This window comes from Lactuca sativa, chromosome 1, assembly GCF_002870075.4.
Source record: "Lactuca sativa cultivar Salinas chromosome 1, Lsat_Salinas_v11, whole genome shotgun sequence".
Classification (NCBI taxonomy): Eukaryota; Viridiplantae; Streptophyta; class Magnoliopsida; order Asterales; family Asteraceae; genus Lactuca; species Lactuca sativa.
In genome coordinates, this window is record NC_056623.2 from 6,648,339 (window position 1) to 6,720,427 (window position 72,089).

At 36.3% G+C, this 72,089-nt stretch overlaps 4 protein-coding genes, 2 long non-coding RNA genes and 1 other non-coding gene across 10 annotated transcripts in view; 5 read left to right on the forward strand and 2 right to left on the reverse strand.

Annotated features, from left to right (window-relative positions):
• The window catches only part of LOC122195079 (uncharacterized), a 2,475-nt gene extending 355 nt beyond the window's left edge, over positions 1–2,120 (forward strand). The window contains exons 1-3 of the long non-coding RNA XR_006185028.2: positions 1–184; positions 1,245–1,302; positions 1,986–2,120. The exon at positions 1–184 is cut by the window's left edge and continues 355 nt beyond it. This is a non-coding gene — a long non-coding RNA (uncharacterized LOC122195079). The remainder of the gene's footprint in view (positions 185–1,244; positions 1,303–1,985) is intronic.
• A 712-nt stretch (positions 2,121–2,832) lies between these two features.
• LOC111875980 (uncharacterized) lies at positions 2,833–9,452 on the reverse strand. Of its 4 annotated transcripts, XM_052768386.1 has the most exons (16): positions 9,281–9,359; positions 9,140–9,199; positions 7,458–7,678; positions 6,640–6,760; positions 6,437–6,509; positions 5,897–5,942; positions 5,443–5,553; positions 5,109–5,190; positions 4,748–4,844; positions 4,547–4,607; positions 4,331–4,461; positions 4,143–4,251; positions 3,927–4,050; positions 3,743–3,850; positions 3,526–3,597; positions 3,201–3,406 (listed from the first exon to the last, which is right to left on the reverse strand). In XM_052768386.1, exons 4-16 carry the CDS (start codon positions 6,719–6,721, stop codon positions 3,339–3,341), a joined length of 1,164 nt encoding a protein of 387 aa, XP_052624346.1. In that variant the 5' UTR covers positions 6,722–6,760; positions 7,458–7,678; positions 9,140–9,199; positions 9,281–9,359; the 3' UTR covers positions 3,201–3,338. The 4 variants fall into 4 exon arrangements, with proteins under 4 accessions (XP_052624344.1, XP_052624346.1, XP_052624345.1 ...); XM_052768384.1 differs by lacking the exons at positions 3,201–3,406; positions 7,458–7,678 and adding an exon at positions 2,833–2,988 and having other exon boundaries at positions 9,281–9,452; XM_052768385.1 differs by lacking the exon at positions 7,458–7,678 and having other exon boundaries at positions 4,200–4,251; positions 9,281–9,450.
• Positions 9,453–10,506: 1,054 nt separating this feature from the next.
• Positions 10,507–14,155, reverse strand: LOC111875979 (MA3 DOMAIN-CONTAINING TRANSLATION REGULATORY FACTOR 2). The gene is made up of 4 exons (XM_023872494.2): positions 13,887–14,155; positions 12,818–13,146; positions 12,575–12,669; positions 10,507–12,484 (listed from the first exon to the last, which is right to left on the reverse strand). The coding sequence occupies exons 2-4, from the start codon at positions 13,044–13,046 to the stop codon at positions 10,655–10,657; spliced, it is 2,154 nt and encodes a 717-aa protein (XP_023728262.1). The 5' UTR covers positions 13,047–13,146; positions 13,887–14,155; the 3' UTR covers positions 10,507–10,654.
• A 10,096-nt stretch (positions 14,156–24,251) lies between these two features.
• LOC111876007 (small nucleolar RNA R71) lies at positions 24,252–24,361 on the forward strand. The gene has a single exon (XR_002844878.1). It is a non-coding gene; the product is annotated as a small nucleolar RNA R71 (small nucleolar RNA).
• A 5,378-nt stretch (positions 24,362–29,739) lies between these two features.
• On the forward strand, positions 29,740–31,757 carry LOC111875977 (protein TRIGALACTOSYLDIACYLGLYCEROL 1, chloroplastic). Its single transcript, XM_023872493.3, has 2 exons — positions 29,740–29,912; positions 30,565–31,757. Exon 2 carries the CDS (start codon positions 30,594–30,596, stop codon positions 31,674–31,676), a length of 1,083 nt encoding a protein of 360 aa, XP_023728261.1. The 5' UTR covers positions 29,740–29,912; positions 30,565–30,593; the 3' UTR covers positions 31,677–31,757.
• Positions 31,758–33,877: 2,120 nt separating this feature from the next.
• On the forward strand, positions 33,878–37,023 carry LOC111875976 (probable ATP synthase 24 kDa subunit, mitochondrial). The gene is made up of 7 exons (XM_023872492.3): positions 33,878–34,037; positions 35,234–35,330; positions 35,494–35,638; positions 35,801–35,911; positions 36,024–36,170; positions 36,411–36,533; positions 36,631–37,023. Exons 1-7 carry the CDS (start codon positions 34,005–34,007, stop codon positions 36,692–36,694), a joined length of 720 nt encoding a protein of 239 aa, XP_023728260.1. The 5' UTR covers positions 33,878–34,004; the 3' UTR covers positions 36,695–37,023.
• Positions 37,024–50,116: 13,093 nt separating this feature from the next.
• On the forward strand, positions 50,117–52,805 carry LOC111875975 (uncharacterized). The gene is made up of 4 exons (XR_002844870.3): positions 50,117–50,776; positions 50,887–51,044; positions 52,115–52,245; positions 52,452–52,805. It is a non-coding gene; the product is annotated as an uncharacterized LOC111875975 (long non-coding RNA).
• The last annotated feature ends 19,284 nt before the right edge of the window (positions 52,806–72,089 follow it).

Sequence of the window (72,089 nt, forward strand, 5' to 3'; positions counted from 1 at the left end):
GGGTTTTTTTGAGTCCTTTTCCGAGCAAGGACTTTCTGGTGGGTGTTGCTGCTTAACGGGGAATGGAAAGAAACCGTCGCCACCACCGTGAGGTGGTGGCTGTCACCGCAATCCATCATTTTGTCGCCGTTGTGTTGTCGCTGCCGTCGCAAATCACCGCCCGCCGCCTCCAGATTGATGATGGGTGTGTTCTAGTGTCTAGCTTGTGTTTGTATGTGTTGTAGGCAGTGTTGTCGACTGGAAAACTGATTGAATGACCACCATGGCCGCCAGCCATGTTGGCTGCCACCATCTGCCGCCGCCAGCCACCTCAATGTGGTTGAGTGTGTGTGTGCGCGTGTGTGTTTGTGTGTGTGTGTGTTAATCGGATGGTATTGTAAATTGTAACAAGTGGAATAATGAAAGAAAAGCTTAAACGACCATCGTAGGGTGGTGGCTGCCGCCACCGGCCGCCATGTCGGGTGGCGGTGTGCTTTGATTGCGTTTGGACCTTGTTTGGGGATGTTTGGACAATGTGGGATCAATGAAACCCTAATGGGCCCAATAAGGCCCAATGTGACCTAAAAGCCCAACCAATGGACTAATGGGCTAGTATTGGGTTGGAAAACCTTAATTAGGGTTTGGAAAACCCTAATGGCATAAAACCCTAATTTTGAGAATTTATCGGGACACACGAGATTATTTAATAACTTGAAATATTAAATGATAATCATTGCCACACTAACTTAATGCAATAATGGACTTAATGGATTAAGTCCTTAATGGGTTAAGTAAGAAACATTTATCCCTAATCATCATTTCATGTGAAAACCCTAATTTTGGGATTATGGGCTTGGACTTATCGAGACCCACATTTGGGCCATTGGAATGGAATCGTGTATTAAGCCCAATCATAACATATGACTTATTTAGTAAAGTAAGGGACTTAATGGATTAAGTCCTTAATGGGTTAAGTGAGAAACACTTAACCCTAATTGTCACCTTATATGAAACCCTAATTTTTTTGGGCCTTTCTATTGGGCTTTGGTAATTGGATTATTAATGGGCCATCCAAGAATAATCATAGGGACTAGAATATGTTAATGGGCTTAGGGTAATTCCCATATGAGGGTGTGGGCCCAATTTGGAAAATTGGGTCATATGTTCGGTTGTGGCCCATTACTTGACTATTGAGCCTTTTGTGTGTGAGTTGGACTTTGGGCTTGGAATCCAATTATTAATTGGGTGTTGTTTGATGTTGTTAGTTCGGGAATCTGTTAACCAGCAGTTGGAGTTTTATTGGCGGGACTTCAGCAGTGTCAGGTGAGTTCTCCTCATTATATCAATAGGGTCTAAGGCACCAAGGCCGACCCTTTATGGATTGTATTCGGATTATTGCATGTTATGCTTACTGATTTATATCCTGGTAGTTAGGATGGTGATATGCTATGCTTTAGTGACCCGGTTGGGTCGGTATCCTGGTATATAGGATGATGCTATGTTAGTGACTTATTAGGTCAATATCCTGGTTATAGGATTGTTGCTATGCTTTGTGATCTGTTAGATCGGTTTGACTGTTATATATATACATGTCAGTGTTATATGATGTCTATGTGCACATGATTGTCCTGGTTATAGGATGATGCTATGTTAGTGATCGGTTAGGTCTGTATCCCGGTTATTGGGATGTTGCTATGATTGGTGATCTGTTAGATCGGTTTGACTATTATATGAAATGAGCTAACGTATGATATTTATGTGCACATGTTTGTTTGATTGGGGGTTGGGTTGAGGCGGTCCTGCTTTGTGCTGTAGGCCAACATACCCGACGAGCGGTCCGGATAGGCTGTAGGCCCTGTGTGGCGGTCCAGACGTTCCAGTCAGGCTGATGACTCATTATGCATTCTGTTTTGTATTAGTAATATGATATGGTTATGTTTGTATGGCATTGGTATTTTGGGGAAACTCACTAAGCTTCGGGCTTACATTTGTTGATTTTATTTCAGGTATTTCTGATGATCGCAGGAAGGCGAAGGCGTGATCGTGCACCTCCTTATATTTTCATGATTGATTCTGGGGATATTCTGATGTCTAAACTATTTTGAAAACAAATTGTAATGACTTAGTGGTTTTAAATGTTTTAAAAAGTTTTAAATTGGCTTGAATTTTTGGGGTGTTACAAAAATCAAGAGGACGTGATTTCAAAACCATCGGTGATGCACAAACCCCATCTTCAACTTTTTGTCCTGTTCCCCAAGAACCTCTTCTTGGAACACGAGATTTAGTATTCGAATTAGAATTAACCCTCTTTTGCTCACTCTTTACCCCTTTATCTCTTAAACACGTTAGTGATCTGGCGTTCTAACAAACGGGTGGCGTCCTGGAAGCGGTTTAGCACCACTGGCTATAGGGACAGGTTAGGGCCGACAATTCTCGACACGACACGAAATAAACGGGTTTGGGTTGAGTTTTTCAACCCACCAACCTGCCAACACGTTTATTAAACGGGTCATATATGAGTTTCTAAAAAAATAAACGAGTTGACCCGCCAACCCGTTTATATTTTTAATAAAAAAAAATATATTTTTTATTTTTAAATGTATTGATATTTGGACTTGTGGTCCTAACTCATAAGGTAAGTCTGTAACCAATTGATTTTCCACATTTAAAATGACATTACCTCTTGTTGCCAACTTGCCATGATAACGACGACTACCATAACACCTAATAACACACCCTGGGGGCGGTGTTTAAGCCATCATGACAGTGTTTTTTGGGTGCCAAATCACGATAACGCCTTCTGGCGTTGCGCATACCAAGCAGTCTTAATAAAAAATAATATAAAAAACTTCCAAGCCGATTAACTATTGAAAATTTAATAGGATAATTACTCATATTTTCAAACAATATATATTGTCAATAGTTTTACCATACACTTTTATTTGCATTATTCATAACATACATTGTCATGATTTTCACCATACAACTTCATTCGTGTGCAACATACACCTAATAGAAAACAATTCCGAGATTTAATTACCATATAGTGACATTTTCCACAAAAATAAAATTAGTTAGTTTTTGGAAACATAAAATTCCCAAAAATTTAAGAGTTGAGTGAAGAAGAAAAAAAATTACAATGTAAGTTTAAAACCCAACCCATTCCTTCAAAAAGCCTTTGCTCATGACATGAAAATCAAGAAAATAAAAACAATCAAAAATTCTCTTTAAATAATGATGCACTCTAATTATATTCCCTATCTCTTAAACACATTTAGTCGGTATAATCTATTCCATGAGAAGAAACAAACCAAGCTAACACAAGCTACAAGAATGACAATATAAAGAATAAATTATAGTTATTCTTGTAATGTTTTCTTGGATAAAGCATAAGTTAATAATTTAGCACGCCGCTCATTATAAGATGCTGTACAATGAATATCAAATTATTAATAACATAACATATGATTATTATAAGTTAAATGAGCCAAATAAGAAACTAATGAGATGCAATTAATTAATTAAGTAATTACAGAAGGGACTTACGCTCAGTAGGACGTGACATAAGAGGAACATGAGAAGAAACTTTCTTTTTCGTCTTACTTGTTATACTCACATCTGCACACATGAAAAAATATCACCATCTTCTATAGGAAGGAAGGAAGGAAGGACCAATAGATGATGAGATGAGGCAGACAAGGAAGGGCATTTATGTCTTTTGCATATAATATAACTCAAAATGTTATGTTAAGAGCACCAATACCATCTTGAATGGTTGAAAGATTAAGCAGAGCCTGATGGAAAATTGCAGCTTGGAGTTTGTATGTCTGGCATTCCTTCTCTAAATGCAACTGCAATGCTCGCCTGGAATCTGCTCTTAAAAGTCAAAATATAATTCAACAAATTTCAATGAAGGGATTTTATTTTATAAACTAAAAAAGTAGTACCTGAGGAGCACATAAAATTGAGACCTTCAAATTCACAAGATCGCAGAACTAATGGAATCTCTGGAGCCATTTTGTATTGAGGTTTCCTAGGCGTCTTTTTAACATCAAGCAAAGCATCCACAACCTAAACATATTTATATAATAATAATAATAAAAAAAAAAAAAATTAATGTCATTCCAACTTAAACAAAATTCAAATCAATAAAAGTTACGCACATCGGGTGATTCAAGACCTTGGCCAATCAAGAACAACACAGCAACCATGCAACGAACCTGGTGCCACAAGAAAGCACTGCCTTTGATTCTCATAAACCACAGCTCATCACTGTAACTCAAAAAGAATAAATAACAATAAACATTTTTTTTAATAATCTTTAATTTTGGATATGTGTTTGAATTCAAACCTTCCATTGCAATGACATATATCGAATGATGTTATACGACGCTTGTAATTATGCACATTCGCAGCATCCATCTTACAAAAATTCCTAAAATCATGTTCCCCAATCAGCCTTTTACATGAACTCTCCATTTCCTGATTTTTTTTTTTAGAAAAAAAAAACATTTCATTATTCCAGCAGCAAGACCAAGACATAAATTACATTTATAAGTTAGCATACCAATATGTTTAAATTTTCCCTCCAAAAGAAGTATCTGTATTCCCTACTCAGACAACTAAACCTGCAAACAACCAAGCCACAATGAATCAATCAACCTTTTACTTTTACAAATAAACTCATAAAAATTAAAAAGCTACTACTAAAAAATAGTAAATAGATATAGTTGATTAAAACTCAAAGATACAAATTTGGAAAACAAACCTTGCACTAAAATTATCAGGAGCAGGACACCAGCCCATCACTCGAATATCATTTGGGAGAGCTCCATTCAATATTCTTACATAATCCAGCTCTTCCTCTGAATACACAAAAAAAAAAAAAAAAAAAAAAAAAAAAGACTATAAGGTCTAAACTATTTAAATAATTTAGGGTTAAATAGCAACATACTTCTGAGTATATGTTAATTTTTTCCCATTAAAACATTCTACTTTGAAAAACCTACCCAAATACAAAAAAAAAAAAAACAATTTTCACTGATATAATTTGATATATATTTTCAAAGTACAATGTACTAATAAGAAAAATGCTGTGTAGAAATTTATCACAAAGAAATGTATCTGACCTTCTGGCCTTTTGTCTACAAATTCCTCAGAGGTATTGCCTCCATGTTCCTTAAGCTTTGACCTCAATAGTAAAGCAACAACCTAAACAATTATCATAATTGAAAAATTAAAACATGTGAATTTGTTTTCTTTCAGCTATAATATTTTCTTATAAATAAATTAAAAAATTGTTATCTACAATACCAAACACCAAAACCTAATTATGATAGCAGTCACATAATGCAGATCCAAATATAAGTAGGTTTTTTATTAGTGTTTGGATAATATGATTTTGATTTATTTTTATAAAAGAATAATTGAAGCATATGAAACTTACTTCTTTATTCAACTTACTTGCCCTACAGAAGAAACACCCTTGTCTGTTCTACCACATCTTGAATATTGCAAATCCTTCTTGTCACCAAGTACAAGTCTCGTCTTTTCAAGTGCTTTGAACAATTCAGACTCATGAAACAAATAATACAAAATCATATATGTCAAATAAGTTGCACATACTATTTTATCTAAATTCAAGTTAGGTTGATCATTTAGACTTCCAATTTAGGTTGGATCAACACAGGGGTATAATGGTCTTTCTGTTTTAGAGTGTAGTGGTTGTCATTTACATTTTTACTTGTACTTTCTCTCTCTACAGAGAACCTTACCCTAAACAGGGGAGATTGAATATAATTTCTCCTTTTCTCTACCCTAATCCTGTAATTTTTTGATCCAAACTGAATCAAAATCCACATTTAAATACTAACTAAAATACTAACAAGTACATTAAGTCAAAGATCCACAAACCTACCTCAACAGTTGGCTCCATCTGAGCTTCTGATGCAAAACCATAGAACCTGACATGTTAGACATGGCAAGTGTCAATACTCAATAACAACATACATAAAGGCAGCATATGGTAATTTTAGGCTTTGATATATGAGTACAATAACAAAGTCACTAACTAAATGTCTGTATAGTGTATATAACTGATTGTTTTTAACTTTTTAATACCCTTTGTCATATATATACATACAATTAACCTAAACGAATGATGTTACAGTTTTAGGGTGAAAATAAAATAGAGTTAAACACAATAAATATCATTGTATTTTCATTGATCAGTGTACGTTCATTTCTTCCTGTTACATCATTGTACTTTAAAAAACCTACCCAATTATACAAATATATTTTCACATTAATAAATGGCAGCACGTTGTGATTTCTTGCATTTAAAAAACATGTTATTTACAACCTTCTATGCAAGTCCTTATTACACATTGTAAACCAAAGTTCTTCCAAGGAGAATCATAGAGAAAACTGGTTAGATAAAAGCAACATTTTCATATACCTCTGACCGAAATACATAATTTTCAGAGCCACAAGTCTCTGTGAGTGATGATTCATGGAGTTGAAGCTATAACCTGTAGAAAGAGTACATTTCATGAACAAGACAGTAGTAGGTTATAGTACTGAAATGCCAGTAACAAAATGACTTCTCAAAAGTCAACAAAAGTCAATCTAGAGTATAACTAATACAAAACAAAGATAGACCTGACAATTTCTTCTTTGGTTTCCTTTTTCCATTCTCAACAGAGTTTCCTTGCTTCAACTTTTCCATTTTTTCAGCCAACATATTTTTGTCTGACAGATGAGAATCAAAATTCTCCTCCACCTGCACAAGGGTGAAAAAGGAACTTTCAATCTGCTGTTCTTACAAATACTTAGTAAGATGGATGGCATTGGCACACATGTGTAAATATTATATATAAGAAAGGGTGCAAAACGACAATGACACTTTATAAAGTCAAATGGTTATTAAAGGTCAAATTAAGTCGATTGGGTTATTAATTAACCACTTGATCTCACCTATAAATAGAACTCATGATGTACCCCTTGTTTGGTTGTATAAAGCAATAAACTGGAAATGAATTTTCTTACCATGTTTATCAGTTTATCTTTCTCAAACATCAATCTTTTACAATAATACCATTATGATTTACATATTTAGTTATCATATTATGTATTTTTGGTATTTCTAATATTTCGTTTTCTCAATTATTTTTTTATAATAGTCAATTAACATATACTACCTCTGTCCCAAATTAATTGTCCACATTTGACTTTTGAAGTATTTATTCTTCAACTTTGACTTTAAATATTTTTGTTTTTGATGTATAATATTTGATTGAAAATATATGAATGAATTGTATTTTAAATGTTTTTTCATTGTTATAAGTTTCATCAAAATTCAAATCATATATTGTTTATGGTCTCATTAAGTTTATCACCAAACTTTTCCAATGTCTCATTTATGTCTTTTGATGCCTTCATATAAAAGCTACCAACTTCAAGACTTTTGTTTCTTTTACGTTTACTGGAGACTAGCAGTTGGTCCTTGAGACATAGGAACATTCCCAAACCCTTCAACATCAATAGGTGAAGGTGAAGTTTTTTTTGTCTCTTCAGCAACATCTTCATCTCCAAGATCAATAGCCTGATTACCACTAGCTTTATCCTTACTGAAGATTATACAATGTTTGTTGCAATGCATACATGGTTTGTCGCGAACACAAGCAGCACCTTTATGAGTCTACATGAAAATTACAAAAATAAGTTGGATTTGTTTTCTTAAGGCTATACACTTTGAAAAATAGCAACGTATATTTTCGCTCTACCAACATGGAGAATGGAAATTCTGGAAATGCAAATCATTTTTTCCGCGTTTCTTCATTCTCGGTGTTAAACAAACAAGTGAAATGGAATGAATTACATTTCTCTCACTCCATTTCTCTGTGCCAAACGCACCCTAACATTAGAAATCACTTGGGGGTCGTTTGGGAGATCGATCACAAGTGAAATTCATGATGAAATTAAGAATTAATGGAGGGTTTCGGGTAGTTTTTTCCATACTTAAGATTATTGGTAAAAATGGGATTAATAGGATGATTAATGGATGGTTATAATGTTAAAACATTGTAATACTCGTTTATGAACAAGTATTGGTTCCCTAATCAAGAAAATGGGTAATTAGGATCATACTTATTGATGTTATGGAGGATATCACGAACTGGGGAAGAAGGTGATATGCTGGTGTTGCATAGCTTTACATTTGTAACATGGAAAGTCGTGTAGATTAAACTTGGTCATGGGGTGACGAACAGTAGAAGTAGGAAGGAGATATACTTGAATTCATTGTTCAAGAACTAGGTGAGTACATGTTATTTCTAAAACGGATCACACATCAAATGAATCATTTAACAAATGACCATACATTTCATAGATTGCATTCATATGTTTGCATGAGTTCCATTTGCTTGAGTCTTATGTTATATTTACAAGTTGTATCTTGATGGACATTGAAGAAATATGTATTGCATGTTGCATATGTAGAGAGCAACTGTGAGATAAAAACAATTCCCTGAAGCTCAACTAAATAAGAAATTCCTGAAAACACATTCCTAGTCCTACGCCTACCGTCACCAAGATTCTTATTCTCACTGCCTGAACTTAGATTAGAGATAAACTTGTTTTGAGTAACTTGAAAGATCCCAGAATTCCAAACTACCTTGTGCTTGTTTTATATTGTGCATACCCAAATCTATGCAAAAGCACTAGTTGTATTATAGTTACCATTCTTTAATATAAAAATAATACATTCATATCAATTTATGAACTCAAGGTTTTTTGCCAAGTAGCTTCACACTTTATACTGATGGAGTACTTGCAATTTATATGCTAGGAATCCTAAGATGTGTGTACTCATCTTTTACTTTGAGAAAAACCAGTTATGACAGTCACAACTTGTTACTTGTTTGCCATTGCAAAGAGCAAGCAAAACCTGACCATATTGTTTAAAATGCCTATACCAAATTAAATCCTTCAAACACCTTAAATTGAACTAAATTGCAATTAAAAAAAAATGAAAACTTGTTTCGCCTCCAGTGGCAAGGATTTTTCCCTTTTCGGTTGTCCTAAAAGAACCACGACTTGCAGATAGACCAAACAAACAAAAAGGAAATACAAAACGGTCGTAACGAAACCGAGGGCTAACCTTGTGGCAGATACAACTAGAAACAAGTGATGCTAATTTCGCATTCGCTGCTTCCAGTTCCTGGGGATGAATCAAAAAATTAAAAACGAATACAGGTAACAAAAAACAAAAATAATACATCGAAAAACTAAATCAATGTACCTTTACTCTGTTTTCACTAGAAGACAACTTAGATCTTAACTCTATGATGAGCTCACTTTGGTTCTCCATGGAATGGGAAGGATGCTCGGAGGCTCGTTTTCTCCCTATTTTCCTTCCCTCTCTTTTTGCAGCTCAAGTGTTTGACAAAATGCGAGAGCGAGACTTTAAATGAATAAATGGGTACTTGTAAGAGTTTCGCAATTCCAAATTCGATTTTAATTACATATTTGATCCTTTCACTTTGAAAAATTCCAATTAGCTTAAATTACATCTTTTCTCCTTTCACTTTTGAATTACAAAAGTTTTCTTTCTTCCCACAAATTTATTTTCCTTTTCATTTTATTCTTTGTTTTTTTTTTTCAGGATAGAAGTCGTATTTTTTAAAACTGTAAAAAATATAGTCATTTTGTTAATTACATGGTTTAAAATAGTTAGTTTTGTTAATATCTGTATAATAAATTTATAATACATGTGGTCACAATTAAATGCATCATATAAAAAACAAACGTATCCATATTACCGTAATTATGTTGATAAATATTGATAGATACTCACACATCGTAAAAGTCTCAACTCCTGAAATATGATTTTTCGAGTTTTATCGAATTATTGTTTTGCTGGTTAGGATTATTCAAATTGGAACTAGAAGATCTAATATGAGCACATAAAGCCTCCTTTGATCTAAATCATTCCCATTCAAGACCAAACTTATTCATTATGAATAAGATACTTAAGTGTTCTTGATTATTGTAAATTAATCATAAAAAAATATATTGTTCCATGTTTGAGTTTGGTCTTTGCTTCTGAATCGGTTTTAAAAACATCTCGTATATACGAGTATGTGTGTCACAACTAGTTGTTAGCTAGAAATTATAGTTTTTATTTATTTGAAATTATTCAGCAAAAATAATTGTAAGTTTTTGTAACATGTCAAATGAGAAAATATAAAAAACTAAAAACTTTAAAAAAAAAATCTTAAAAGCTACCGGAAGTAATTTTATAATTATGAATTTATTATTTACAATAAAACTTTAAAATAATCCTAAAGGAAAATTTTCCTTTGAATTCGAGTTTTTTCTACAAGAAATTAAAAGCTCCTAAAAAAACCTCTACAGCTCATTGCCGAACATATCCTTAATTCCACCAATATTCTATGTTACCAATCATTTTTAATTTTAGCAATTTAATTAAAAAACATAAATCAAATCAACTAAAGAACAGTTAAATTTGTTAAAGAAATGTGTTTGTTTCATATCAAATTCACCTTGCTCATACAGTTACCTACATAACATTTGGAATCCTTTATTCCCGGTTTTTCCAAAACTTTCTGTTCTCAACTAATACTACAAACGATTCAATCATCATCACTCGGATTCAAGAACGATGCCCATTCTCCAAAACTTTGTTGTTGAAACTAAACGATGAATCCAACCAGCCTTCCACTTTGGCCCTTTCCACAAGCGACCCAAATTGCTTCTTAGCATCGGGCACATCCAAACTCAAATCATCAAGCGATTCCGCCACTCTCCCAAATCCTTTGGTCATCTGAATCGGAGTTATCAATCCCGTGTTAAAACACTCCTCGAGCAACTTCCAAAGCCGATCATTCTTCTTCTCAATAATCGTCACCAACGACTTCTTCACAACCTCATGATGATAGAATGGCATCCCCAATTCCGATATACACCGACATGCTTCACGTTTATCCCCACCCGATTCAAACTCCTCCAAAAGCTTCCCGATCTGATCTTTCACATCCTCAATCGCCCACCCGTTCGTGTAACTCCCGCCACCTCCCCAACACCGCAAGATCCGCTCCCCGGAAAGCCGCGCGTTCAGAAGAGACCGCGCCATTTTCAACACCTTGTTTCCGACGGAATCCGGCCGTAACAAATCGCCGCCGATCTCCTCCAAATGTAGCGGCGCTAAAACATCGTCCACCACCGCACGGGCCAAAAACATGGCAAGATCCTCCACCACCACCGGAATGTCAAGGGCGATATCGTCCGCGGAATCAATCAACATCGTGAATCCGTTCACCACGTCATCCGCCGGAAAATATAAAGAAGACAACAAAACCGACGCCATTTCCTTTTCCCGTTTCTTCCGATCCATCGCCAACATAATCAACCGCTTCACGAAAACCGCTTTCAACTCCGGAAACGAAGAAAGGTTTTCAGATTCCAAACAACTATTTACCTCCAACACATCCCCCGTCAAAAAATACTCTTTAATTATCGATTGTGCTTTCGCTTTAAACGCCTTCACAATACTATCTTCCACCAATTTCTTTTCGGGATGAAACGATACCGCTTTTAAAGACGACGCGCACAACCACCCTTCAGAAGCCGCCTTCGAGATCAACGACTGTAAAAGTTCCTTCGCGTTTGGTATATCAAGCGACAAATCATCAACCGTGTCAATAATTCGCGTGAACCCTTTTGAAATTTGGCTTGAATTTATCAAACATTCTTCCGAAGCGGTTTTCAACAAATCTAGAAGCTTCCCCTCGGCTTTTTTCCGTTCCATCGCCATAATAATCGCGCGTTTCACAATCTCATGATGAAAAAACGGGACTTTCAAATCGTTAATACATCGGATTGCTTCTTTTTTGTCCCCACTCACCGCGTACTCAACCAACAAATTATCGATTTTCGCTTTCACATCCTCCACGGTTTTATTCCGACTGCCGCCCCACCGCCGCTCGATAATTTCCGCGTGAAGTGGGGCCGACAAATACCCTTTGTCAGCTCGTTTAATTACGTCTATGCCCTTGGACCCGCCCGGCAAAGCCTCCATTTCCTTTTTCAAGAATGCGGGCGGGAGTATGTCGTCTACGACTGCCCGGGCCACAAACAATGCGAGAACATCGACCGTGTCTGGAATATCAACGATCAGATCGTCTGCAGATTCTACAAGCTTCCGGAAACCTTTGTAGACTTGACGCGGATCGATGACATCAGCATAGAGAGAGGATAAAAGAACAGCCGCCATTTCTTTTTCTTTATCGTGTCGATCCATAGCCATGGAAATGAGTTTCTTTACAAAATAGTAGCTGTAACTTGGCATTTCAAGGTCTTTTAATTCATTTGCAGTTGAGATCACATCGTCAGTGGCAAAATATTCTTCCACAATAATTGCAGCCTTTTTCTTGTACCCCTCAAATCTCGGACACACTTTTTTAACACCTGTTTTATCCTTCTCCTGAAAAAGATTATTGAAAGTATGGTGCTATTATGGGTAAAGAAATGTAAGTATGTTGCTATTCTGGGTAAAAAAAGACGATAGACGTACCTCACTACTACTATAGTTTGGGTCGTTACTATCAACAAAGCGATTATCATCCATATCGAGTATTCCTCCCCATGTTCCCTTCCCGCCACAACCACCTGTCATTTTTGGAAGAAAGGAATCAATCAAAATTTATTTATAAAAAGGATGGAATTCAAAGGATTCCAAGCGTCAGTTTGGCAATCAAATATGAGATGGAATGGAATTGTTAATTCCAATTCCGCCGGGTTCCGTTAAACGTGGTACCTTTCTTGGGACGGCCATCAGTTCCAGAATGCGAATGGCGGTCGTTTTTCCTCGGGCTAATTCCTTTGACGGGGCTCCCTTTGGTTGGACTATCTTTTCCATGACGAATCTTTGGGGATCTTGGTGATTTTGGAGATGTGGAAATCCTCAATGAAGGATCCCCACTTTCTGAAGCAGTGTGAAGTTGTTCCTTATGCTCACTCGACTTGTACCCTTCACTCATATCCATTTCTATTTCTTAAATCATAATAAGGGAATCAAATTTTTTGGAAATGGCTGAAAATTGGAACCTCCCCTCAAGAATCTTCAGCCACACCTACACCGAGTTCCTGCAGAATAAAAACGTTTCGTCAGAGGGTTCACATATCCCTCTAAATCGTTCAAAAATCAAACCACAGATTGTTAAGCCAGTTAAATAAATGCAGATTTTGCACAAAAATAAATAAATAATAAAAGAATGTTGTAAATCACGATTTCCTATCAAAAATCAAGAATGAAACAAGACGCGATTCTGATTTTGATTTTTTGATCATTCATAGTAAAATATTTAGAGAACCAATAGAGGTGGTGATAGAACTGATTATAGACATAAATGTAAATTTATCTAACTATTTCTAACTTTTAATCAACTATTAATCTGGTTATCAGATTACGATTCATCAATTTGAAAACGCATACCCAAACACCGCTCTAATCGTTCAAAATTAAACGACAGATTGTTATGCCATTGAAAAAAAAAAATACAGGTTTGCACATAAAATATAAGAAAAGAATGTTATAAATCAAGATTCCCTATAAGAAAACAGAGAGGTATTCAAGCAAGCATCGAGATTACGATCGAAACAATAACTCCACTGAAATTCTTTCGAGTTATACAAGGGTGAACATCTTATCAATAACTACAGGTTTGTGTGAACTCTCAATTCGCCCAAAATAACTTTTGCATCAGCACTAGATGATTCAAGTCAAGAATCCGATTTTGAAACCACATACTACGATTAATCAAACCGAAGATAGAAAATCACATAAAAACCCATAAAAAAAACCAAGGTGTTGAGACCTGAATTACCTGCTTATCGACGATAATCGATCAGAAATTTCTTGAAATAGAACACGGGTGTGCAGATTATTTGTTAATACGACCGATTAACCCCTTAGAATCAGATAACTGATGTCAAAAACAGATCTCAACGAAATTTGTCCGCATAAAAGAGAAAAGAAATTGAGAGGGGAAGTTGGAGCGTAGGAAGAGATAAAGAAAAAGGTGAATTACATTTTCAAACAAGTAAGAGAAAATACCGGGCATTGGAAAGGGGAGAGAATTTGAGACACGAATTTTCCCCAAAGATTAAGGAAGGTAAAATTTGTGGCAAAATTTAGCTACTTTCCCCGACTAACAAGAAAATTATATTAAATATTGGATACTTTATATATCCGGTTAGGGCCGTAAACGAACTGAACGTTCGGCGAACCGTTTGTGAACTGTTCGACGGAAAGTTCGCTTATGTTCGTTTATTTAATAAATGAACGAATATGAACAAAAATTATCGTTCGTTTAGTTAAATGAACGAACATGAACAATGGTCTCGTTCGTTCATTTATGTTTGTGAACATTTGTTTATGATGTTCGTTTAGGTTAGTTCGTTTAAGTTTATTTATATGCATTTATATTCAATTTTTTTATTATATTGTTATATTATATGTTCGTTTATGTTTATATATGTTCAATTGTGTTTTTTATCTTTGTTCATTTATGTTTGTTCGTTTATGTTCGTTTAACATGTTCACGAACATAAATGAACGAACATGAACAAAGTAATTTATTAAACGAACGAACATTAACAAGAAAATCTCGTTCGTTTATTCGTTCGTGTTCGTTTGTTGTTTGGCTAACTTAAACGAACGAACATGAACAAGACCTTGTTCGTTCAAGGAATTTTCAGTTGAAATAAGAGGGAATATTCACTTGAATATCTTTAACCCTTGTAACCACTAACCATTGTGTACTCCTCTGTCCTCTGTTTAGATATTTTTTTAATAAGGTTTTAAGGAGTTATAGGTTATTTTTCTTCGCTCAACACATCCATATTGTATTCTTTTATCAGTCAACGATAGTTTTTGTCTCAAAGGGTTTTCTCCGGCAAGGTTTTTAACGAGGCAAATGTTTGATGTATTGTTTGAAGATATAAGAGGGAGAAGTACAAATGTGATTTAGTGTATATCTAAGCACCCAATAGGGAAGTGTTGTAGCTCACAGTATATATATATATATATATATATATATATATATATATATATATATATATATATATTAGCCGTCTACCCGCGCAAAGCGGCGGGCGGCGAATAATTTGATCTCTTTAGAGTTAAAACCATTTTGCGTTCACTTCGAGAAATGAATATTAAATGACATCTATTTTTCAAAAGCATTACCATACCATATTAAGGGGGTGTTTGGCTAAGCTTTTTTTAAAACAACTTATTAGGTTCCACATCACTATAAGTTAAAAAAGTGTTTGGATTAAAATAACTTATTCCGGTGGGAACCTCTAATACGTCATTTTTTCATAAGTTACCCTACACTTACTTATTAACTTATAAGCTAATAAACTAATAAGCAATAAGCTTTTTTTCCAAACACCCCTTAAATGGTTATTACTTCCATTTATACATACCCAAACCACTTGTACTGTTTATCGTCATCTTTTTTTTTCGTTTTCCTTAATTCCTTTATTAATTTAATGCCCTACTAAGTAAAATGCTAAAATATATAAATAATAGTTTATAAAAATAAACCTTTGGAATATCAGGTGTTGTGATTCAAAAGTCGATAAATAAGCCTTTAAGAAGGCCAAAATACTTAGGTGTCAACTTGTTCATTGTGATTTTAAACCATGTTTGGTCACAAATTAAAACATTTTCAACGATGGTATGTAATTCAGGGATTCATATTGATTTAGGTTCTCGAAACCTTAAAATATTGAACAAAATCTATATAGAACCTTATAATAAGGACAATAATCACCGTAATCAGGAAGTTCATGTGATGAAACTTGATATTATAAGGACCAATGATGAAAAAGGTTTCATTTTTAGACTAAACAAGATGAAAAATATACAAACTACCTTAATCATGTCAAATCTTGTGTTTAAGTGTTCTTTATTGCAAAAGTAAGATGCCAAAATATACAAACTAATGATAATACAATGCTCTAACTCGCCCTCTTGGTTGAGTTCTTTGAACCTACAAAGCCAACACATTAAAGAAACATAGTAAAAACCTTTTTAGGAACAAACATGATATAATAAAGCCTTCAACCAATATATTTATAAGATAAAAATACAAAAAGTTAAAAATGATGAAATCAATTACAAGTAAAGATTAAAATAAAAACCTGTTAAGAAAGAGCCATGTGCAGGAGGGATATTTGAATCAACATGTATTTTCTGATGGTTTCAAATTTTGAATTATCCGAAATTCAGGGAAGGAAATAGAATTTGTTGAGAAATATAATGATTCAAAACACATGTTAAAATTTAATATTATTTTATTGATGACTACTTGTACTATTAGCTTAATGATTTCAACATCTTAAAAAAATAATATTATTATATTCAATCTATTTTTAGAAATAGTGGGATTTCTTTTATAAGATAGTAAAGATATATATATATATATATATATATATATATATATATATATATATATATATATATATATATATATATATATAAAAGTTGCAAAAATGAAAAGAATCATTGAAAATGACACACGTGTAATTTAATAATAAAAATAATTGTTATATTATGTTAACTTAATAATATATATATATATATATATATATATATATATATATATATATATATATATATATATATATATATATATATATATATAAAAGGACCCCTTTTGTTCACCATTTTCTTTTTTAAACTAGCCCAATACGTCAATTTTATGTTAAATCAGTTTATTTCGAACCGGTGTGGGAGGAATCGAACCGGTTTGCAAAGGTTCACATAATTTTATTGAAGAATCGGTTTGAGACCAAACCAATTTAACCTTGAACCGGTGTTGACCATTTTGACTAGAAGCGAACTGGATCGAGAAGAAAGTCGATTTGTGTGTGTCTAGGTAATCGCCACTTACCTTTCGAATCTTCCTACCTAATAAAAGAGTAGCACATTTGCCACATGTCAATCAATTAGAGATTCACATTAATTAGTTGCCACTTGTCATTCTAAGGTTTTTACTCATTAATTAAATTTCCAATAATTCACTCATCCATTTTACACATATCAAAGACTTAAACAAAAAATTTATTTGTAATATCTATTGCCTAATTTATTAAATTATTAATTTTTTTTATCATTGCTCAATAATTACCTTATAATTTAATTAAAATTATTTTTACCTTTTTAATCCGTAGTGTCCACGGGTTATAAACTAGTACATACTAAAAAAAAAGTAACATTTGCATTTTTATGTTTTCAAATTAAGTATGTCTATTATTATATTCATTTATTCTAAAGTTATAAAGATAAGTTGCTATAACAAAATAATCAATATTAAAATAGTTTGATCTTTATTTAAAGAACGCAACATTTCTTGTTGCAAGTGGTTATTTGCCTTTAAATCCAATAGATAAAATTTCACGAATGGTAATAATGTTTTTTAATTTTTCTATAAGATATTTCTTATGAAACATTTTTTTATATGGATAATTCATTTGAAACAAACCTGACAAACTAATAGTCTCTTTCGACAAAATTTAGCACATCAACGGTCCTTATGTTGGATGTTCGTTTGACATTGTTAAAAAAATAAGGGTCGGAGCCATATAAAATTACCAATATATCATTAATTATTATTTTTTTTTTCAAAAAAAATGATATATTATTAAAGAAAAAAAGATAATTGGGGACAAACTTTCCCCACCCAACATCAACACATTCTCCTGAATATCGATCTAACAGATCACAACAATAATAAAGCAGGATAACAATCCAAAGGGTCGACTTTTGTGCCTTCGACCTTTGAGTATAGTGAGGAAAACTCACCTCACAATGTCGAACTGAACTGAAAACTGACTGCTTACTCACCGAAAATCCCGAACTATCACAATAAACGAACACTAATCAACCGTTGGAATATCAATCTTGGCTAAGAGCCCAAACATAGGGTAATAGTCCATTTTACCCATTCCCGAATTTGGCCCAAGGCCCAACTCGAAATCCTTGTAACACCTTAGCGAACTGATCATTTGCGAAGTGGGTACCTCGATCACCAATAAGATCTTTTGGGACGCCAAATCTTGAGAATAGATTTTTAAGAAAACGAACCACTACCCGAGCATCATTAGTAGGTAATGCTTGTGCGTCCGACCATTTAGAAACGTAGTCGATAGCCACTAATATATACTTATCCCTTCTTGACTTTGGAAAAAGGTCCCATGAAGTCAATTACCCAAACATCAAATATCTCACAAACTTGGATGTTATCTTGGGGCATCTCGTTTCGGGATGAAATGTTTCCCAATCTTTGACACGAATCACACTCTTTAACAAATTTAATAGCATCCTTGAAAATAGTGGGCCAGTAAAACCCGATATCAAAGACCTTTTTTCGTCGTGTATTGTGCTCCATGGTGTCCTCTAGTGGGCCCGGTATGGCAATGTTTCATGATTTCAAGACTTTCTTTCCCGAACACACATCTTCTTATTATTCCGTCGGTGCAACTTTGAAAGAGGTATGGCTCATCCCAAAAGTAATATTTGACTTCAGAAAATAGTTTCGTCTTTTGTTGACGTGTCAATTCTTTTAGAAGATAATCACTTGCTAAATAGTTAGCTATGTTTGCATACCAAGATACTTTTCCTGCTATAACCATACAATATTCCTCAAGAAAATCATCTCCAATCTTGTTTTCTTCTAATTCTTCCAAATTCGGGTTTTCAAGTCTTGATAAGTGATCGGCAGCCATGTTCTCCATTCCCTTTTATCTCTAATTTCAATTTCAAATTATTGTAAAAGCAATACCCAACGTACCAGTCTTGGTGTAGCATCTTGTTTAGCAAAAAGATACTTAAGGGCATAATGGTCGGTAAAAACAATTGTCTTGGACAAGACTAAATATGGGTGGAATTTATAAAAAGCATAAACCACCGTGAACAACTCTTTTTCTGTAGTAGTGTAGTTTTCTTGAGTCGGGTTTAAAGTTTTGCTTGCATAATAAATAAGGTGAAAATGGCTGTCAAGCCTTTTTCCCAAAACAACTCCCACTACATAATCACTAGCATCGCACGTCAGCTCAAAAGGAAGACTCCAATTCAGGGCCATCATAATAGGGGTACTAGTCAACTTTTCATTTAACAATTGAAAGGCTTCATAACATTCCTTAGAAAAAGTCAAACGACGCATCCTTTAAAAGAAGTTGAGTCAGTGGCCTTGTAATTTTCGAGAAATCCTTGATGAATCGGTGGTAAAATCTCACATGGCCTAGAAAGCTCCTCGCCCCTTTTACATTAGTCGGAGGCGGTAATTTAGCTATTGTGTCAACTTTCGCTTGATTCACCTCTATCCCCAATTTTGATACTTTGTGTCCCAACACAATTCCTTAATTTACCGTGAAGTGGCACTCTTCCCAATTTAGGACTAGGTTAGTCTTCTCACATCTTGCAAGCATTAGGTCTAAATTGGACAAACAATCTTCAAAAGAGGACCCAAAAACCGATAAGTCATCCATAAAAACCTCAATAAATTTCTTGATCATGTCATGAAAGATAGCCATCATGCACCTTTGGAAAGTAGTTGGTGCGTTTCATAACCTAAATGACATGCGTCTATATAGAAAAGTCCCACTTGGGCAAGTGAAAGTGGTATTTTCTTGGTCTTGAGGGTCAATTGGGATTTGAAAAATACCCCAAAAAACCATCTAGAAAACAATAGTAAAGATGACCGAATACGATAAATGGTGAAGGAAAGTGATCTTTGCATGTAACGTCATTAAGCTTTTGATAATCGATGCCAACGCGCCACCCGGTTACCGTTCTTGTTGGGATTAACTCAATGTCTTTGTTGGTAACCATCGTCATTCCTCATTTCTTTGGCACTACGTGTACCGGACTTACCCACTGGGTATCAGATATTGAATATATAATGCCAACGTCTAAAAGTTTTAACACTTCTTTTTTCACTACTTCTTTCATATTTGGGTTGAGCTTTCTTTGACATTGTACTATGGGCTTAACTCCTTCTTCTAGATTGGTCTTATGTGAACAATAGGCGGGACTAATGCCTTTGATGTCGGTTATCTTCCATGCTACGACGCTTTGTCTTTTCTTTAATACTTCAACTAAGCTTTCCTTTTCATGTTTGGTTAGATCAGATGCTATAATAACGGACTTTTGTTGTCCTTTTTCCAAAAACGCATACTCCAAATGTTTGGGCAGAATCTTCAACTCATTTTTTGGTTTTTCGTCAGTCACCACGACTTGGTCCTTCTTCCACATCGTGTTGTCGCAACTTTTAATATCAGATTGTGGAAAAAATGTTGACCACGACATGTTGCATGTGCCACATCGTGTTGCTTCTTCTGTCTCCTAATCCAATTCATTATACTCTCTTTCCTCTAATAGCTTCTCCAATTCTTGTATATCAAGCTCGGCATCAAAGTTACCTTCTCCTAGCACCATATAACCCTCAGTTTCTGTTTCTTTCCACACTCATAGCTCTTTTTCAAGTACATCATCAACAACATCAACTGAGAAAGTCATGTCATCATTTATTCTTGAATGTTGAATTGCTATGTTCACTCCAGAAGTGACTGCTTCTTCTCCAACTCGAAGAGTAAGTTTGGACTCTCTAATATCTACCAAGGCTCGAGTGGTGCTCAATAAGGGCCTTCCAAGGATGATTGGGAATTGTTCGTCTTCCTCCATATCTTAAACAATGAAATCTGCGGGAAAAACAAACTTGTCAACTTTTACTAGTAAATCTTCACATATACCTCTTGGAAAGGTCATGGTCTTGTTGGCTAAATGGATGACCATGCAGAACGATCTTGGTTCGGGGAGATCGAGCTTCTTAGAGAACGAGTAGGGCATCAAAATAACACTTGCTCCCGAATCGGCTAGCACATGACTAGTTGCTAGGTTCCCGAATTGGCATGGTAAAGTTATGCTTCCTGGATCACCCATCTTCTCTGGTAAAATTGTAACACCCAAAGTCAGGAAGGCCAAGAAAGGAAAGGAAACCCTAAGTTTAAGGGACGACTCGTCGAGTCCAAGGAGGAACTCAGCGAGTCCGAGCGGGATCCGGGTCAAGGAGTAAGTGACCGAATCTGCGAGTCTGCTAAGGAGACTCGGCGAGTCTGGTCTGAGCGAGGAAAACCCTAAATCCGGGACTTGGGGCCTATTTAAACGTCTCATTCTCTCCCCTAGGGTTCCTTTACTGCCTCTCTCACCCAGAACACCGAACCCTAAGCTCCATTGTTGCTCATTCAAGCTTCCAAGCCATTTTTGGGTGATTTGAAGGAAGAAGGAAGAGGGAAATCTTTGAAGCTTCAAGGTTTGGCCTTAGATCCAGAGTTTGTGGAACCTTTCTGAGTTATTGAAGGTACTAAGTCGTTTCCTTCATTTAGATATATTCTAGTTGTGAGTTTTGGGGCTTTCTAAGCCATGTTTAGATATTCATATGAGTTAGAAACCAGATCTGAGGTTGCTACTTCGGATCTAAACACATTCTGGCCTTGTGAAGCATAAAGTAACTGCCCTTGAGTTGATTATAGATCCTCCTTGCCTTAAACCCTAGTTCATGGTGTGTTTAGCCTAGATCTCCTTCTCTACACGTAAAGTTTGCAACTTTACATGAGGAATAGGCTTAGGAAGGGTAGATCTACATTTTGGAGTCCATGCATGACTCAAAAGCCCTCTGCATGTATGAAGATCTGAATGGACTCGGCGAGTCCTTTGAGTGGACTTGGCGAGTAGCATGAAGATTAGGAGGAACTCGACGAGTGGGATGAACAACTCGTCGAGTCGGATGAAGATTGCCTTGGACTCGGTGAGTCTGGTCTTGGACTCGGCGAGTCAGGACACGAAACCCCACACCCTTCGAGTTGAGACTCGAATCAGTGAGTCGAGTGGAGACTCGGTGAGTTGGACAGGTCAGGACTCGGAAATCGGTAGACTCGGCGAGTCATGGACTGACTCGGCGAGTCGAGTCGCGAATGGAAGGACTCTGAGCATATGAACTCGGCGAGTCAGTAGGTTGACTCGGCGAGTAGGGTTGACCTGGAAGGTTGACCATGACCAGGACTTTGACTTTGGTCAGAGTTGATTTAGTCGACTTTCAGGGGACAGTTAGACTAAGTGTTGCATTGTTATTGAAGCTCGGGGAGCTAGTGGAGCGGGAGTTCAGAGAGTTGTCGGGTAGCAACTAGAGAGGGTCATCAGCAAGATTAGCATGTGCAGGTGAGTTTCCCTTTGTGTGAATGGGTCTAAGGCCACAATGCCGACCCATGTAGTTATGAGTAAAAGACCCGAGGGTTAACCCTAGGCGCAGTATGCTAGTATGATATTCAGGACGAGGTCCAATGATAGCGGGCGGGTGCCCAAGGAATGGTTTATATGATAGTTTATACTTGTTGTCTGTGTGATACTTGTATGTGCCTGGTAGGGAGGTGAGTATGGGTGAGGTCCCGTATCTCACCAATAGCAAAGTGTGGATGGTGTTCCACATCTCATTAGCAGCATATCAGGGGCGAGGCCCAAGTTGGGGAAAGAGTGAGTGTGGGCTGAGCCCGTATCTCACTACCAGTAGGAGCATGGACGGGGTTCCATGACTCATTAGTAGCAGGACAAGGGCGAGGCCCAGGATAGGCTAGGCCTTAGGACAAGATCAGTTAGTATATGTTTAGCGTATGTGATGTGATATGTTTATGTGCTATTATATGTTAGCGGGCGAGGCCCAGTGACAGGCGAGGTCTAAGTGGAATAGATCTGTATCCGAGCGGGGCTCGAAGCCAGGCAAGGCCTGGAGCGGTGGGGTTGTTGTAGCGGGAGAGGCCCAGAATAGCGGGCGTGGCCCAGTATATGCAGTATGTGGTTATGCATGGTATGTGGTAGGGTGGGGAACTCACTAAGCTTTGTGCTTACGATTTTTAGTTTTGGTTTTAGGTACTTCCGGTAGCGGAGGGAAGAGTTCGGGGTCATCGCATGACACACACCATAGATTAGACAGTCTGGGAATGTTTTACTCTGATAATGAACATGTGTTTTGGAAATTAATGCTCTGATTATGTTTCGGATTGATGAATTTGCTTTAAGTAATGTTTTATTAAAAAAAAAATTTAGTCTGGAATTTTGGGACGTTACAAAAATGTTTAGCATTGCAGCAGATCAAGTCTCATTTAGCACCACGTTGGATAATCCTTCCATTTTCTTGCGGTTTGTTAAGAGGTCCTTGATAAATTTGGCATATTTTGGCATTTCGGCTAAGGCCTCAAGGAATGGAATGTTGATTTCAAGAGACTTTATATGATCTAAGAACTTTCGATAATATTTAGCATTCTTCTCTTGTATTGCTCTACTTGGAAAAGGCAGTGGTGGGTGGTATGGCTTAACGGGTTCAATAGTTTTCTTTTCAGACTTTTGCCACAATGTGTTAACTGTTTAGTTTCTTGCTTTTGATTTTCTTCTCAAATTTCTTGCTCCTCATCCGGGTTGCTTTTGTCGATGGGTGTCAACGGAGTAATTATTTTCCTGCTTCTTGTTGTTACAACTTCGATTTGGGCTCCTCTCGGATTTTGTTTGGTATTTCCTTGAAGTCCCCCCGGTGATCTTTCATTTATTTGCTTAGCTAGTTGCCCAAGTTTTTTTTCAATGTTCAAGATGGAAGCTTGCTGATTTCTTAGTAGATTTTGTTGCTCCCTCATCATAGTTTGTTGTTCTCCAATTGTTGCTTCTGTTTCTACGTGCCTTTCTTCCTTGGCTTTCTTGTACTCATCATAAGGTAACCACTTCTTCTTGGGCTTTCTCCGGTCTTCATCAAATCGATCACAACTCGAGTAGAAAGCTTGGACGTTTCAGTTTCCATTCTCATCAAGATCACAATCTTTTGTTAAATGTAGTCAGTTACAGTTTTCACACCCAACTCTCATTGCATGTACTTTTCGATCCATATTAGTCATCCTCCTATCCATGTTTTGCAACATTGCCAAAACCGTCGATATGTCTTCTGAAGCAGCATTAGAAGATCCCCTTATTATATCATTTTGTGGGTTATGGTATTCTCTAGAATGTTTACAAAATTCTTCAATGAGCCCCTTGATTTCCGCATGATTTTTCTTGGTTAAGGGACCTTGAGAGTCAATGAGTAGCCTTGTTGTGGGAATTCACCCCATCATAAAAGATAGAAACTTCTTGTTGCACATTTAGGTCGTTTTGAGGGCCATTTTGAAGTAGATCCTTGTAGCATTCCCATGATTCATACAACGACTCCCCCATTTGTTGTTCAAAGTTAGAAATGCCCTTTTTTTTTAACTTAGCTACCTTGGATGGTGGGCAAAACTGTTCCAAGAACCCTTCACACATTTGTGCCCATGTAGTTATCGCTCCCGGTGGTAGTGCCTTCAGCCAATCCTTGGCAGGTCCTTTGAAAGTGACAGAAATCATCCTCAACAACACCATTTCTCGTGAAACATTTGGAATGTTAAAGTAGTCAGCGATGTCGTTCGCTTCATCAAGATGCTTGTAAGCATCTTCATGTTCCTTTCCGGAGAAAGGAATATCTTTTATTGCAGCGAGAATGTGCCCCTTGAGTTCAAATGTGGGAGTGGCAGGTATGGTGGGTTGCACAAGGTTTGGTTCGGTGTCATCACAAATTCTCTTTTTGTACGTCTCCATGGAAATGTCAGGAATGTCCGCCATGGTGTTGTCGAGTCCTCTTTCTTGATTGCTACTTCTTTCTAATTCGTTATCGCTTTCTTCCTGTTTGATTCGTAAGTGCCTTCGTCTTTTGTTGAATTTTTGGATTCTCCCGCTTGCTTTCCCTCCTTCTTAAAAAATGATTTGAGGCTCTTGAAGGTGTGACTTCTTAGGTGTGTTTGAATCTTTCTCGGGTTTGTTCGTGTTTTTACGAAAAGCGGACTCTGGGTCTTCAAGTGGTGGAATTAAAGGTGTGTTGGATCCTCTGGTCATAAACCTCTACAAAGAAACAACTATAACGCGTAAAAAGAACAAACACAAAAATAAAGGTTTACTGTTACGACACCATGACGTGGTGATAAGTACCACGACGTGGTGAGTAAAAAATAAGAAAGACCTATAACGACAAACTAAAATCAATTAAACATGAAATTTCCTAATAAAATAGCAGATTTAAAGTAACTATAACCGATTTGTTCTCCAGCAACGGTGCCAAAAACTTGATGCGAAAATTAATAAGCACTAGTTAATCCTACTAACGTGACTAATTATTTCCTAAGGCGGTGTACCTTGTTGAAGATAGTATATCACACTAGACAGGTATCGAACACAAGGAACGGTGTTTTAGCTAATTTTTATCTACTACTAATTAATTACTAATAACATGGAAAAAATATTTTTCTCTAGTTTTGCAAGACTAGAAACTTGATTTACCAAATTAACTAATTAAGGTAACACTAAAACTAAGCAAGGAACACAAAGGTTAATTAACCAAGGTAATTAAGATACTTTCGTTTAGCTTCAGATTTATTTGTTATTATGGTTGATTCGTGGAAGTGCAATGGATTATAGTTTAATTGGTTACCGATTCATATAATGACCAAATTCGCGTTCACTCCTTTAATCCTTTAGCAAACAAGCTCATTCATACAGTGATCAGGCGGACAAATTAACTAGTTTACTAGTGTTCGGTTCGAGTTGATTATACTTATAATTAATTGATCAAATTAGTCGTTTGAATCAATTTTATATGTTACTTGTCGTCATATATTAGCTCCTACACTTTTTTACCTACTTTCCTACTTAACCCTAGGTTTCGTTCAAAACTCTAGTCCTACAATTTTGGTGGTCACAAGATTATAAGATTCAAATCTAACTAAGAAAGATGGTCATTCAAACTTAATTAAATTCAACAATAAGTAAAGAGAAGTAGTTATCAAAAGTATGTGAGGTTCTTTAATAAGTTAGATCAACAAATAACCAATATAAACTAAATCCTATCCATAAATCAACTCATAATTTAGCAAATAATCCTAGGCTAAACGAAAGTCATGAGGTTTAGCTCATGATTTCAGCAAGTAAAGAGATAAAAACGAAATTCAATAGCATAGTCATGATTAAACTAAAGAGAAAATCGTAATAAGAAGTATTATTGCTTTGATGTCTTCAATTCCCAAGCTTCAATTGGTATCTTCACTTCCAAGTCTTAGTTCTGCACCTTAGTCTTCGAAATTTGTCAGAAACTTCAGCCAAAAAGTTTTTCATTCGTAGAAGAATGAGTTTTATTTATACTTTTCCTGAAATTAGAGGACCACAACGTTGTCTTCGTGTTTATCCCATGTTCCACAAGTCTTCGAAATCAATCGGGAATCTTCAAGTCACCACGTCATGTTAGGACCACCACGACGTGTTGAGTGTATCTTTTTTCTTCATTTTAAACATTGGTTCAAAAGCCTAGCTTCTGTCATCCAGCTTCTAGCTTCCTTTTTGCTCCAAGCTTATCGTTTATCCGTACAACACAATTCATAACAAATTAAGTACCTTTTGTTCTATTAAGGGTATAAAAGTCATTAAAAGTGTAACATCCAAAAATTTACGCCAAATTTAAACTTTTTCAATCATAAATAAAACCAAATAGTGTTTGTTTACAAAATGTTTTCAAATCATTATTCATCAGAGTGTCCCAATAAATAGATCAAAAGGATGAGGAGCAGTACGGTCACGCCTTCGCGTTGCCATGATCTTCTGAAGTACCTGAAACAATAAACTGAAAACTGTAAGCCCGAGGGCTTAGTGAGCTACCCCCAAAATACCAATACCATCATGATAATACCATATCAGTAACCGACAATCAATAACATGCATACTGGGCCAACGGCCTGACTGGACCGCCCTACAGGGCCTACAGTCTATCTGATCCTATCCCGAGCCTTCGGCATGACTGGACCGCCACGTGGGCCTACAGTCTCCCCGGACCGCTCATAGGGTATGTTGGCCTTCAATACAATGTAGGACCGCCTCAACCCAACCAACAAGCAAATTACCATGTGTGCATAACTATCATGTACTGGCATATACAAACATCAAACATATCTATCTCACTGATCATCAGTCATAGAAATCTCTCGTAACTAGAGCACCGACCTAGCATGTCACTAACATACCAATCCCTACGGATCATAAGAGCATACTATACTGTCTATCCTGATTTTGATTTAACAGATCATAACCACATGTAGCACACCATATCAATAACAACTTAAGGGTCGGCCTTGGTGTCGTAGACCCTGCTGATATAGTGAGGATAACTCACCTTGCAGATGTCGACTCGGTAGATGAACTCCAACTCTCGGATCACTGTCAAAAACTCCACCACCTATTACCGCAATATAATCATACCCATAAGTTCCCAACCTTTCAAGGTACCCCATAAGACAACTAATCAACCCCTAGTCAAAATCAAAGTCATCAATCAAGGTCAACAATCCATGTTAACTCTAACTCGCCGAGTACCCTCGACTACTCGCTGAGTTCCTTGAAGTGCTTGTCCACTCACCGAGTCACCGGAGTGACTCGTCGAGTTCCTTTGGTTTACGATCGAACTCTAAGGCCATTCGTCGAGTTTCCTTCTTGTAACTCGACGATTACACATGCATACATAAATTGGGGAAACCTCAACCGACTCGCCGAGTTGTTTATACAACTCGTCGAGTTCTATGGCAATCTTCATCAGACTCGCCGAGTTGTTCATCTAACTCGTCGGGTCCAGACCTATCTTCATATGACTCGTCGAGTCGACCTTGCAACTTGCCGAATTCATTCAGTCCTTAAGCCATACAGACTCTTTTAAGCCATGCAGTGGCTCCAAATTACAGATCCAAGCTTCAAAGGCATGCATTTCACGTAAAGTTGCAAACTTTACGTGCATGCATGGCTAAAAAGGTTCTTAATGTCAAATTCAAGCTCACAATGGGGGTTTCATACTCAAGGAGGCTTTAGACATGACCAAGCTTAAAGCTTTATGACTCAAGAACCCAAGAAAGGGTCCAGATTTGAAGTTACAACTTTAGATCTAGCTCATATCCCACAATATCATCTCAATCAACCATAAAAACCCTAGATCTCAATCAATTGAGGTCTAAAAGGAAAATGAGGTAAAGGTGGCGACTTGTTACCTTCAAAAGATGCTAACTGAGGTAGATTTCTGATTCCCACACCTTCCTTGCTCCTAGTCTCTTGCCCTCCAAACTCTTCCTTTCCAAAACCCTTCTTTCCAAAGCTTAAGACACACAAGAATGAAGCACCACACAAATTAGGGTTTCTATGAGCTCTCAAGGACTGCAAAGAGGCCAAAGGAGGCTTATGCTTCTTTAAATAGGGTGCAAAACCCTAGGATTTAGGGTTTCATCTGCCAGCTCCCACTCGTCGAGTTCCTTCCTGGACTCGGCGAGTAGGCCACTAAGAACACGATCCATCCCGCTGCTACTCGACGAGTAGGGCAACCAACTCGTCGAGTAGGTCTTAAACCAAATAAATTTTCATTTAAATCAATACCTGAGAATCGGGGCGTTACAAAAAGTATCAAGATATGATGTATAATTATGTGTATAGATATGCACATATTAAAGAGATAGACACAAAGGTAGCAACTTTGTACCTCCTGGAGCTCCCAAAACAGATGATGAGCCAAGATCTACAAGCCAATCTTCCCTCATTGACTCCTTGATGCACAAGCTTCTCCTTTAAGGCACACAAAACACACTTATAAGCTTAAAATGATCACTATGAGGCTAGGGTTCTCTCAAGACGACTAAGGGAGGTTCGGAGGTTGAAAGAGCAAGCCACAATGCCCCATAATGATGCTTAAATACCCTACAAACCCTAAAAATTAGGGTCTTATCCGGACACACGTATACCCAGTGTACGCCCAACGTACTACTTAACTTCCCAAAAATTACCAATCTGCCCCTACGGCTAGTTCCAAACCAATATCAAGGGCCAAAATTGACTTATTAGCAAGGAAGGATTTAAAGAATACCTGAAATCCGGAATGTTACAGACTCATGGGAAGTGCACATCGACAACGATGTAGATACCCATGGTTGAAGAAAAAAATGGAGGAAGGAAATGGATGGAGCAGATGAGGAGATGATGAAGTGTTGTTGGTATCTCATTAAAAACTCTAACATCAATTACCGTAAACATTTTAAATGTGGTGGCAAAGAAGTTACCGGGTGATCCCTTCATTTCTTCAAGAATGACCAATTAGAGCCGGCAGAAACAACTTTGTTCTCTCATAAAACACAAGAAAAAACTTATGGGACCGACTGAGCAAATACATAATATTAAAATATAGGGATGAGCGTTTGGACCGGGGAACCGGCCCGAACCGGAACCCGATGGAACCGGTCGGGTCGGGTCGGGACCGGGGACGATATTCTTGTGGATTTTTGGAACCGGGAACCGGTAGGAATCGAAACAGGTAGAACCGGCAAAAACCGGAACCATATGTTGCTATTTCTCGATGATCAGTTCCAACACTAAAGACAAGACAAGACAAGAACCGGTAGGAACCGGAACTGACGGTCCGGTTCGGTTTTTAATTTCGGCTGACCTCTGTTCCCGGACCGGGTCAGGTTCCTTTGCTAATCCTTCTTAAAATATGTTACCTCTAAAATCAATAAAACTATAAAAAGAAATTTAGGGTGAAGCCTTATTCGATATTCTCCTTGAAAATGATATGAACCTCTTTTTGGTAGATGTACTTCCATGCCGTTAAGCGTTTCCATCTAAACTTCCATCTCTGCCCTTCTCTTCAGTACCTTCGCTCCGGCTCCGCTGTCGCCAACGCCACGGCTGCCCTCAACCGGTTCGAATTGGGGATATACAGGTATAAACTCTTCCGAATTGCACAAATCAGTTCTTAGTTCCTACACACTCTCGGCTAAACCCCGATAAGAGTTTACTCGTGCTTGATTTTTTTCGTTTTACATGTGTATCATATACTCCTATTATAAAAGTGAATGCTTATTTTCGAATATTTTGATGGAATTAAGGAAAGTGAACGCATTGCGTTTGCTTCCATGAAATCTTAATTTTATAATCCGTTCGTTACGCGATTCGAATCTACTTTTCAAAACTTGCAAAGAGAGTAAGGAAACATGTTATCATGTTATCATGAATCATGGAATTGATGAAAATTATGTCATTTTACGTTATATTTTGGGAACAATAAAAGTTCACAAGTAAGATTCCAGTGGTGGAGTAGAGCAAGCAATCGTAATTAGACATACATAAACCCCAATCTGCTGGATCGAGTATTTCAATCCTTTTGAATAGTTCATCTAAATGGTAATTGCGTGAAAATACGAAGTTAGAAGGTTATGGAATTATCTGACCAATCAAACCCTAGAATTGAAAACTGAAAACACAACTGGCTTTCAATCCTGAATATTTTAAGAATCGTTGGTCATTGACATCTCATTTCTAGATTATGTGCAGAAACTTCAACATCTTACATCTGTGTTTGGGCATTAATGCAGGATTTAGAGAGTAAGGTGAGCTCTGAATCATGCAAACAGCTGCACATCATTCCATAACCTGTTACTTACCTAGCAGGTATCATTCCACAAAAACATGGATGAAAATTAGAAACCCAAATCAAATTCAAACCCAACTTTCCAAAAGACCTAATTTGATTATTGGAGTTCAAAATGGTCAGAAGTTCGGATCTTTTATCAGACCCACATTGTTTCTTGACCCAAAAACCAAGATTTTTGCAATCCCAGATGATGGCCACCTGTCATCTGTTTGTGTGTCAGAAGATAACAAAAACCCAAACCCAAACCAAGAACCCGACCCGGAACCATTATTCAGCAAATGGTCACCTCCAAGATACCTATGGAGAGGACTATCCGTATTCATCTTAGCGGGTCAAGTAATAATCCGTATCCTGAAAGGCAAAATCCACTGGATAAACACCCTCCAACAGCTAGAAAGAGTGGGTCCAAAATCAGTAGGTGTGTGTCTGTTAACCTCAGCATTTGTAGGCATGGCCTTCACAATCCAGTTTGTTCGTGAGTTCACCCGGTTAGGACTCAACCGGGCCGTGGGTGGGGTCCTAGCCCTAGCCTTCACCCGGGAGTTATCCCCCGTGATCACCTCCATCATAGTGGCGGGCCGTATCGGGTCCGCATTTGCTGCTGAATTAGGAACAATGCAAGTGTCTGAACAGATTGATACATTAAGGGTTTTAGACACTGACCCTGTTGACTATTTGGTTACCCCTCGAGTGATTGCTTCTTGTGTGGCTTTACCCTTTTTGACCCTCATTTGTTTCACTGTTGGGATGGCTTCTAGTGCGATTTTGGCTGATGGGGTTTATGGGATTAGTATTAATATTATATTGGATTCGGCTCAAAGGGCACTTAGGTCATGGGATATAATTAGTGCCATGATTAAGAGTCAGGTTTTTGGAGGGATTATATCAATTGTCAGCTGTGCTTGGGGGGTTACTACTTTGGGTGGTGCTAAAGGTGTTGGTGAATCCACTACTTCTGCTGTTGTTATTTCGCTTGTTGGGATTTTTATAGCCGATTTTCTGCTTTCTTATTGGTTTTTTCAAGGAGCCGGTGATTCTCTCAAGAATTTGTAATCTTTATATCTTTGTTTATGTAATGGATTCAGTTGAGATATCACTTAATTTGACAAGGTGTATACGGGTATTTCTTTTTTACTTGGAGCATTTGCAATGCATGAAAGACTGTTTGATAACCTATCGGTCAACATCCAACACTGTTTGAATTGGAAAAAGAGAGGACCAATATAATGATATGAATAAAGATGTCTTTTTTTTTTTTTTTTTTTTTTTCCTAATGTAATGAGTTTGGGTTTGAAGTGTTAATGAAATTTAGATTATGTATTTGAGTTTAATAAGAAAGTTTAAAACAAGTAGTTGAAGCTTAGAATCCAACCTAGGAAGCATGGCAACATGAGGAAAGTTTGTGTCAAAGAGCGTTTGAGGGTTCACTTTGAACATTAATGTAAAGATATAAGTTTGTATGATTTAGGATTTTAATTATCAAGCAACATTTTTACATAATCAAATTTTGTTATAGATTATAATTCCAGCTAATTATCTCACATTTGTCTATGTATATTTACAAACTATGTGACACGTCAAATCTACCATACCATTAATGAAATTTGAACTTTAAATCCATGAAACATGTCACTAAATACAGAGTTAGGTTCATGTGAGACGACTTAATTTTGTAAGACCGTGAAACGCAATCATAACCATTCATTTGGTAGATAAAAAAAACATTTTTAAAATGCAAAATAATTGAAAATTTTCGATTTTTTTTTCAAATAAAATATAAAAAAAAATAATAAAAAATACATTTTTTACATATTCTAGTAGAATATTAAAATATTCTACATATCTGACAAATCTAGTATAATATTCTACATTCTAAAAATCACATTAGAATATTTACAGTTTAATATTCTATTAGAATATTTCAAGTATTTAAAAAAAAGTAATATTTTTATATTTTTTTAGGTAATTAAAGTTCCGAAAATAATAATTAAAAAAAGAATTTTTGAATTTTTCCTTTAATTTTGCAGTTTTTTTTTTTTTTTTTTTTTTTTTTTTTTTTTTTTTTTTTTTGTCTCACGGTCTCACGGTCTCACAAAATTAACATGGTCTCAAGAACATCAACCTAACCCATTTTCACATATGTTTTACAAATTACATGTTTAAAATTTTTCCACTATTATGAAATTTTGATTTATTAATCAAAAGTCAAAATGTTGAGAAAATATTCTCGAATAATATTCAAAATTTCCAAATATTCGTCTACTCAACTTAAACTTCTTTAAAGGAGTTTAAGCAATTAAAATATAACTATGTTCCTATTTTATAAATATTTTGATCTTTTTAACCAGACACCAGTATACCCGATGATATAAATTAACTTTATCTAAAAATTAGATATTTATCTTAATAATAATTCTTATAAAAAAGTATTTGATACATTATTTTTTTCTTTCAAAATTAAAAGGCAACAATGGAAATGGACCATTTTTAGTTTTTAACTGTATAAAATTCAGACAATATTTTAAAATTCGGATGACATTTTAAAATTTGGACGACATTATAAAATTCAATAACTATATAAAACAGAACAAAAGCAAATGTTGTATTTATTTATCATGGATATTAATTGGTTCGGTATTACAATTGTGTGGTGTGTTATGCGGATTGAAAGCATTTAGTCGAGCTACACAATGTTTCACATGCAGCCGGATGTTCTAATGTGTATGTACAGAGAAGCCTGGACAAAAACATTTGGCATTGAATAATTAATACTTACTTTCTTTATATGATTTTTTTTTTCACTTTTGTGTTTTGTATATAGTATTAATGGAAAAGTAGTGAATTGTCTCTTTCTATTTTTATGAATATATTTTTGAAAGAGAGATTGTTTATGAACGAATGTGATGGATCGATAGACTGATAAACGAAAAATAAGTTTTTTTATCCAATATAAAATTGCATTTGTATTTGTAGTCTAGTTTCATTATAAAAAATAAGTTTTTTTTATCAATAATAATAATAATTTTTATTTTTTTAATTAATAAGAATAATTTAATAAATAAAAGAAAAAAAAACTAATATCAAATCAATATGAATAAATAGTTAATTAGATTGAAGTTAGAGAATAAAAAAAAATACTTATAATTACCACAACCCGGCACTATTTTGACACACACTTGAGTCTTGAGTTAATTACTCGTTACACGCTGGAAACTAGGATAACTGGGCACGACGTCGTTTTAATCATCAGGCTTTACATTCTTCTTCGCATAATTTTGTTTCACAAGCGTCAGATCGCGTTTAAGCCCTAGCAGTAACCAAGCGGAGCAGCTGCGTATCATCCTTGAAATCGTTTCAATCCACCCTTCGGCCGTCGCCCTTATGGCTCGATTTCTATCGAGATCCACTCGCCAGGTATTCATTTCTCCCGATGTTCATTAAATTAATAGTAGACTTTCGTTTCGCACATCATCGATCGGCATTTTTCTTTTATACTTGGACGATTCTTTAGATTTATGATAGTATCAATTATTCAGATGAACCATCCGAATGTAGATGTAATTTTACTGTCTATATGCCTACATAGATTTCTACAAATAAGAGTTTTGCTTGACGGATTCCTTATCATCGTGGTTGGATTCAGTATAAGACTTTGGAAATAAATATAAAAATAAAATTAGATGCTTGGCTAGAAACATCTAGCCACAGGAGGATACATCGAGTACCTAGGATATTTGGTTTCTTTCAGTATTGGAATTATTGCTCCATTTATATGACTAAAATTATAGTAGTTTTTGGTTTTGAATGTCTGTTGGTTGTTTTTAAGCGTTTTTTGTTATATAGGTGAATCGATACGCTCATATGCCCATCTATATGTTCAGATTCTACTTTCACTAGCATATTAACATGATGAAATTGGGATGAAGATTGTTAGATATATAATGTTGCAAATTATTATTATACGTGTCAAGCGGCATGCCTCAAAAAGAAATGGTTGGTGTTTATAACGTGCTGTTAATATATAGAGTATAGGATTACCAAATTCATATGCCACTTTATGCAGTGAGATTAATTTTGTGCAGGGCATGTTACAAGTGTCCAAGATGTGTTTTGTGGTCTAGTTTAGGGTCTAAAGTTAATTTATTCATAGTTGATGTCAAAGTCAACATAGATTGATTTTCAAACAATTAGAAGTATCTATCTGGACATTGGTTAAAAGATCAAATGTGATTAATATTTACAAGATGACATATTCACATGATGATCCCATCTAAGAATAGTGATCTTCTAAAGCCGAAAGTCAACTGACTTGACAAAATTGTTCCATTCAGGTTGTTGACAAGAAAATTAGTGTGGGCTCTTTGTTTTTCCATCAGACTTGTTATTGGATTTTAGAAAATGCAATTCTTCCTTACCCAAATCCTCCCATCCTCTCGTTTTCAAACTCGCATGAACACAATATTAGCAGATAAATTTAATAGTAATTTCTTCCCATCTAGACCCCTGTCTGCACTAATACCCTTTTAGGAAATTAAAAACAAATTTTTATCTAATATTCAACCTATAAACTCAGAATTGTGCATAACTTACGGATTTTTGGCATTGTTCAGCTAATTGGCAGCCAATACGTTCTGCAACCACAGCAACATGTAGTCCCAACTCGCTCCTTTGCCAAAGAGGCTTCCCCTAAAGCTCTTAAGGGTGATGGTAAGTTGACTTATGGATGTATATTTTTGTTTTCCAGGCTTTCTTATATCTATTCTAGTTCCTTTAGCTCATACTAAACTAACTCATTTATGTTACATAAAGATCTTAACTTATGCTTCTGTTATAATGCTAATGGCAAGATTTGTTGTGCATGCATCTGTAGAAATGTTGAAGGGTATATTTCTTGATGTGAAGAAGAAATTTGAAACAGCTGTTGGAGTTCTTCGCAAAGAGAAAATTACTATTGATCCTGAAGATCCTGCTGCTGTTGATCAGTATGCCAAAGTCATGAAGACTGTAAGGGAAAAGTAAGTAGTCAAGAGTTATCATGCCTTTTTTCCCTTGCAACATTTTCTTCATGCTTTTCATGCATATGCAATTTATGTTTTTTTTTTTAAAAAAAAAATAATGTTGATTGATTGCATGTCGCGATTGATCTGATAGTCTAAATTTGACTTTTATGCGAACAGGGCAGATCTGTTTTCAGAGTCACAGAGGATCCAATTCACCATCAAGTCAAGAACTGATGGAATCCAGGATGCTAGATCTTATCTGTTGGTTTTGAAGGATATTCGTCTCAAGTATGTTCTTTTTTTATTGATTTTTGTACTTGTTGAAAGCATTTTGAGTTTTGGATGCCACATCGCATGTATGGTAAATAGTTTGGAATGAAAATGTATGTTTTTTTTGCAGGAGAGGTCTTAGTGATGAACTAGGTGCAGAGGCAATGATGATGGATGCACTTGAGAAAGTGGAGAAGGAAATTAAGAAGCCACTTATGAGGAATGACAAGAAGGGAATGGCTCTCCTCAATGAAGAATTCAACAAGATCAACCAAAAGTAAAACCCCTTTCTCATCATTACTTCTCAAAATATCTAGTCTTTCTTTTGTAAAAAACTAAAGGAAAAAAACGTTAAATGCAAGAAATAGCAATGTCATCTAGATACAAACTATACAAACTAAAGCAATATTCATTGCTATGATTGGTTAGAATTTTCAACCTACAATGGTATAAACAAAGAAATAAATAAAAGTTTGTTGTTATTATGTAAAGTAGCTGATTTTTAAAATTTTTGTAGGCTTGGCATACGGAAGGAAGACTTGCCAAAATACGAGGAACAATTGGAGAAAAAGATTGCCAAGGCACAACTGGAAGAGCTGAAGAAGGAAGCTCTTGAAGCTATGGAAACACAGAAGAAAAGGTATCCATCCCCTTTTTATAAAATTAACAACTGAAAAAAAAAACAATGGTTGAGGGCAATTTTGTAAAAAAAAAAACAATCTGTGTTTGGGTTGCAGGGAGGAGTTTGCTGATGAGGAAATGCCGGACGTGAAGTCTCTGGACATCCGAAACATGCTTTGAATTGACAATCATTCATTTGGGTTTGGTTTTTTAATAATATAAGCTGCTCATTTTGATTTGAGGCATTCAAGTTTAATTAAGAAGAAGAAGATGATGATGATGATGATTATATCCTCTGCTGTTGTGTCTACCCTATCAAAAGTAGTTGTCTCCAATCATAAATAAATGTTTGATTTTTGGAACTCAAAATTCTCGTCCCCGACTTATTTAAATGTTTTTTTCCATGTAAAACTCAACGGCTTCAAGATATTTCTTCTAATCAGTTTTATGGACCTCATATATATTGAGGCATGGAAATATGATTATTGAAAAGGGCGTGTGACATTTTACTTTGGGTGTCGGGTGTCCTTATCAATTGGTTTTAGGGTTGATACTTAATATATGGAAAGGTAAATCATAGTGTTACTGTCTATGTCCGATAATGGCGTTAATGGAAAGGTAAATCATAGTGTTACATGACAGCCATATTTTTTTATTTTTTGGGTAAATTACACCAATCGACCATCGTGTATATGCCAGAAAGCGTACTTAGTCCCTATTTTCAAAAATTAACTCGAACCGTCCCTTATGTCGTTAAAAGTATCACACTTCGTCCCTCGTTAGTTTAACTTTGCACGTCTTATCCCTTGTGGGACGTGAAAGGACTATAATGCCCTTTTCAATTTCATTTTCATTTATTTCTATCAATTTAATTATTTTTAATTATTAAAAAGTATTATAATTGTTTTTATATGTTGTTGAAAAATACTTGACCACCACCACCATGGGTAATCCACACCACCACTGCTAATAATCTATACAATCATTGGAAAATAGAGCACCACTGTCACCGTTTAACTCACCCCTCATCTCACTCCTTAGTTTAAAGCATCTCCATTGACTCTTTATAAAACTCCAGCGACGTCCACAAAAACATCACCAGAAGTCTGACCAAGCTCCAATTTAATCTTCTAAATCTTTTCAAGCACTTGTTTTTCGTCCTGCGTTTCTTCATACAAAGGATCCAAACAGGAGTGTAGATCTGAACAGTAAGGAGAAGGTTAAGGAGAAGTGCATATCTGGTACCCTTGAACTAGGGTGAAGGTTCGTTATCGTCTCATTGGAACAACAAGAGGCACCTAGGGTTTGGTGTGCAGGTGCAAATCTCCGTGGAGCTTTCTTTCTCATCACTCGCTGTGAGTCTCCCGCCACCATAGATTTTTGTAGAAACTTTAACATCACCGCATGAAACCCTAACTATCACGTGAAAGAGAATAAGATGATGTGGTTTCTGATGTTCGAGTTTCTGATATGGGTTTGAGTTTCAAATATAAATGTAGATCTGAATGGGTTTGAGATTCATGAGGGGTTTGATTTTCATATTAGAATGCAAGTTTTGGGTTGAATATTTGATGTTTGAAAATCAGGTATGTTCATGAATGGTTGTTTGAGTTGGATGATGGTGATATGAAGGAGGGGAAAACAAACGAATTTTGGCTAGTTAATCTTGTCGAAAAAGGAGGAGGACGGGTGGTTTCCGATGGTAGTCGGTGGTTCTGGTCCAAGAAAGGTAGAAGGAAAAAGGAAAGAGAAGGGGAGGGGAGGGGAGGGGTGGATATATATGATTTTTTTTTTAATTTATTTTATAATCTAAAACTAATAAATGAATAAAAAAATGAAAAAAGAAATTATTAAGGGTAAAATAGTCATTTCATGTCAATAGAGACTAAGCGTGCAAGAAAAAAGAAATCCAGGGACGGTCCGGGTTAATTTTTTTAAATAGGGACCAAACATGCTTTCTGACATCCCACGAGGGACCATTGGTGTAATTTACCCTTATTTTTTTATTTTTTTTTGTCTCACTTCTACCCTAGTTGTGACCCATGAAAATCTTTCTTAACGCACAATTTTTTTTTCCTTCAAATAATATTTTTCTAAAATTAAATAAATAAAACTAGAAAAAAAGTAGGGGTGAGCATGATACGGTTTTTGGATCAAATCAAACCGCAAGTTGCGGTTTTTTATAGGGAAAAACCGATAGCAGCGGTTTTAATTCGGTGCGGTTTTGTGGTTTTACATGCGGTTTTGCGGTTATTTCGGTACGGTTTTGGTTTTTAACCGAAAAATAAGTTGATGCGGTTTTGCGGTTAAAATACTGCAGTTTTTTAGATTTGTTTTCCATTTCTATTTTATTTTTTTATTTTTTTGGTTTTTCAGAAATTATTAAAACTTATTCAAAAGTAGCTCCAACTCAATCAAAAGTCCAACCAAACTAGACCGACGTAAACAAAATAAGCTTATATAACTAGCAACTTAAATGGATCGGTTTTAAATAAACCAACTCAACACCCAAAAAATGAGACACCAAAAAAGGAAGGAAGCTATGAGCACCCAAAAAAAGGCACAAAGAACTCTTTTCCTTGGTGTCAGGGGATGTCTCGATCACCGTGTGCCACATAGTGTAACTTCGACTAAGTCAGGCTACAACATTTCCTTAAGATGTATTAACGACTAAGTAAGCAAGAGAATAAGGTTTTTGAGTTTCTACAAACGAAAGAGAACTTCTATTATAAGAGCTCGAGAGAATACAAAGAAGTTTTCCGATGGTTTGGAGAAAATGAGCTCCTCCCTATTTATACTTGTCATCCCCCCTCTAGGAAGTTTCTAGATATTACTACATTAGTCATATATTCATGACTAATCTAGATTATTCTACTAAGCTACATATATTTACAAATCTTCATGAAACGTGCTAAATCATTCTTTGATGTCCTAGAGAAATCTAGGACGTTCCAGGGTCTATTGTGCTATACTTGTAAGTTCTCCCATTTTCTCGAGTACTCCGGAAGAGTCTAGAATCTTGATCGTGACACCCTCCCCCACCTAAGTTCTTGACGACCTCTTCAAGTCTTAGATATGTACTCCTCGATTTTGCTTTGGAACTGCCACCGATCTTGTTCTTGTTCCCAACTGGACTCACTATCGGGTAGTCCTTTCCATCGAACATAATATTATGTCCAATTGAGTGAGCCTCGTTTACGAACCGTTCTATCTTCTAAGATTCGTTCACCTCCTTGTCATAGGAGACTACGTTTGCTACGAGGGCTCAATGTGATTTGCTTCTCGATAGATCTTCTTCATCGCGATTGTAAGCTTTGAGAAGACTTACATGGAATATTGGATGAATTTTTAAGTGGGATGGTAATTCTAGCTTGTATGATCAGGTCCCAACCTTTTCAAGAATTTTGTAGGGCCCCTCGTATCTTCGTGTCAATCCTTTATGTACTTGTCTGGTAGATTTAAACATCCTTTGTGGGAGCTTTACCATCATCTCGTCCCTTACCATGAACTCTCTTAGCTGCCTCTTCTCGTCCGCCCATTTCTTCATTCGCTTGGCTGCCTTATGCAAATAAGACTTTGCAATGTCAAGTTCTTCATTCCATCCTTTGACAAACTTGTATGTAGGTGGGCTTGATCTTTTGTAGCCGTTTGTTAGCTCTTGGGGCGTTAATGGTTGTTGACCCGTTACAATCTCGAAAGGGCTCTTCCCCGTAGCCTTGCTCTATTGTAAGTTATATGAAAATTAGGCCACATCCATCAACTTGGCCCAATCTCGTTGGTTTGCACCGACAAAGTGCCTCAAATAAATCTCGAGCAAGCGATTCACCCTCTCAGTTTGGCCATCGGTTTGAGGGTGGAAACTAGTCGAGAAGTGGAGTTCTGATCCCATTAGCTTAAATAGCTCTCTCCAAAACTTCCCTGTAAAGCGGGGATCTCTATCACTTATAATGTTTCGGGGAAGTCCCTAATATTTCACGACATGCTTGAAGAATAGCCGTCCTACTTCTTCAACTGTGCAATCCCGAGGGGCTGGAATAAATGTTCCATATTTGGAGAACCGATCTACAATCACCATTATAAATCCGTACCCTTCATACGTGGGTAATGCTGAAATAAAATCCATCGATATGCTCTCCCATGGTCGTTCGGAGATCGGTAGTGGTTCCAATAAACCTACCGGTTTGGCTTGTTCGACCTTATCTTGTTGACAAATAAGACAACTCCTCACGTAGGCGTCTATATCACTTCTCATATTGGGCCAATAATAGGATCGTTCTATGATTGCTTTCGTACGATGAGTACCTGGATGTCCAACCCATTTGGAATCATGACATTCTTGTAAGACTTCTCTTCTCAAGTTGTTCCATCTTCGGACATACATTCTATTACCGATCGTGAATAATAGTTCGTCTTCAACCCAAAATTTTCTTGTCTTGCCTATTTTCTCCATTTCCATCAAGTTCTTTGTTAATGGATCATGGCTTAGCCCTTCTTTGATTCGATCAACAAGATCACAACTCGAGTGAGGGTCGCTAGTTCAACCTTTTGACTCAGAGCGTCGGCAATTACATTTGTTTTTCCCGGCTTATACTCCATGACATAATCAAATTATGCCAAGAAATCTTGCCAACGAGCTTGTTTAGGGCTTAGTTTCTTCTGATTTTGGAAGTAACTAGTCGCCACATTGTCGGTTTGGATAACGAATCTACTCCCAAGCAAATAGTGTCTCCATACTCGAAGGTAATGTATGATTGCTGTCATTTAGTTTCCGACTTTCGTAGGACAATAGATGGTCATCTTGTAATAACACTCATCCAATCGCGAAGTCTGACGCATCCGTTTGTACTTGGAATGATTTCGTGTAGTTTGGTAGCTTCAAGATTGGTTCCTCCGTGACAACTTTCTTTAGATGATCAAACGGCATTTGACACTTCTCAGTCCATTCCCATGAAACTTTTTTTTTGGAAGGTCGGTGAGGGGAGTGGCTTTAGTTGAATACCCAAATATAAATCTTCGATAGTAGTTTATAAGGCCTAAGAATGATCATAGTTCATAAACGTTCTTTGGCGGCTCCCATTCTTGGAATACTCGTATCTTGTTGCTATCCACGTGGATCTTCCCATCAAACGATCTTATGCCCTATGAACGTTACTTCTGGTTAGGCAAAGGAGCACTTTTCTTCCTTTATGTATAATTGGTTTTCCATGAGTACTTGGAAGACTAACCTCAAGTGTTCAACACGCTCTTCTAACGACTCTGAGTAAACTACTATGTCATCTAAGTATACCACCACAAATTTGTACAAGAATGGGTGGAATATCTCATTCATTAAAGTGCAGAATGTGGCAGAGGCATTGGTCAATCCAAAAGGCATGACTAAGACTTCGTAGGAGCCATACCTTGTCACACACGTCGTCTTTGGTTCGTCCCCTGCTGCTATGCGTACTTGCCAGTAACCCGACCTTAAGTTCAACTTTGTGAACCATCATGCACCCCCGATTCGGTCGAATAGATCAGCGACCAGTGGGATAGGGTATTTGTTTTTCAGTGCCCGATAGTCTATGCACATTCTTATACTTCCATCATGCTTCTTTTGGAACAATATTGGGGCACCAAATGGGGCCTTTGAAGGGCGGATAAATCCATAATCTAGTAGCTCTTTCAATTGCCTTCTTATCTCTTCCAACTCAGGTGGAGCCATTCTATAAGGACACATTGCTGGTGGCTTAACTCCGGGCTCGAGTTCTATCTCGTGATCCACTTCCCTTCTCGGTGGTACCTTCTTTGGCAACTCTGGCGACATCACGTCCTTGAATTCTTCTAGTACTTTTTTCACTGTCTTTGGTATTTATGCGTTAAGAGGGATGGTTTCTTCTTTCAACATTGCTAAATACGTCATTTCTCCCTTCTTTAGTCCCTTGTTGAGTTGCATGGCTGATAAGATTCGGGAATATGTTTTGCTTCTTTCCAAGGGTACGATGTGTATCGTTGAATCCTTGGTGATACGCATGGTCTGATCTTCGAACGAGAAAGGGTGTAGCTGGTTGAAGAAGTCCATCCCCAAGACCATGCAATAGTCATCCATAGGTACTATGGTTAGGTCGATAGGACCCTTCCATCCTCCGATCTCGACAATTACTCCATAAGTGACTCCAAGAATAGGCTTGGAAGGAGAGTTGACAGCTTTCAACAAGCCTATTTCTTTGGTGTATTGAATGTTCATCTTTTCAACTTCATTTTTGGAGAGGAAATTATGGGACGTACCTGTGTCTACTAAGGATTTAGTGACTTTGTTGTTTGTACTAACTTTCACAAACATGAGTCCTTTTCCTTTCTTTGTGTGGGACTCTTATTTTGCCATCGGGTTGAGGCGTCACATGGAGCCTAGTTGTGCCTCGTCTCTTTCTTCTTTTTCTTCTTCGAAGACCATCACATTGAAACTTTTCTTCTTGGGACAATCTTTGATTAGATGAGGGCCGTCACATAAATAACACTTGACCTCCCTTCGAGACCCCCCTTCAATCGGATTTCCCTTGAAAGTTGATGGTCTTGCAGCAGGTTTATCGTCCTTATGTTGTGGCCTTGTTGTTGGTCTCTCTCCCCCACTAGGTTTCCTAACCGGAGTATCTCTTCGGAAGTCTATAAGGTCTTTCGCTACAGCTATAGCTTCGTCAACATCTTGGACGTTCCTCCTCTTGAGCTCGTTATAAGCCCAAGATTGCAGTCCGTCTTGGAAGTAAAATAACTTGTCTTTCTCCTATAAATCGGGCAACTCCAGCATCAAGGCGGTAAATTCTGTCACATAATATTTAATAGACCCGACATGTTTCAATCTCCGGATTTTCTTCATGGCTATGTCTTTAGCATTATGGGGGCAGAATTGTTTCTTGAGTTGTCTCTTAAACTCGTCCTAAGTGTCTATGACATATAATCCTCTCTCAATGTCACCATGCTTCCGCCTCCACCATAGTGTTGCGTTTTCACTCAAGTACAGAACGACCGTGTCTATTTTGGACTTGTCCTCCTTTAATCTGATTGCATTGAAATAAAATTCTAGGGACCAGAAAAATTCTTCAAGTAGTTTGGTATCATGCTTACCTCCATATTTCGAGGGCTTAGGTGCTTCTGTGTGTGGCGTCGTCTTCGTAACAGATCCTCCGGCTATCTGTAACACCCTGATTCTCAAGTATTGATCTATGGTTATAAATTTTTCATGATTTCAAGGTCTACTCGACGAGTTAGTTGCCTGACTCGTCGAGTAGCAGCGGGTTGTTCCACGTGTTTAAGTGACCTACTCGCTGAGTCCAAGAAGGGACTTGACGAGTAGGAGCTGGAGGATGAAACCCTAATTTCTGGGGTTTTGCACCCTATTTAAGGGATCATTAGCCTCCTTTTGGCCTCCTTGCAGTCCCTTGAGAACTCAGCAAACCCTGATTCGTGTGAGTGTGCTCCATTTGTGTGTTTTAAGCTTTGGAAGAGGATTCTTGGTGAGAAGAGCTTGGAGAGCATGTGTCTAGAAGCAAGGAACGTGTGAGATCTGAAATCTACCTCAGTTGGCATCCTTTGGAAGGTATCAAGTCGTTATCTTGACCTCATTTCATTCTAGATCTCTTTTGGGTGAATTTTAGGGCTTTTCTAGCATATTAGGAAGCTTTTCTTGTGTATAAGCTAAGATCTGAAGTTGCAACTTCAGATCTGAGCTCTCTTGGGTCTCAAAGTCCCTAAAGTTTTCAGCTTTGGCAAGTATGAACCTCTACTCAAGTGAAAAACTCCATTTCAAGCTTGGTTTTGTCATTTTAAGACTTTAGAGCCTTGCATGCACGTAAAGTTTGCAACTTTACGTGATAAACATGCCGTGGGAAGCTGGATCTGCAATATGGAACTTTATCATGGCTTAAAAGTATCTGTTTGGATGAAGGACTGAAGGGACTCGGCGAGTTGCATGGCCAACTCGGTGAGTCCGATGAAGATTGTCGTGGGCTCGACGAGTCAGTAGAGTGACTAGGCGAGTCAGCTAGGGTTTTCCTAACCTTTGGACACGAATGAACTTGGCGAGTTGCAAGGGAAACTTGACGAGTTGGCCAAGGAGTTTACGGCCGCAAACATTAGGAACTCGACGAGTCACTCAAGTGACTCGGCAAGTTGACGAGTTATGCAAGGAACTCGGCGAGTGGCTGGTTGTACTCGACGAGTTGAGGTCAACACAGACTATTGACCTTGACCGTTGACTTTGACTTTGACTAAGGGTTGACTATTTGACTTTTGGGGCATTTTGGGAAATTGGAATTTATAAACATTGTTGTGTGGCGAATATAGGTGGCGGAGTTGGTGGCGGTGATCCGAGAGTTTGAGCTTATCCTTTGAGTCGACAGTTGAGAGGTGAGTTACCCCATTATAGTAAGGGGTCTAAGGCACCAAAGCCGACCTATTGGATGTGATATCCTTGCAATTGTTAGTATGTTGAGTATAAGTCAGTGTTACATATTAGTTGTTATGCCAGTAGGGTAGATCTGTAGGACTACCTGTAGTATTGTGTGTGTTCATCTGTATGTGCATTAGTTGTGTTATATGTCGACATATTATGTGAGATGGGTTGAGGTGATACTGCTCCGTATAGTAACCAACAAACCCGAGAGCATTTCAGATACGAGCTGAGGGAGACTCGTACTGTGGGCTCAGTGGCAATCCAAATGTGAGCTATGGGCCCGGAAGGCAATCCAGACTCACACCGTGGGCCCAAGGATAATCCAGTCTGTAAAGTTGTGGACCCAGTATATGCTGTTATTTGTATATGTGTTATGTGTAGGGTATTAGTATTTTGGGGGAACTCACTAAGCCTCAGGCTTATAGTTTCAGTTTATTGTTTCAGGTACATCAGGGGATCACGACAAGGAGATGGCGTGATCGTACAGCTCCTCACGTTTTGTTTATGTTTCTGGGAGAACTTTGATTTTTATAAAGCACAAACAAAATCGGTCTTTTCTGGCCGTGAAATTTGGGGATGTCACAGTTGGTATCAGAGCATTAGTTTAAGCAAACTAGAAATTTATAGGAAATTTCTAAACTTAAGCTTAGAATGCTAAGCGATGATTGTGAGATGAGTGTCTAATATATTTTTTGGTAGTACACCTGAATTGACACAAACACTAGCTTACTTTAGGATTAGATGCCTAAATTTATTTTATGTGCTAAATGATTTATTTTATAGCATTATATGCCTTATATGCTATTATTTGATTGGATCTATGGTTTGTTGCTGACCTGATCTAGAAATTTTATCTGCTCAGGATTCTAAACATTTAATTACAATATTAGAACTGGCATGTAACTTTTCATAGTAATAAGGAGGAATACACGTCTAAACCTTCCTCTATCTATATTCTTGTCTCGATACATCGTACGTCTACTTTGGTGTATAAAACGTCATAGTGAAGACTCATAGTGAACTGAGTAAATGGAGGAAATGAGAAGGCTCACGATGGTGAATGATACCTATCGAAAGATATCGTAAGAGTGATATCTTGCCTTTAGAATACTTCTGATAAAATAACAGTATGTCTAGAGAAGTACGGTACATCCGAATATACACATTTGATTGGTGGGACGATAGAACGATTGGTATAATTCCTAAAGTTGTCCTATCGTCTGGCGTTTCCACCACCAAACGAGCTGAAGCAGAATTGATGATTAAAGATACACATGAAAGAAGTCCTAGTAGAGTCTAGAGAAAATTTTAAAATTATTTGGACACATTCGTATGTGTTAAACTATTTTATGATTTTAGGAAATAAGAACTTGGGGACTGCGAGACAATACTTGGGATGAGTATGAGTAGGTGTGAAAGGTAGTAGAGGCCTATACTACTGGAAGCACAAGACTCGCAATTGGACCAGAGAATGTCACAAGGTTACCAAGAAGCTAGTAATTGATTCCGTTTTATTCAAGTATGTCGTTACCATCGTTTCGGTGATGACTAAGAAGATGATTATTATTCCGACCCTAGTGGTCATATCAAATCGAGTCCAACAAAGACGAGTATGTTACATGGTTCAGAGAACCAAGATAGATGTAACATCCGACTTAAGCCAGAAGATTGAAGTGAAAGATAATCGAAGTGATCAATAGAAGTATCGCAACCATTAGTTAAGTAAGAAGTAGCTAGAAATGCTACATGCTGGAATGTGATTATATCACATTAGAATATGAAGGAAGGTATATTCCATTATGGAATTTGACTCTAAAAGACCCGAGTCTAAGTGTTGTATCATACGATGAGAGGTCATTAAAACATGACCCATTGGTCAGTTACCATAAATAAAGGAAAGAACTTATATTAAGTCTTTTAAGAAGAAGAAGGAGTCTTCAATAAGGATTATATAACTTGAAGGTTACAATTGAAAGTCCAACGCAAGATAGAGAGCGTGTACAAGATCGAGCACTGCCTACAGTCAAGAAGTCCAAGACTTATATATTGATTCGAAGGAACATAGAAGCTACGGTTATTACCTAGGATGAAAAGATAACTTATGGAATCATTATACAAGCCCTATTTCGTTGATGATTCCGGGACGTAATCATCCTAAGGGGGAGATCACTGTAACGCCCACAGATTCAGGCTAGTCAATTTAGAGACGATAAGCGTCAAAAATGACATTTTTTACAGATGATTATTTAGAGTAAATAATCTTAACTAAGTTGTAGTATATGTCACAAGGTTTCCGTACATATAAAGAACGCTTAAATCCGAGTTATAACGAAGAAGTTATGACCTGTCGAAGTTTCGAGACAAAACCGGCACGGCACCGGGAATCAAAAAAAGTGAGTTTACGATAATGTAATTTTTAGCCTTAGGGGTCTAAATGAAAGTTTTAGAGTATGTCTCCACCTACGCGTGGATATAAAGAATGTACAAAACGGAGCTCGTATGCAAAAGTTATGACCTTCCGAAGATGCAGCTATCTGAGAGCATGACACGTGTCAAAAAACCCTAATCTGACTGGACTCACGATGTGAGCCTCTTTTCTCGCATTGTAAGGAGTCAAAACACCACTTTTCAAGGCTAGAATGCAGATGGAAAGTCTACGGAACGGGCTCACGGCGTGAGCATCAATTCTCAAGACGTGAGGAGTCAATCGGACACTATGCAAGCCTAGAACGCAGGTGGCAAAGCTATGAGGTGATTCAACCATGGCTCACGACGTGAGCAATGAATTCTCACGACGTGGGAGAACCAAAGACTGCCTATAAATAGCAAGTTCGACCTCAACCAATCTTACACCTAAAACTCTTCTTTCTTTGTCCTTTGCTGAATGCGTTTCGCATCCCGAGCCCGACGATCACGAACCGATAACTGTTTTTAGTTAGATTTTATCAACTCACGCTATTAAGGTGAGTGCATAGTTACTTTCATCTTACACATAGATATGAAATATTTAATATAAATTACATGTTATGTGTACATATTATAAGTATTCTTGATATCTATGTTAGATGAACGATTTATACATGTTTACGTGATTTAAACCGTATACATATTTTTATACTTATAAATATATATTAGGTAGCAACGGGTGATGAGAGATAGGTGATGATAGAAATGTGATGATAATTAGGTGATGAGAGATAGCTGATGATAAAAAGGTGATGATAATTAGGTGATGAGAGATAGGTGATGATAAATAGGTGATGTGAGATGAGAGGAGATACCATAACCTTGAACGAATATGTAGCAATGTAGTCATCTACCAGAGTATAGATGATGACCACAGACTATTCTAGACAGTCATGTGGAAACACCAGCAAGCTCATAACCTGTAGGTGATGAAGTACGAGTTTAGGCGATGTTGTAACTACGTATTCATGCGATGATACTCTAACCGTTACTATGAATTACGAGTTCAGGCGATGTTGTAACTACGTATTCATGCGATGATACCCTAACCCTTACTGGACACGTATTAAGGGAGTAATCCCCAAATCAGTACTGTCTATGTGATGTAGGCAATGCTCTTTAGGAAAAGTCCTTAGGAACAAACATATAAGGAAATGCGATGTAAGGATATGAGAGGTAAATACGATATAGGAGATGACCCTTAGGATAAATCTTTAGGAAAGATTAAATTAAGGTAATGGGGATTGATAAGTGGGTTGATTGCTTGATGTTTAAACATAACAATTATATTATTGTGGGTTGAAAACCCTATGTGCTCACCAGGTTTCCCAACCTGACCCACTTAGTTTATTTGCATCACAGGTGTCGATACGAAGCTACTTTACACTGAGAGATTTAAAGGAGATGTAGATCACTAGTGTAAATAAATGTAAGGTCTGTTTATGCTTATGTTTCAGTATTGACGATGACATCCCAAATGTTTTAAATGAATAAAATACATTTCTTCGGAAATGCTTTGATAAAGTATTTATCATGTATTTTCTGGGAACAAATTTCACAACATTTTTATTAAAAGGGTACTCTGATTTTTATAAAGGATAAACAAAATCGGTCTTTTCTGGCCATGAAATTTGGGGATGTCACAAAATAAGAGGCTTCATATGATGTGAAGGGAATTGCATCTATAAAATATGGAAGAAAACAATGAAAGTGGCGCTATCTATCTAGAGCTCACTATATATATATATATATATATATATATATATATATATATATATATATATATATATATATATATATATATATATATACTATAATAAATGAAGATCAATTTTGCCACATGTCAATCTCTCATAAGTTTTGATACTTGTCAATTTGTGATATTTTTAAAATAAAATAAAATCCACATGTCAATTTCTAGAGTTTTCAATTTTTAAAATTAAAGTCACATAATATTTACATGTATATATGTAAAGTATTAAATATAGTAAATGTGATAATAAATTGCAATTAATATGTTTTTTATTCCTTATTTCAAAATTTTATTTTAAAAAATATTTATTGTTTACATTTTGATATTTGATCTTTTTTTTAATCAACCCGTGTATTACACGGGTTTTACACCTAATATATATATTAGAGTAAATTACACGAATGATCCCTATGGTTTGGTATAATTTATGTGTTTGGTCTCTAACTTATTTTTTTAACTCGGAAGGTCCCTAATATTTGTTTTTGTTACGCGTTTGGTCCCTATTATTTGTTTTTGTTACGCATTTGGTCCCTATCTTACTTAAAAATACTATTATTTAAATATGGAAAAATTGTGGGGTAGGTAAGGTAAGGTGATGGGGGTGGGGTTGGAGGTGTGTTTATTTAAATAAATTAAAAAATAAATGGCAAAATAGTCTTTTTAGGTAAGACAGGGACCAAACGCGTAACAAAAACAAACACTAGGGACCTTCCGAGTTAAAAAAATAAGTTAGGGACCAAACACGCAAATCACCCTAAACCATAGGGACCATTCGTGTAATTTACTCTATATATTACTTATAAGAAAACCTTTGGTTTCTAACAAATGGACACGTCATCTTGAGAAGAATCCATGTATGGATCCGGATCTTCTTTCGGGTCGGGTCTATTATTGTCCATTTTTATTTAAAAACAACAAAAAAGACATGTTACTGATTTTTTGACCCTCACGGGCTCACACATGTATCCCACCGTTTCAATCGTCTATTCATATTTTGAACACCTATATCCCACCATATGGCTTTCCCACCACTTTCACTTCCTTCCTCAAGAAAGCCTTTTCTCTCCCATTTTTTTTATACCTCACAGGTAATCCGACTAGATTGTATAGCTCATGAGACATCCCCTTCTATCTGAATCTTTTTTCTCTTTGAAACGATGTTGGTTTATGTTTTTTGAGTATGTCACTTCTCCGGCGATTTTAGTAAGCCCCCTCTGTAACTCGAACTGCCCTCTGTTGCTTGCTTATCACATAACACAATCACAAATTAATCAATCAACCATGGTGCTATTGCTACCTGGCTCATTACCGTTTCTCCTCTTCACTCTATCTATCTCCACACTAACCCTAAAGAGCCCCTGGTCATCTCTCTCGGCCACCACCTCACCACAACCATCACCACCGGCTGTTGTCTCTCCTACGATACTGGCATCATAATACTTCGATTTCTTTAGTTCTTCAACTATGATCTTTGTTTGATATTGAATTGGTATTTCATTGCAACATGAAATTGTGGACAATTTTGCTTCTAATGGGAAAAAACAAGAAACAAAGACCGATTTCCAAATGCTCTTCAGTTTCGATTTTAGGGCTTTTGGTTCTTGGCTATTGAGTAAAGGTAATAACTCTTTTTTTAATTCCTATGCTTTTTATTTGTTTGTTTTCTTTAATCTTGTTTCGATTGAGGATTTTGCCATCTCATTTCTCCGTGTTGTTTTCCCTAATTAGGAATGCTCCAAAGTACATGGACAAGATTTGAAAAATGAAGATGCGGATGTTCTGCTTGCCACTTTTGGATCCTCTTTTACCACCACCTTTCCTTAATTGGCTGAGTCACCCTCTTGACTTCCCCGTCACGCAGACTCCATCTTTCTTCTGTATTTAAGGTACTTATATAATTTTGGTAAGGTTTATGCGATTTTTTCTTTGTTCTTGTACGCTTGTTTCCTCTGCCAGCACCACATGCTTTGTTTTTCCGCCCATATCGTTGCCTCCTTCATAAGCTGGTCAACTTGTTGCCTGCCTGTTCTCTATCCCTTTCTTACTCAAGAAGATGTAAACGCCTATTTATTATTATTATTATTATTATTATTATTATTATTATTATTATTATTATTATTATTTTAATTTTGTGTTCAGTTCCTTGTTTACATCTATAGTTTGATGTTTTATTGATTGTTTTATACCTAAGTACAATTCTCTGTTAAAATGTTTGTTTTTTTAGATTCTGTGTTCTTCTGTGTGGATTGGGTTAACATTTGAAAGAAAATTTTATGATGCATTCCAACTACTCGATGAAATGCTTGAACCAATTTTCTGGATTTTCATTCTAATTTGTTATTATCCCGTGCATATTAGATTATATTAGATCATACTTAAATCATTATGTTCTTGAATACGTTGTAAACTTCAATGTATGTGACGCCCATATAAAGTCTAAGATATTGAGGGTTATGTGCAACTTCATTAAACTAATTTGGATTTTCATTCTAATTTGTTATTATCCCGTGCATATTAGATTATATTAGATCATACTCAAATCATTATGTTCTTGAATACGTTGTAAACTTCAATGTATGTGACGCCCATATAAAGTCTAAGATATTGAGGGTTATGTGCAACTTCATTAAACTAAAAAGAGTAACGAATAGTTATGTTGAATTGACTATAATTGTAGTAAAAGAGAATTGACTATAATTGCAACTTCATTTCTACAGTGGTTGCGTCTTTTTGTTAGGTCAACCTATTGGAATAAGTTAACATGTCGGTATATCTTTATTCTTCTCCTTCTATGTTTTTTTAGTGAATTAACTCAATTTAGGCTCTTGACTTTGATGTCACCGTGTATGGCTTTACCATAAAATTTCCTTTCTATTTATGCTCTTTTACTAATTTAACATGTATTTTATGAAAGCAAAGGAATAAATAATGATTTTTTATGTTTCGGTAAATCCAGAGTACGCAAAAGATGGATATCCAGTAATAAGATTACAAGCAGATGGAATATGTCATCTATAAATTGATTGCGTTCTTGATTTTCATGAAATATGTAATGATGGAGATGGACTTCTACCTTCCATTTTGATGGTTTGTTTCAATTCCTCATTTTTAAATTCGTTTATCTTTTTATTAATTAGTGTTGGGTTTTGCCACATGTCAAGAAGCTATCAACAATAAAAGTGTTTATTTTGTCCCAACTTATTTGAGAATTTGGTACTATGCGAAAGTATAAGAGCAATTTTGTGATTGCATATCGTTGGCGGATATCTAATTCATTATTCTGTTGGTTATAGCTATGCAAATTGATATCTTTGTGACAACACACCAAGGATTGCATTTCGTTTTCCTTAATCTTGGGTAAAGCTTAGTCAGTAAGTAGTGGTGAAAAGAGAATTGATGGTGGCATGAGGGTTGTCTGACGTGTGGGGGTGTATGTGTAATTGAAGGGGAGATGAAACGACATGATGGATGGTGCTACACCTAAAACACACCAAAGATGAGGTGGTCATTTGTATCGTAATCTCTCAGCTCCTTGACACTTGCTTTATATTGTATATCCTTGTATTTCCACCTTATACAAATTTGTCTATATATAAACCATCTTGGAAATTATCCTAAATGAAAAGAAGTGGCAATGCATTTTCATTTCTTTGTGTGTTGTAGCATTTTACACATGTTTTCTTTTTCAATTATAGCATCCTGTTAAACAGAGAAAACTTCATCTTTACATCACCTTCTTGCATAATACATGACTGACACTAAGCCGTCGTAAGGACGACCATTAGAATTGCCTAGTATAATATAATATAATAATGAAAGATAAAATAAACGAATGGTAGACAAATTAAAGAAAAAAATGGTTAATTAAGAATCTGATGGCAGTATGTATGCAACTGTTTAAATGCTTGAATTAAGAATCTGATGGCAGTATGGGCAATAGTCTCTAAGGGATACCCTAAGAATGAGATAGGTAACGAACCTCGACTCATCATATAACGATCCATGTCTATCAGGGTTCAATTGTGCCTCTCAGCCACACCATTAAGTTGTGGTGTCCTTGGTGGCGTCAATTGTGAAACAATTCCACATTCTGTAAGATAGTCGTGGAAGTCGATACTAAGATAGTCACCACCTCGATTGCATTGGAGCATCTTTATCTTCCTGCACAATTGATTCTCCACTTCTTGCTTAAACTCTTTGAACTTTTCAAATGTTTCTGACTTATGCTTGATTAGTAGATATACCCATATATGCTATAATCATCGGTAAAAGTCACATAGAAGCGGTTTGCATCCCTTGTGGTGGATCTAAAGGGTCCACACACAACTGTATGTATGAGATCCAATAATCCCTTACCCTTCTCACACGAGCCAGTGAAGGATGACTTAGTCATCTTTCCATGTAAACAAGACTCACACGTGTCATCCGACCTAAGGTCAAATGACTCCAAAACTCCATCCTCTTGGAGTTGGGCTATGCGTTTCTTGTTGAAATTTCCAAGACAATGCCATAAGCATGCCTTCTCCAAACCATTGGACGAATCAATGTGCAACATATTATTTCCTAAGTTGTCTAGAACCATCACAGTTTCATATATACCATTACAAGACAATGCTTCAAAATAAAATTTACCATTCAAGAAAGCATTAATAGAACCATTTTCATTATCAAACGAAAATCCAAAACCTTGTTTATACAAACCATGAAAAGAAATAATGTTCCTCGTCATTTCTGACGAGTAGCAACAATCGTTCAAATCTAATCCTAACCCACTACTAAGCAATAAAGAATAAACTCTTATCTTGGTGACAGGCGACGATATCCTATTCCCCATGATCAAGTTTATCTTCCCTTGCTCCACATCCCTACTTCTTCTTAGACCCCGCAAATAAGAAAAAATGTGAAAACCACATCATGTATCAAGGACCTAAGAACTAGCATGTGATGAGTTATTGGATTTAATTGTATAAATACCTGCGAAGGTGGGATTTATCTTCCCATCCTTGATTTCCTGCAGATATTTCGAGCAACTTCGTTTCCAGTGCCCCTTTTCATGACAATGGAAGCACTCTGCATCCTTTGGATTAGTAGAAGGAGTAGCAGAACCGCCTTTGGTTCCACTAGAAGAGGATCCATCATGGGAATTTCCCTTGTGGTTCTTAGAAGGAGCCTTCCTCTTCTTTCCCTTCTCTTGTCCAATAGCCAAGACAAGGGCAACAACAGTAGGAGTTGATGCGATAGCTTTGCCTTTCAAGCCAGTTTCAACAGTTCTCAACAACCCTTGAAGTTTGCTCAAGGTCACTTCATCCTTGTTCATATGATATATCATCTTGAACTGCTCATAAAAAGGAGGTAATAAAGTGGAGGATTATATCAATGGCCAACTCTTCATCGAAGTTGACGTTCAACTTGAGCAAACGATCCACGTATCTTTGCATTCTTTACAAGTGGCTCGTGATGGACTCTCCATCATTCATTTTGGTTGTGATTAATGAGGCAACAATCTCGTACCTTTCTTGGCGTGTACTTTGATGGTACTTTTCCATCAAATCTTGGTACATGTCATAAGGCCAGAAGTCCTCGTAGAAATTTTGAAGCTCGAGAGTCATAGTGACTATCATAATGCAGGACACCTTTGTTTATTCATTGCATTTGGCCCTATACTCGTTGATCTCTTCGGGTGTAGCAGTGTTTTCATTGATCTCGACGAGTTCCTTATCGAGAATCTCTTTCTTGTCCTCGCACCTTAGGGCCATGTGAATGTTGTGAATCCAATCATTGAAGTTGGACCCATCAAAAGTGACCCTCCCACGAATGCCCAGAAGAGAAAGTGGGTTGAAGGAGTTGTTGTTGGAGGAGTTTGAGCCTGAGATATGAAAAAGAAGAAGAACAAGTTTTGATTAGAAATTGATTCCTTAATATAACAACCAAATGAGATATTAAGGCTAGGACCCAACACAATTATTTACAATTCAGAAGAGGGATGACGTAATCTAATTGAAAATAATTTGAAGGTAGGTAAATGACGATTTACCAATTTCACCACCAAAAAAACGAAATTTTAAAAGAATTAACTTTTATGAAATTCCTAGATCTTTTGAGAATCATTAAACTTTTCAATGGCATGTTTAATCTCGATTATGCCCTTCAAGTTTGCGACTGGGATATCGCTGATCGCAAACAAGGTGTGAATAACAATGCAAATATGCTTGGTACTCTCGATGCCATTTATCACCAAATCAATGTGTCGATTAGCCACACACGCTCCATTGATCTATGATAAACATCGAACTACCCTTTTCCACCTTTGTTAGTCCCAAATTAGTGTGTCGATTAACCACATACGATTCACTAACGACTTGGCAAGGTGCAAAGTGCAATTTCATGGAATAACATCATTTTCACAGTTTTCCTAAAGTAACTAAGATTGGGAATTTATGAAAACATTTAGTTACTTTGTAATATTCATTATACTTATTAATAAAGAATTAGTTGTCCTATCCTACCTGTTCGGCTAACGACCCTCCACCAATCAAGGAAGCTGTGGTTGAGAGTGGACACCCATTCAACCGCTATTTTATAGACAGTTTCCTTATACCCCCTTTATAGACCGACTTAGTGAATGAGACCTACTAATGGTAACACTGACTCATCTTATACATATATATATATATATATATATATATATATATATATATATATATATATATATATATATATATATATAAGTATTAATCTTTTAATATTATAATAGTATAAGGGATGAATTTTAAACTTTTAAAATTCTAGGGTTTTAGAATTTAATATTTCAAAATTATAACTTTTAATCAAATTTTAAATTCCAAAACTTGAGGGAAAATTTTGAAACTTTTCAAAACCTTTTAGATCAAATTTTAAAATAATTAAAATAATCATATAATTTTATCTTTATCAAAATTTTGATCTAATCCTTTTTCTTTCGTAAGATAAACTCAAATCAAATTTGACAAATAATTAATTTATCACATAATCTTGTAATTATATTAAAAATTGACATTTATATTTCATTTAGATGAGGATATTCATTACCATACCAGAAAAAACGATTTTAATGAGTTAAAACGACTTACGGTAATTATCCTTATGTAATTTAGGCTGGAAATTCGAAAAATCTGCCAACAGACGAGCCAACTCGTCGAGTCAGTGCATGGACTCGTCAAGTTGCCCCAACTCATCGAGTCCTGCTATGGATTGATCGAGTTCATCTGGCAGAGTCTAGATTTTGACTTCTTAAGCTTTGAATAAACAACCATGGCATCAAATATAACAAAACAACACCTTAAGCTCTGATACCACTTATGGGTTTTGAGCACTACAACATTCTTGTGGTGCACGTGCAACCCTAATGCTTTAAATCTAGGTTTTTTTCAAGTTATACATGCAAATCAAATTATCCAAAGCATGAACCCTAGCTAGCATAAAATTTTCAGAATTTGTAACATAAAACAAAGTTAGAAGAATACCTTTTCCTTGTAGCTTGTAGATCTTGACCTTCAAGAGCTTAGTGCCTTAATTGTTGCACCTCTAGTGAGTCACAAACACCAAATAGAAAGTTGGAAGAATATGAGAGAGGTTAGGAGGCTTAAAATCGGCTAGGGTATTCTCTAGGAAGCAAGTGTCCGATTTCAAGGTATCATGGGGTCTTTATATAGTTGTGCAATTAGGGTATTTGACTGAAACCCTAATTCACTACTTAGGCCTTAAGCAATGCATTAGATCCTTCCAGAAGGCCTCTTATGAACGAAATCTATGTGGGCTATACATAAGATTTCGTACGTTCATCCTTTCTTACGGACCCACAAGCCCAACTTTCAAATATCATATAATTACAATATTAGTCCCCTTGATTTTATCAGTCTCTTTTGATCACCAAATTAATTCCAAATTAATTTTTGATCAATACTAATTAAATAATATGATTTCTCAATTAATATATTATTCGTATAATATATTAATAAATCATAATTAACCTCTTCCTCTATAATTCATCTTATCAAATTGCTATGGTGAAGGCAACCCAAAAGGACCATACTACTATCGAGTCAAGTACATACAAATCATACTTATGGGATTAGACACCTAATCCAACATTAAGGAGGTCAAATCTAGGGTTTTCAGGAGGCAAGAGAGTGAGAGAGGCTGATGATCAGCAACCCTAGATCTTTCATTCCATTAAATACTCGAAAATTAGGGTTTTGGGTCATCAGGCCTTTCTCACATCGTGAGACCTCATGCCTCACGTCGCGAGACTTCAAGAATGCGAGTCAAATGGTCAATGGTCACACACGTCGTGACCACTACGGCACATGTCGTGACCCTCCACCCAAATGTAAGAATTCAATAAATTAAGTACCTCAAAGTTCAAATGCTATAATTCTCCCCCACTTGAATCAAACTTCGTCCTCGAAATCCACCGCTTCAAATAACTCTGGATAATGCTCCCTTATCTAATCCTTAGGCTCCAATGTCTATTATGAACCCTTCCGGTGCTGCCATTGCACCTTCACCAATTCCACGACCTTGTTCCTCAAGGTCTTCATCCTCTTATCGAGGATCGTTACTAGTCTCTCTATATAATTTAGGCGATCATCCACCTGAATGTCCTCCAATGGAAAAAGTGTGGAATCATCAACCAAACACTTTCGAGTCTGAGAGACATGAAAAGTGATATGGATCTGACTAAGCTCCTTGGGTAGATCCAAACGATAAGTGACCCTGCCCACCCGGGCCTAAACCCTGAAAGGACCGGTATACCTGGGGCCCAACTTGTCCTGCTTCTTGAATTGGATGACACCTTTCCAAGGTGACACCTTCAGGAGTACCATGTCCCCAACCTGAAACTCCAAGTCTGACCGACGTCTAACTGCGTAGCTCTTTTTCTGGCTCTGTGCCGTCTGATGTCTGGCGCGAACCTGCTGAATTAATTTCGTCTTCTTAAGTACCACCTCAGTACCCCCCATGACCTACTGACCGACCTCACCCCAACATATTTGGGTCCTACACTTCCACCCGTAGAGCATCTAAAAAGGAATTCGATCAATGCTGGCGTGGTAACTGTTGTTGTACGGAAATTTTACCAAAGGAAGATATATGAAACATCCCAAAATTTTAAGCCAAAAAATTTCGTTTTTAAATAAGTAATTATAAAATCAGTAATCTGAAAGCATTGATAGTGTTATCCCATATCATAATCAAACCAATGTGTGTCAATTATCAAAACATATCATAAAAAGATAATATCATAATACAACACCCAAAGATCTTATAACGCGGAAAATCATAGTGTGATGCTCTACGATCATGCTGGCTCCTTTCCTCTAGAAGAAGAAGTACCTGAAACCAAACACGAAGCTTAGTGAGTTCCTACATCATACCACATACCATACAACAAACATACTGCCAAACATATCTGGGTGCTGGCCTCCCCTTCAGTCTATCTCAACTAGATACCGTCGAGCAAATCTGGGTGCTGGCCTCCCCTTCGGTCTATGTCAACCGGAACTGACGAGCATATCTGGGTGCTGGCCTCCCCTTCTGTCTATTTCAACCGGAAACTACCTAACATATCTGGGTCCTGGCTTCCATTTCGGTCTATTTCAACCGGAAACTCGGTCTATTTCACCCCTTACCACTACCACATAATATCATAGCACATAAGCACATAAAGCGCAACAGATAGTGGCATTCCAAACAATTATCACAAAGACAATCATCTCTACTATAAACAACTACTAGTGGGCCGACATTGGTGCCTTCGACCCACTTACACAGGGTAGGTAACTCACCTCACAATCAAAAGTTAAATATTGTTGCTCACGCTGTCAGCTGCACCGGATTACTGCACACCTAAGAAATCATGCAATGAAACCCTTAGACTTACACTCCTCATCAATAGTTGACAAAAGTCAACTTAGGTCAAAAGTCAACGCCTCGGGTCAATGGTAAACTTTCCTTAACATTCTGTCCTCAGGTCGTGACCTTCCTTGGCTCACGTCGTGAGAGTCAACTCGACTTGGGTCGACGCCGTGAGTCAAATCGGTTCACTCGTCTCAAGGTTTTAGATCGGGGCAATCGCCAGGCTCATGTAGTGAGACTATACTTCTCACGATGTGATAACTGTTCCGTGAGCATTATGCTCTTAATCCTTTAATATGCGCATTGGGACTTTCCAGTATACCATATCTAGTCTAATGGACCATACAAATCATATATTTTTAGTCATACATGTCCAATGCATGACTTAAACACTAGTTAGGTCAAAAGATGGGTGTAAACATCAAGATTCAAACTTGGAGTCCATAACTTGCACTAAAATCCAGATCCAAGGGTTCTAACACAACAAATGACTCACTGGTCCATAAAGTTACCAACTTTATGGACTTCATGCTTGGTAATCCAAACTCCCATGCAAAGAAGGCAACCATAACCTAGATCTAGCAAACTTAACTGAAAAAGATAGGATCTTTATAACTTACAGAAGCTCACAAGCTTAGCAAGTCCACAAGGAAGGGCTTATCTCGCCAAAAGGAGCCACCATAAGAGCTTCTTCTTCTTATTCAAAGAAATCAAAACACCAATAACACACCAATACCAACAACAATGGCCCAAGGGCTCAAGAGGGCCGAATCTAGGATTTTTCAGTGACTTGAGAGTGAAAGAAGCTGAGGATGGGTGACCCTAGCCTCCTCATTCTATTTTAAACTCAATTTTTAGGGTTTGGGACCATCAGGCCTGACTCACATCGTGAGAACTTATGCCTCACGTCGTGAGTTTCGAGAACACGGGTCAAACGGTCAATGGTCTTACTCACGACGTGACCACTATGGCTTACGTAGTGAGCCTATTCCAAGTACAAAAACTAAACTTTTATACCTCATGGTTCGGATGCTACAATATGTATCCCAAATACCTCCAAAATCCAGAACACACGCTCGAAGCATGTCCTCCAATGTATGGATAGTCCGATCACTCTGTCTATTAGTCTACGGGTGGAAAGTCGTGCTGAAATGCAGAAGTGTAACAACCCACAATTTCAAGTAAAATTTTTTATTTAAATAATAAAAGTTCCTTTAATATTTAGAAGATTCAATCAAATTTATTTCCAAGTTTCAAATACAGAATCATACTATCCAAAAAGGCCAGAGTGTCCATGACAACTAGTGGGGAGAAATAATGGAGAGTGCACGCTGCACCATCACGCCGGGCCCTTGCCCTTAGATCCTGAAGTACCTGATGATGGGTTTTGAGCATTACATCAGTCCTACAAAGCACATGCAACCCTAAAGCTTTGGATCTAGGTTTTCTCTAATTGTACATGCAACAAAATTTATCCAAAGCTATAACCCTAATCTAGCATACATAATTCGAAAATTGTATCTAATACAAAGTTAGAATGTTACCTTTCAATTGTAGCTTGTAGAATATTCAACCCTTGAGAGCTTAGTATCATAAGTGTAATACCTCTAATCGATCACAAACACCAAGAAAAGTTGGAGGAATATGAGAGAGAGGAGGGATACAAATTTCGACTCTAAGATCTTTCTAGGGTTCACACCGTCGAAAATTAGATGCCCAAGGGTTCCTTATATAGCTGAGGTATTAGGGTTTCAATGAAATACCTAATCTGGTTGCTTAAGCCTTAAGTGGTCCATTAGATCCTTCCAGAACCCTGCTATGGACGATTTCTATATAGGTTATCCATAAGATTTCGTCCATCCCGATCTTCAGGGATCCACAACCCATATTGCAATTATCTTATAATTACAATATCAGTCCCCTTAAATTGATTAATATCTTTTGACCACAAAATTAATTATAAGTTAATTCTTGACCAATATTAATTAAATAATATGATTTCTCTTTTAATATATTATTCTCATAATATATTAATAAATCACAATTATCCTCTTTCTCCATTATTCATCCAGTCAAGTTGCTTTGGTGAAGGCAACCCAAAAGGACCATGCTACTATCGGGTCAAGTACATACCAATTATTGTTATGGGCTTAGACACCTAATCCAATAGTCTCCAACTTGGATAAGTCTAATAACTATAAATGCAAGTATGACTTCAGAATCCGATTAGCAATTGTAGCTCTCAAAAGCCGCTATCAACTATGATCTTATTAGTAACTCATCCTTTAGATAAGGGATCGTATAGTGTTCTGTTCTCAAGATATCATGCAGATAAATACATGGAACATAGTCATATTTATTGTCCAGCAGTTTGTTTCCCGATTTCTGATTTGTTTGACATTGAACTTAATTGAACACATCAATTGAGTCCTGACCGGGCCCGACACATAAGTCAACACAAAATCATCGAGGGGCCCACGATATCGCTTTTATTCCTTATAGGATAGAAGGAACAGATAAACTTTGACTTATATGCTTGTACTATTTGCTCATTAAATCATACACAACAACACGTTTTATAACATCAAGTTACTGATGCGTTTACGCATTATTAATGTACAACCAACTCGCAAACAACAACTCATATATCTAGGTTTAAAGACTATATGGTATTATCATTTCACAATCACTCGTGATAAATTCCATGAAGTGATTAATGTGAGTGCGGGTTTAATCCAATATTCAAATCTTATTTCAAGAGCACTCATAAAATTTGCAGTAGACTATTTCTATGTCTAAACGCTTAGACAACCTATAAGCCAATTCATGACAGTCTTGATTCATACTTACTTCCAACGTATGATCGACTGTGGATAGTTTAAATAATCTTATAATTCAGGAAGTCAAAACATGCAAAGTGAAACAATAGTAAATAATTGACACAAGACAGTAATATTACTTATAAATAATACAACTTTATTTAATCATCAAAATGTCAATTACAATTTATCTATTACAAGTTTCTAAATAGTTATCTAATCACTAAAACTAATATTGTCCTTTAGCCCAATGCTCCTAGCGTGCTGCAAGTGCTTAACCCTACTCAGTCCCTTCGTAAGGGGTCTGCTGGATTCTCTTTTGATCCCTCGGTTCCTTGGTCAAGGCGACCGCACCATCATTATCGCAGAAAATCTCCACATGCTCCTTTATGTTTGGTACAACTCCAAGGTCTCCGATGGAGTTCTTTAGCCACATTTCCTTCATCGACGCTTCTCTCGCTGCTATGTACTCTGATTCGCATGTTGAATCAGCTACAATCTCCTGCTTGGAACTTTTCCAATTCACTGTTCCACCATTTAGGATAAACACCCAGCCCGACTGAGAGCAGAAATTATCTCGGTCGGTATGAAAACTGGCGTCACTATATGTCACACCCCAAACCTCGAATGGCGGAAACGTCTGGGGGTGGAGGATTTCATGCGTAGTATCATGACATACGAGTATAATAGTGATCATAGTAAATACATCCAATCATAAATATAATCGAAAAGGTTACATAGTTTCAACTGTTACATGTTTCGAAATCGATTACAATATGATATCAAAAATAGTTTGTCAAACGCCGAAGCGTTCCATCCTCAAAAGCTTGCGGTTACCTAATCTCATTGATTGTCTGAGAATACAAGTAATTTTGGAAGAGTGTCAACAATTAAGTTGGTGAGTTCATAAGCTTTTTGTATGAAGAGTTGAAATCTGTTATTTGTAAATGTAGTGTTTGTTCAAGAAAAATCCAATATTTTCCTTATAAAATGAGTGTAGTCTTAGTACCCAAAGACCGAAATGTACAAGTAAATTTCCATACTTATAGTAGTAAAGGTGGTTTTAAATTGAAATAAAACCCATGTTAAGTAATAAATCCCCGTAAAACTATATGTTTCGTTAACTCACTATGTGAGTCGTTATAACCATGCTATGACATAGAAGACCTGTGATGACGTTCTTCAGGCATCAAAATGTTATGATATTTGTCACCCCTGACCTGCCGGACGAGCTGTTGCAAGCAGCTTGGGTGTGGGTTGTCAATCCCAATATAGATCTATACACAACTATCACGCTCTCCCTACAAGAGACTCTGACTATAACTACATGAATTTTACCAGTACTATGAGAGTACAATGAAGTAGTGTCTCACAATTTACGCTAACGAGTTTACTTGTAGAGTGAATGAAAAACCTTTTCTGTAGTGTAACTGAACCCCTTTTTGTAGTGTATTTATAGTGTAAAGAACCATAAACTATACCTATTATAGTTTATTATGCATGTTTATAGTGAATGAAAATCTTATCATGAATGACTATTTCTGTTTGTGATATTAAACTAACAAAAAATACATTCCACACATAGAAATTTTATTGCTATACACTTTGCTCAACATGTTGCAAAGTGTTAATAAATCGAAAAGTGTTTAACTAGTTTTTACTTTTCTGTACTGTTTTTAGAAAATCACAGAAAAATCACACGAAGTTGAAATCTGATTCCATAAACTCTGAGAGTTTAGGAAATGTGTCTATCTAATTCATAATTTTTATTATGATTTTTTAGTGGTCTCTAACTAGTGTGAAAATGCCCATATTCACAGACTGGTTCGAATTCATTTTCGAAATGATAGGCAGTTTTGTAAAAATCACCATTAATTGTAGAAAAATCGTATGAGGATGTGCAAGTGGTCATTAGAAAGGTATTAACCTAAACTATTTTCACCTTGTAAATTTTTGAAAAATAAAAAGTTTAAGATGCTCAAAACAGTACGTGAATGAGGCCCAACTTTTTTGTTGAAGGCTGTTGGTTGAGTTATAATGTATTTTAGTGTTGTAACTTGTATTCCCACCCTTAAAAATTGAGTAAAATGTGAAAATATAGGGGGTATGAACTCACCTTGAGTGATTCCCTGAGTTGGATGGTTAAAGAAAATAGGTTTCCAAGTCAAGAACACTTGGAGGATGCTTGAGGATTTGAAGATCCTAAGAACAAATATGACGATATTTGTATAAGAAATCTGAAATTTGAATGAAAGAGGGTGAAATATTCAAGGGTGATAATGATGAACTTACCAAGAGTGAAGTGAGAGTTGAGAACTTCTTAGAGATCTTCGAGTTCTAGAGAGAAGTGGGAGGGAGAAAAATGATGGGTTTTGGTCATAAGACATCCTATGTGCTCATACAAACCCTAATGCTTGGATCTAGGTTTCTCTATTGTACATGATTTGAATCCAAGACTATAAACCCTAATTCTAGCATATGGAAATCAATATTAACATATAATTAGGTTTAAGATAGTACCTTGATTGTTATGTAGCAATAACAATCCCAATTCCTCCTTAAATTGACTTTGGAAGGCTTAGAGTCACAAGTGTCACTCCTCTAATGGCTCACAAACACCATAAGCAAGAGGATGAAGAGGAGAGAGGTTAGAGGCTGCCCAAAAACGTGTGAAACCCTAGCAAGAAGCTTGCCCACGTTTTTTAGCCTTAAGGGTTATATTTATAGTGAGGCTATTAGGGTTATCTAACAAGGAAACCCTAATTTGGTTGCTTAAGCCCTAAGCAACCCATAGACTCCTTTAATCAAGCCCTTGGACGATATTCTTATGGGCTTCCCATAAGAATTCGTCCACCTCTTGATTTAAGACAATCCATGGCCCAAATTGCAATTATCTTATAATTACAATTCCAATCCCTTAAGTTTAATTAATCTCTTTTAGTCACAAAACTAATTACCGATTAATTATTGACTAATATTAATTAAACAATATGATTTCTCCTTTAATATATTATTCCCATAATATATTAATAAATCATATTTAATCCTTTCTCTCCATAATTCATCCTATCAAGTTGCTTTGGTGAAGGCAACCCAAAAGGACCATGCACCATCGGGTCAAGTACATACCAAAATAGTTATGAACTTAGACACTAATCCAACAGTCTCCCACTTGGATAAGTCTAATAACTATTCTGCGTATGACTTCAGATCCTGATCTGCAATCGTAGCTTTCCAAAGCCGATGTCAACTCTGATCATATCAGATACACGTGTCCTTAGATAAGGGATCATATATTCCTCCATTCTAGATATCATATGAGATATGATTTCAAATCATTCTCTTTGTACTATATCTCGATTCCCAATTTATGACGACTGACTAATTGAACAAATCAAATTAGCCCTAGCCCGGCCGAGCATTTACGTTTGTCATCACTAAACCATCGAAGGGCCCAAAGATATCGCTTTTATCCTACTTTGAATAAAAGGAACGGATAAACTTTGATACAATGCTTGCTTGCACTCACGCACCGAATCACACACAACAATATGTTTTATAACACCAAGTTACTAGTGCGTTTACATATTATCAATGTGCAACCGATTTGCAAGATACAACTCACACATCTCGGTTTCAAGAATATAAGATGTTATCGTCTCACCAATCACTCGTGATACAATCCAGGGAGTGATCCAAGTGAGCGTGGGTTTAATCCAATGCTCAAATCATATTCATAAGCACTCATGAACGTTGCAGCAAACATTTGCTTATGTCTAATACTCTTTTAGACAATCCACACACCAATTCACGACAGTCTTCATTCATATCTACTTCCAACATATGAACGACTGTGGCCCGTTTGAATAATTCGACTATTCTTAATAAACTCAATTATTCTGGAAGTCAAAACATGCAAATGTGAAACACAAGAATAATACTAATCTCATATGGCCTCAACCCTTTGAGCATAAATAAAACACTTTTTATTTATCACCATATTGATTACTCATTATTTGTCGTTTCGGGTAATCAACTTCTTACTTGAATCACAACACTTGTCCCATGCTCCTAGCATGCACACAATGTTTACCTATGGTTCTTACTTTGTGAAATAGATCACATTGAACACATTTCCAATCATTCTCATTTCACAACTCCAAATCCTTTTCATAAGTGAAAGAATATCAAGTTCTTGCTACTTATAGAATATGCTAGATTCTAACATTTTATGCAATGATCTCTTTTGTAATGTCACTGCACCAAAGTCACAAAGACTATTGACAATGATATTACAAAGTCTTCTATCGGAGATTGTTACACGACAATTCCTTAGATATGATGTCTCTCACTCAAAGTACATTCCTTTGAACATCCTTTTGCATAAAAGTTCCTAATCTAGTCATAGATTTTCAATATTCAATTCCCAATATGGACACACTTTCATATTTTCCATATGACAACTCATTCTTAATAGAATCTTATCTATTCATAATAAAGTTGATATGGTCCATCCAATATGGAAACATTTCCATAATTTCCAATACTATACTTCCAACTACTCACAAGCGACCAATCCTCGTCGAACTTTGGATTGTCCTTTGATAGTTGTTTAATTATTTTAGTCAAAACCGATTCTAGTAATTTTTCCCTCTAAATGCGCTAGACATTTGGAAAATTTTAGAATGGTCAAGCATTAAAACATTTGCAATCGATCCTATACCCGAAACGTATGGGACACGATGCATAATGTTTTATTTGCTATGTTCTCAAAATTCGAATTGTGAAGAGGAATGCCGTAATCATAATCGAAATTTTAAGAACACACTATGTACCCTTGGCTAAATTTATTAACATTTCTCAACCTAATCCTTTAGATTTGAAATGAAGCATAATATTCTCTCCCTTAATTATAGCAAAACAACTTTACAACCCTTACGACTTTGCAAGGTATAACTCTTGTTTTCTATAATTAACATTGCTAACCTTGCAATACTTTCCTTAATAATCATAACATTTATGCTCCCACTATCATGATGATTACTATAAAACATAACACTTATGCTCCCACTAGCTTCGACATGTATTTAGAAACAGCTAAACTTTCAGAAAAACAATACTTATTGAATCTCTTAAATTCATGTTTCTAATACTTAATGCTTTGATAATCTTTTATCAAGGCTTCTTGAACTTCTACACCTTTGCCTTAGATAGTTAATATGCATGTCTAAACAATTAAGACTAATTGCCAAACCTCACAATTCAAATTATGGAAAGGGATACCGTAACCATAATCGAATTCGAGAATGCAATTTTACAATCACTATCTTCTTAAATCTTTCTTAGTGAAAACATTTCATCACAATCATTTTCATGAAGGAGGAAATCTTATGACACTTAGATTTAAACGGTGTATTTGTTCCTATCCATGTGAATTTGTTAAAACCAAAGTTTACGACAAATTCAAACTCATATGGATCGAACTTTCTTGATCTCGATTTCTTGCCTTTATGGTAGCACAGCTGCCCACCATGTCTTCCAAGTAGTTAAGCAGCTTACCTTTTCTTATCAATGAACTTTCCATTGATCAATGTCCTTGCCTTTATGCATTCAAATGAGAACTCATAGGACTCATATGCATAATTAACTCAAGTGGAACAAAATAATGTCGACACGATAGGTTGTAAACCTCAACTCGTGTGCTAGTGATGATCGATAAGGTTTATTTGATTTGTTCTTGAAACCTTTCAAGACCATTAAGACTCCTACTTACTCCTTGACATATAAGATTCTCTTGTCAATAACCATTTCTTGACAAACAATTATCCAAGAGTTAGTGTAGCTCATATCAAAATACTTCATAAGTTGGTCCTAGTTGGTCTTTGTCTTATCCAAGACATCATAACTTTCCACATTTGATGAATGTTACAAACCTTCTTAATATTTTTCACTCAATGTCACAATCTTAACTTTAAGACTTGTCATTGGAACGAAGTATGATTGACTTATTGATTTAACCATTTCTTCAATCCTTGATTCCTCTTCTCAAACATACAATTGTACTAAGACTCATTTAGAGGATCAATTGAGATATGGTTCTTAATCATTAAGACATATCATAAAGCATAAAAGCTACTCTCCCTTCTTCTTAGAATGGAGAAACTTTTATCTTTCTGCCTACTTGATTCTTCTTATTCATTCTGCTATTGATCTAAACCCTTTAATCAATTCAGAATTACACTTAATCTTGTAAGTATAATCATATTTACTAAGCTTTTAGTAAATCATGACGAATATCTTTGCCACTCTTATGGTGAACTTGATCAACACACAACTTTGTGTACTTGATCTCCTAGTCCTTCACTTGACACCTTGTCAATGAATTAGTCTAATTTCCAAATATGAAATTTCACATTCATCGTGCAACCAAGTTGCATGATTCCAAATTTCTATCCAATTGAAACTTGGGTGATGAGAAACTCTCCGTATTTGGTAAATTCTCGACTTTCCATAAATAACATAATAAGAACCAAATCCATTATTGCTAATAATAGAAACATTTTAACATCAATTTTTCATACACGCCATTGTAAGGATAAATAAATAAAATTTAAAATCAAAATTAGTTTATTTCGGAAAAAATTGTCCTTACAATGCAACCCATTGAAAAACTTATGCTAATACATCTTTCTTAGCAATCTAATTCTAAATCTAAGTAGTAGCTCAAGAATCTAATCTTCTATAAATGCGATCGAAATCCATTCTTTCACAGTTAGATTCTGCTCACTTCTTCCCTTAAGCTTCCTTTCTTTTCTTCGATCCTACAAAACATCAATTGTAATCCTATCACATTATGTATTAAGAATCTAGTATAGAAGCTTAAAAGAGTTAGTTAATGGATTTTACCTATATTAGAGCCATACTTTTCGACTCTCCCATCTCTTAGATCTCTTAGGTAAATGGGGCAGCTTCGTCTCCAATGCCCCTTCTCTTGGCAATAAAAGCAAATCGACTCTTTTGGAACAGCACATGGAACTACTTCAGACATTGCCTTTCTCTTATGATCAAACTTTTCGATCATAGCATGTCTTTCGTTGCCATTGTCTATATCCATAGAGGTCTTGAAGGCAGATTCACCAATCAACTTTGCTTTTCTTTTGCGTCAAACCATTGCTGATTCAGCAGCAATAAGCATATAGGTGAGATCTATAAGGGTTACATCGCGGTTCATCATATAGTACTCTCTTACGAACTCACTATATGAGTTAGGAAGTGACTGAAGAACCCAATCAACAACCATTTCCTTACAGACAACGGATCCCAACATTCTTAACTTATCAATGTGTGACTTCATCCCTAGGACGTGTGCACACACCGACTTTCCTTTTTTATGTTTACTTGCCAAAAGGGCTTGAGTGAGCTTGAACTTTTCAAGCCTTCGAACTTGTGGGTTAGGGAGAATAATTGGAGGAGGAGGAGGAGGAAGTGAAGCATGATCTCTTGTTCCTCGATCGAATCGTGGAATATCATCTTCATGTGGAATGCTTGTTCCACAGAATTTGAGAAGACCATAGTTTGTCAAACTTTGACATCTACAAAACGGGAGAAAACGAATTCAAGTTAGTTGATTGATTGAGTCCTTAGTAAATCACCCAAATGAGATACTAAGGCTAGGACCCAACACAATATTCTACAACTCGGGAGAGGGATGTCGTAACCCAAATTGCAGAATATTTGAAGGTAAGTGAATGACGATTCACTAATTTCCACCATGAAAAATGAAAAAGAATTTTAAGTTTTAAATCTATGAAAACTCCTAGATCCTTTGAGATTCATTGAACTTTCAATGGCATGTTTAAATCTCGATATGCCCCTCTTGTTTGTGACTGGGATGCCGAGGATCACAAAGCGGGTGTGAATAACCATGCAAACTTACATGGTGCCCTCACATGTTACAGTCACCTATTCGATGTGCCGGTAAACCGCACACGCTCCACCGAACTATGACAAACATTGATTCATCCTTTGCTACCTTTTCTTATAACCATTTAGTGTGCCGGTAAACCACACACGCTCCACTAACGTCTTCGCAAGGGCACAAAGTGTAATTTCATGGAATTGCATCAATTCACTTTTGCCTAAGTAACTAAGATTGGGAATTTTATGAAAACATTTAGTTACTTTTGTAATTCATTATACTTATAATGGAAGGTTTCGTCCTATCCTACCCGTTTGGCTAACGACCCTCCACTAGTCAAGAGTGCGGTGGGTAAGAGTGGATACCCATTCAATCGCCATTTTATAGGCAATTCCCTTAAACACCCCTTATAGACTAGCTTCGTGAATGAGGCCTACTAACGGTAAGACTAACTTTTACTCATACATGTTTATAATGTTAGACTTTTAATGTTATATATAGTATAGGGTATATTTTACACTTTTAAGATATTAGGTGGTTAAATTTAACAATTATACTTTTAATTCAATTAAATTGTAAACCAAAACGTTATGGATTTATTAAACTTCTTTTAATTATACACCTTAATTAATTAATAAAACCATAAGGGTGTGATTTGAACTTTTTCAAAACTATACTAGAGTTTTAGAATTTAACATTCCTAATTAAACTTTTAATCAACTTTTAAATTCCAAAACTTGAGGGCAAGTTTTGAAACATTTCAAACATTAGGGTTTAGAATTTAAATATACATCAAAATTAAACCATTTAATCAAAATTTAAATTCCAAAACTTGAGGGCAAGTTTTGAAACCTTTTTCAAAACATAAGGGTTTCAACTATTTAAATTTCAAAACAACAAAACTTTTGGGTTCAAATTTAAACTATAAAACTTAAAGGGCAAAATATGAAACTTTTCATAACAACAAGGATCAAATAACAAATAATTTAAATTAACATTTAATCACATAATTATCCATATTTGATTTGTTTAATGATTTCTTGCAAAACAATTTATCAATTTAGTCAAAATAATTAATCAATTATCTTATAAGGAAACAATTATCTTATTAATTGATAAATATCTTCAATTAGATCAAAATTATAGTCAAATATATCATATAAACGGACTAATATTGATCTAACATGATAAGGTAACTATCCCAATGCAAAAACAGCAAGAAATCCCGAGATAACCTCCATCTGACGAGTTGACTCGTCGAGTCACCTTGGACTCGGCGTGTTCAGCTATGGACTCGGCGAGTCCAGCCTCCAGAAACCCAAAAAACGAATTTTCCAGTTATACAATGCATCAATACAATTGAAACCAAGCTAGTCTCTGATAACACTGATGGGTTTTGGTCATAAGACATCCTATGTGCTCATACAAACCCTAATGCTTGGATCTAGGTTTCTCTATTGTACATGCTTTGAATCCAAGACTATAAACCCTAATTCTAGCATATGGAAATCAATATTAACATATAATTAGGTTTAAGATAGTACCTTGATTGTTATGTAGCAATAACAATCCCAATTCCTCCTTGAATTGACTTTGGAAGGCTTAGAGTCACAAGTGTCACTCCTCTAATGGCTCACAAACACCATAAGCAAGAGGATGAAGAGGAGAGAGGTTAGAGGCTGCCCAAAAACGTGTGAAACCCTAGCAAGAAGCTTGCCCACGTTTTTTAGCCTTAAGGGTTATATTTATAGTGAGGCTATTAGGGTTATCTAACAAGGAAACCCTAATTTGGTTGCTTAAGCCTTAAGCAACCCATAGACTCCTTTAATCAAGCCTTTGGACGATTTCCTTATGGGCTTCCCATAAGAATTCGTCCACTTCTTGATTTAAGACAATCCATGGCCCAAATTGCAATTATCTTATAATTACAATTCCAGTCCCTTAAGTTTAATTAATCTCTTTTAGTCACAAAACTAATTACCAATTAATTGTTGACTAATATTAATTAAACAATATGATTTCTCCTTTAATATATTATTCCCATAATATATTAATAAATCATATTTAATCCTTTCTCTCCATAATTCATCCTATCAAGTTGCTTTGGTGAAGGCAACCCAAAAGGACCATGCACCATCGGGTCAAGTACATACCAAAATAGTTATGGACTTATACACTAATCCAACAAAAAAGTGTACCTTTGAAGGATATGAGTGGGGTTTTATAGGTGAGGATTAAGGATCTAATGAGTGGATTTGGGGCAGGGAAATCTGATGGAGTGTTGGGAGAAAGATATTGAT

What these genes read in the sequence shown, in the direction of transcription:
- LOC111875980 (XM_052768379.1), bottom strand. Translation starts at nt 9,349, where the DNA reads ATGGAGAACCAAAGTGAGCTCATCATAGAGTTAAGATCTAAGTTGTCT. An exon ending in CTAGTTGTATCTGCCACAAG is followed by an intron (nt 6,761 to 9,139) that starts GTTAGCCCTCGG and finishes ACCCTTGTGCAG; the next exon opens with GTGGAGGAGAATTTTGATTC. An exon ending in AAGGTCTTGAATCACCCGAT is followed by an intron (nt 4,051 to 4,142) that starts GTGCGTAACTTT and finishes AAATATGTTTAG; the next exon opens with GTTGTGGATGCTTTGCTTGA.
- LOC111875977 (XM_023872493.3), top strand. Translation starts at nt 30,594, where the DNA reads ATGCAAACAGCTGCACATCATTCCATAACCTGTTACTTACCTAGCAGG.
- LOC111875976 (XM_023872492.3), top strand. Translation starts at nt 34,005, where the DNA reads ATGGCTCGATTTCTATCGAGATCCACTCGCCAG. An exon ending in TTCAACAAGATCAACCAAAA is followed by an intron (nt 36,171 to 36,410) that starts GTAAAACCCCTT and finishes AAATTTTTGTAG; the next exon opens with GCTTGGCATACGGAAGGAAG. An exon ending in ATGGAAACACAGAAGAAAAG is followed by an intron (nt 36,534 to 36,630) that starts GTATCCATCCCC and finishes TTTGGGTTGCAG; the next exon opens with GGAGGAGTTTGCTGATGAGG.
- LOC111875979 (XM_023872494.2), bottom strand. Translation starts at nt 13,046, where the DNA reads ATGGATATGAGTGAAGGGTACAAGTCGAGTGAGCATAAGGAACAACTT. An exon ending in TGATGGCCGTCCCAAGAAAG is followed by an intron (nt 12,670 to 12,817) that starts GTACCACGTTTA and finishes CAAAAATGACAG; the next exon opens with GTGGTTGTGGCGGGAAGGGA. An exon ending in CAAACTATAGTAGTAGTGAG is followed by an intron (nt 12,485 to 12,574) that starts GTACGTCTATCG and finishes AATCTTTTTCAG; the next exon opens with GAGAAGGATAAAACAGGTGT.